The 72,089-nt window shown below is 32.0% G+C and overlaps 3 protein-coding genes and 1 long non-coding RNA gene across 6 annotated transcripts; 1 reads left to right on the forward strand and 3 right to left on the reverse strand.

Moving 5' to 3' along the window:
• Window positions 1–12,779: 12,779 nt before the first annotated feature.
• On the reverse strand, window positions 12,780–18,245 carry LOC129894953 (uncharacterized). Its single transcript, XM_055970554.1, has 7 exons — window positions 18,228–18,245; window positions 16,962–17,210; window positions 16,791–16,871; window positions 14,066–14,222; window positions 13,651–13,895; window positions 13,452–13,553; window positions 12,780–13,292 (listed from the first exon to the last, which is right to left on the reverse strand). The coding sequence occupies exons 1-7, from the start codon at window positions 18,243–18,245 to the stop codon at window positions 12,780–12,782; spliced, it is 1,365 nt and encodes a 454-aa protein (XP_055826529.1).
• Window positions 18,246–19,360: 1,115 nt separating this feature from the next.
• LOC129880567 (uncharacterized) lies at window positions 19,361–36,406 on the forward strand. Of its 3 annotated transcripts, XR_008765436.1 has the most exons (4): window positions 19,873–20,328; window positions 23,360–23,421; window positions 25,537–25,814; window positions 36,318–36,406. It is a non-coding gene; the product is annotated as an uncharacterized LOC129880567 (long non-coding RNA). The 3 variants fall into 3 exon arrangements; XR_008765435.1 differs by lacking the exon at window positions 36,318–36,406 and having other exon boundaries at window positions 19,976–20,328; window positions 25,537–28,327; XR_008765434.1 differs by lacking the exons at window positions 25,537–25,814; window positions 36,318–36,406 and having other exon boundaries at window positions 19,361–20,328; window positions 23,360–23,626.
• Window positions 34,167–41,595, reverse strand: LOC129880561 (oligopeptide transporter 2-like). The gene is made up of 7 exons (XM_055954647.1): window positions 41,513–41,595; window positions 39,408–39,807; window positions 38,602–38,699; window positions 37,523–38,089; window positions 36,286–36,541; window positions 35,347–35,529; window positions 34,167–34,806 (listed from the first exon to the last, which is right to left on the reverse strand). Exons 1-7 carry the CDS (start codon window positions 41,593–41,595, stop codon window positions 34,198–34,200), a joined length of 2,196 nt encoding a protein of 731 aa, XP_055810622.1. The 3' UTR covers window positions 34,167–34,197.
• Window positions 41,596–61,133: 19,538 nt separating this feature from the next.
• Window positions 61,134–62,935, reverse strand: LOC129889789 (transcription factor bHLH93-like). Its single transcript, XM_055965242.1, has 4 exons — window positions 62,319–62,935; window positions 61,960–62,127; window positions 61,646–61,813; window positions 61,134–61,387 (listed from the first exon to the last, which is right to left on the reverse strand). Exons 1-4 carry the CDS (start codon window positions 62,883–62,885, stop codon window positions 61,301–61,303), a joined length of 990 nt encoding a protein of 329 aa, XP_055821217.1. The 5' UTR covers window positions 62,886–62,935; the 3' UTR covers window positions 61,134–61,300.
• Window positions 62,936–72,089: the final 9,154 nt, after the last annotated feature.

Raw genomic sequence — 72,089 nt, forward strand, 5'->3', positions numbered from 1 at the left:
AAGAAGAAGATACAAGTGATTGTAGTTCATGGTATCTTGAGAATGGAGCAAGTAATCACATGTGTGGAAACAAAGACAAATTTGTGGAGATAAAGAAGATGGTGAAAGGTAATGTGTCTTTTGGAGATACCTCAAAGGTCCAAATTGAAGGGATAGGTACAATTTTGATATCTTGTAAAGATGGTGGCCATAAATTGATTAATGAGTTTTACTATGTGCCAAAATTGAAAAGTAATATTTTGAGTTTGGGTCAACTTCTTGAAAAAGGATATGATATTCATATGAAAAATATGCATCTCTGGCTTAGAGATTCAACTAACAACTTAATTGCTAAAGTGAATATGGAAAACAATAGGTTGTTTCCTTTGAATATTAAGAATATTGATGCAAAGTGTTTGAAGGCTAATGTGCAAGATGACTCATGGTGTTGGCACATGCGATTTAGGCACTTAAATTTTGAAGTACTCAGATCAATGGGCGATAAGAAAATGGTTGATGGGATTCCGTCAATCAACCATACCAATCAGTTGTGTGAAGCTTGTCTTCTTGGAAAACACGCAAGGAGGAGTTTTCCTAAAGAGTCCACGTCAAGAGCAACCAAGCCACTCCAGCTTGTACACACCGATGTGTGTGGTCCAATTGATCCACCTTCTTTTGGTAAAAGTAAATACTTCTTTCTCTTTATTGATGATTTCAGTAAAAAGACTTGGGTATATTTCTTGAAACAAAAATCAAAAACTTTTGTTGCTTTTAAAAATCTCAAAGAACTTGTAGAAAAAGAAAGTGGCTATGAAATAAAAGCATTAAGGTCCGATAGAGGAGGCGAATTCACTTCAAAAGAATTTAATGACTTTTGTCAATCTCATGGAATTCTTCATCCTCTAATGGTACCTTACTACCCCAAAAAAATGGAGTTGCAGATAGAAAGAATAGAACAATTCTTAATATGGCTAGATGTATGTTCAAAGCTAAAAGTGTTCCAAAAGAATTTTGGGCCGAGGCTGTTTCTTATGCAGTTTATTTGAGCAACAGGTCTCCGATAAGAAATGTGTGAGATCAAACACCTCAAGAGGAATAGAGCGGAAGAAAGCCATTGTCAAGCACCTATGCTCATATTCTACATCAAAGGAGAGCTAAACTTGACGATCAGAGTGTCAAGTATGTATCTATTGGATATGACGCGAGTTCAAAAGGCTACAAATTATACAACCCAAACAATAATAAGGTGGTGGTGAGTCGTGATGTTGAATTTGGTGAAGAAGCGGCATGGAATTGGAAGACTCAGGAAGAAAGAACATATGAATTTCTTCCATACTTTGGAGATGAAGAAGAACAGGAGATCATGGCACTACACAGGATGCTACCCCACCTGCTTCACCAGTAAATATTGTATCTTCGTCTACTCAAGAGAGTTCAAGTGAAAGGCCGCATAGAATGCGGAGCATCCAAGAACTCTATAATAACACAAAAAAAGTTACTAATTTTAATTTTTTGTGTTGTTTCTTTGCTGATAGTGAACCAATGAATTTTGATGAAGCTGTTACAGACAGAAGGTGGAGACAAGCCATGGAGGAGAAAATCCAGTCAATCGAGAAGAACAACACTTGGGAATTAACAACTCTTCCCAAGGATCAATGAGCAATTGGAGTCAAATGGGTATACAAGGCAAAGAAAAATGCTCATGGAGAAGTAGAAAGATACAAGACAAGACTTGTGTCTAAAGTCTATAAACAAAGGCATGGCATTGACTACAAGGAAGTCTATGCACCCATTGCCCGCATGGAGATGATTCATTTGCTGATTTCTTTGGCAGCGCAAATAAAGTAGAAAGTCCATCAACTAGATGTCAAATTGGCATTCTTGAATGGAGTTCTTGAAGAAAAGGTCTATGTTGAGAAAGCATTCGGCTTTGTGATAAAAAATCATGAGGATAAGGTGTTGAGGTTGAAGAAAGCCTTATATGGGTTGAAGCAAGCTCCAAGAGCGTGGAATAGTCGCATTGACAAGTACTTTCAAGACAATGGATTTACTCGTTGTCTCCATGAATATGCTCTTTAAATTAAAGTTCATACTAATGGAGATATTCTGCTTGTTTGTCTTTATGTTGATGATCTTATTCTGACGGGTAATAACCCAGTTTTGTTTGAAGCTTTCAAGAAATCTATGTCCCTTGAGTTCGAGATGACGGACATAGGGCTCATGTCATATTACTTGGGCCTAGAAGTGAAACAAATAGAGGAAGGCATCTTTATATCTCAAGAAAGCTATACAAAGGAGATTTTGAAGAAGTTCAACATGTTCGATTGCAACTTTGTGAACACCTCAATGGAAAGTAGAATAAAATTGTCAAAGTTTGATGATGGTGAAAAGTAGACTCCACTTTTTTCAAAAGTCTCGTGGGGAGTCTAAGGTACTTAACATGTACGAGACCAGATATACTCTTTGCAGTTGGAGTAGTAAGTCGCTTCATGGAATCTCCTACCTCCACTCACTTGAAAGCCACTAAAAGAATTCTTCGTTACCTAAAAGGTACGATCGATCTTGGGCTATTTTATTTTTCTTCTAATGATTTTAACCTTGTGGGATATTGTGATAGTGATTATGCGGGAGATGTTGATGATAGAAAAAGCACATCTGATTTTGTGTTTTTCTTGGGTGATTGTGTTATTTCTTGGAGTTCAAAGAAACAATCCATTGTTACTCTCTCGACTTGTGAAGCTGAATATGTGGTAGCAACATCATGTACATGCCATGATATTTAGTTGAGGAAATTATTAAAGGAACTCAATCTGTCACAAATTGAAGCCATAATGATTTATGTTGATAACAAATATGTGCAAACACTTACAAAGAATCTAGAGTATCATGATCGGAGCAAGCATATAGACACAATATATCATTTTATTTGAGAATGCATTGCCAAGAGAGAGGTAGAACTCAAGTATGTGAAATCTCATGATCAAGTTGTGGATATCTTTACAAAGCCTCTCAATTTTGAAGATTTTCAGAGATTGAGATCAAGCCTTGGAATAAAGAACAAAAATCAAAATTAAGGGAGAGATTTGTGGAAATCAAATGTTGGTAGGATTGGTAGCCACATTTGTTTAAATTAATAGTCAAATTTTGGTGAAAGTTGGTAGCCAAATTTTGTAGAAATTGACTTTCACATTTTTTCAAATTGTTAGTTAAATATTGGTGAAAGTTGGCAATCTAACTTTGTAGAAATTGGTTGTCACATTTATGTCAATCAAGAGGTTCAAAAAGTCTATAAATAGAGTAGCAATTGAACATTTGAAGAGAGAGCAATAGAGAGTAATCCACAAACTATTTCTTAGTTTGTGAGAAAATATTGTGGGAGTAATATTTTAGTGAGTTGTGTGAAATAAAAGAGTATTGTTCTTATAAAAGAGTAGTCATATTTTGATACTACCAAGTTGTCATCGTTATTATTGTATCATATTTACCCCTTTATAATATTTGGTGTCGTTGTTACTCTCTTGTTATTGCTATTTAGCGTGAATATTATCTTGAGTGAGATTATCATTTTGTCAACATAGAGTACATAAGGATATTTAAGAAAAATCTCTTCCAATAGGCAGTTTTTGATAATATGATTCAGCGACATCTCAAGAACTGTCACCAAACTAGTCTTCAGATATCTAGCAGTTGTACTGGAAATCTTGCTAGAATTAGCAAGCAGTCTCTCCCAATCACTCCCACCAGCAACATTTTCTAATGATGAGAGTGGACCTTTGAACTAACAGAGGAATAAGTATGAGACAGCTCTGCCTTGTTCTCTAAGTTGTCATCGGAGTAATCTTTTAAGTTATGGTGACAACTAGTAAGAATGGCAGAAGTAACTGCTGTACTAGTCAAACCAGAATCCCCAACTTCTAACTGATCTCTATAACTGGCAGAAAACTTTTCTATATACACCTTGCAAGGATCTTTTATGGATGTGAAATCAAAAAAGGATAGGGTTCAGACTCCCTCTTGGGGTTAAGAGAACTTTTAGTCAAAATTGGGTTCATGCGGAAAAAGTCGGAATGATGCTTCAGCTGCCATGATGGCAAACTTGTTGGAACATAAAGAGTTACAAGCTCTATTTGGATGTTGATCCTTTTCATAATCCTCGGGCATTAAAGGATTTTGAGGTAGAACTTAACCACTAGAATCTACAATCAACTAGACACCAAATCTACAACTACTTATTTCCGGCTCAATCTCAACTGCATGCAACCCTGTAGTCTTAGAGCTTCTCCTATCATTATTCAGAAGATTTCCTGGAAAGCAATCAGGCAGCCATGATGTATTTTGGCAACTGTTAGTAATCTAGTTATCAAGTGTCTTGCGACATACTTTTTTCCTCACTATTGGGAAAAAGTAAGCACCGACTAATTTCCGTCCCTTTCGGACCGCCTTCGAGTAAAAAATAATAATAGGGAAATTAAACAGAATAAAAATAACACTAACCATCCAGAAAAATATTCACTATATGAAAAATTATACTAAAAATACTATACTCAAGAGACCTTCAAGAGATACCATCCCTAAATCCTTCAATGTTAAAAAAATAATATTCCATATATTTTATACATTTTGGTATTTAGTGTATTTTACCCCACCTTATAGAATTTCACTAGGTTGTTGTTGTTGTTTGGTATTTGGTGTGTACCTACAAACAATGGAGCTAAGCTTCTTAAATAGCTAACAAAAGTTATTTTCACTTGCTATCCCACCGATGTGGGATAGCCAACATTTTTGACTAAAATTTTTTCTTCTTTTTTCAAATCAATCACCACCAAATCTCTATCTTTGAAAAAGAAGAAGAAAAAAAAATTCAACTCGTTGGCTTTTATAGTTGTTCAGCTACACATAACAGAGTCAATTCTCCACCTGACTCAAAACCTGATCAACCATGCGCAACTACAACCATCACATTATCTGCTACCGATAATCATAATTCTAATATCAAGAATTATCATACTCCTACTAAGATTGAATATCACAAATCTAAGAATTTTCACTTGAAATCACTTTCCAATTTCAAGAATTTCAATTTCGACTCATGTCGAAAAACTTGCTAATAACTTATGGTGCAACCCTCTTGTTGATTTCTTGAGAGTTCATTAGCCATCGACATCATTTCCACCACACTTTGGCATCACCTATCATCCAATACTCATGTACAAATGTGGACACACTAGAATTATACCATCCTCTATAATGACAACATAAGGATACCTATCCCAGCTTATTATCGGAGTCCTTGCTGAACTGCTCCTTACAATCCGACCTTGTCCGAGTTTACTAGCTATTGATCAAAGTTTCTAGTCTACAAAAATTTCAAAATTTTCACTAGTCAAATTCTCAATTTTATTTTTACAATTTGACCAGACTTAAATCTTTGACCACCTTTTTTGATATTTTCTTGCGTTAATAGAGAACACAAAAGTTCCAAAGCTGCATTTTCACCGCAATCATATATGTCATAAATCACAATCGCTATAGTTCGAGAACCACTGCTAAAGCTTCTTCTTCTCTTAACTAATGCATACCAAATTTTGACAACACTTGCGGATAATTTTCCATCAGCTTTGACTTTATTTTCTCACGCAACCAGCTCCAAAACTCATTCTCTAACCAAATTTCTCAAATCTTTTTCCCACATGCTTAACAATACTAATAAATGGACAATAGCAATGAAGTACCCACTAAATTAGTTCCGGGAAAGAGAGGTGGATCACAACAGATACACTTAAATATCAAGTCTTTTCTTAGTCAGAACCTCTTTAGATGTACTTATTTCCACTACTATCAAATATACAAGTACCCCAAAACAACTCCACCAGAATAACAAACTCCACCGACATCAAACTCCACTTGCTATTCCACAAGGATGAAACTTCTACTTGAAAACAATAATTATAATTCAATTTTTTTCCTGATGTGGAAGATCGGACAAAGCTGCAACCACAGAGCCTACTAAAATTTTAAAAGAATTATTCCACACTTAAAGCTCTGATACCACTTGTTGAGAAAAAGCACCGACTAATTCTCGTCCCTTTTGGACCGCCTTCAAGCAAAAAAGAATAACAAAGAAATTAAAGAAAACAAAAACAACACAATATTTAACGTGGAAACCTAATGCGGGAAAAATCATGGACCACCTAGAAAAATATTTACTATATGAAAAATTATTACAATCATATAATACACAACATTTCTCTCATACACCCCAATACGTAAAATACTATACCCAAGAGACATTCAAGAGATATCATTCATAAATCCCTCAATGGTAAAAAAATACTATACCATGTATTTTATATATTTTGGTATATTTTGATGTGTATCTACAAATAATGAAGCTAAGCTCCTTAAATAGCTAAAAAACTATTTTCACTTGCTATCCCACCAATATGGAAAAGCGAACATTTTTGACTAAATTTTTTCCTTCTTTTTCAAATCAATCACCAACACTCACTTCTATAGGGCAGAGAACTGTCACATGCAACTCTTTCTCTATTACTAACATCCGTTGAAAAACATGATATTTTCATTCTTTTACATGTTTCATATGAAACATATTCTGCAGGGCATGAAGTCTCATCTTGCAGAAATTTCTTCTTCTGCAAAAGACCATCATCATTAAAACTTAAAGCAGATAAATAATCTGGTTCCAACTCCACATCATTGCCAGGGGCTTCATAAAAAAAGCTTCCACTTACGAATCTCCACTGCATTTGAGGAACGTGTTGAAGGCCTAAAATAAATAAGTAATAATAGCCCTTTTTGATTGGTTAAACTCTTAGATGAAAAGATTTACCAGTCCAACAAGGTGTTGATTTATATACAGTCAGTCCCACATTGGTCCAAAGAGGTCTAAAGATTTGGGCTACTCCACCCATTGCTTTAAGGTTTTGCGTTGGATGTTTAGATTTTTTTCACATGGTATTGAGCCAACGTCCTTTAGAAAACTCATTCTAAGACTCCTAAGTCCGCGTTAAAGTCAACATGTTAATCCTAAAATCAAGTTGCACGTGCAAGAGGGTTTGAGTCATGTAAGTCCACATCATGTATGTTAGGGGCATCTGTTAAGGGCTTATAAATTGGCTTAATATTTTGAGTGGTTACTATTACATTAAATGAGTTCATTGAACTCTTTGTTGAGTTCCTAGAGTTGCATACCTGAGTCTTTTCTTTCCACTCATTTTTGAAGCTGATCTGAATATTTCGTCAGTGACTTTTGGTTTTCTTGTATAAGTCCTTCCCTGTTACTAAAAAGTATCCTACCTGAATTTTTAGCATAGAAGCTGAAATTAGCACAAATAATGATTTTTCTTGTACTGAAGATCTCCTGGAATTATCTGATTGTTCATGGGAAGATAATTCAGAGGAGCGGAATTGGGGATTGTAGGTAGTTAATAGAGTAAGATTTAGTCCCAAAAACGTCTAGGTTCATTAACTAATACGTAGAAAAAAGTCCAAAGTGCCCCTACTTAAAAACTCAAATCGGATAAAAATATTAACCCAAGTCTACGACATGGAGAGGGTTCATGATAGGCCAATTTTGAGCCAATGAGAATTTGGCCAGATTTTTGACCTGGAGAAAAATTGAACTATGCCGTACTTTTCTAGAAATGCAATTTTTAGAAAATTTTATTTTTCAAAATATTTGACCTAAAAATCCACCGAGACCATTTTTACAATATTTTACTTTATTATATAATATTCCAACCTTCAAACGCCCGGGACATTACAAACACTTCTCATCCTTGATGCGCTTCACTTGATCCAAATTGTGAGCCTTTATCTCTATCGCTTTTGCGAGCCTATATGATTTCTTATTCCCACCTTTGTCTACTATCTCGACATACAAGAGTTCAAAAGTTGTCTTCTTAGCAGCCGTGACCGCTAACTTAGCTTCTGTCTTCATCGTCTTATAGACTTCCTTAAGCGTTCGATTCTCTTCCTCATCCGCACACTCTGGTAACTTTGTATATGCAACCTTCTTTGCATCGACTTTGCCTTGAAGTTCTTCATTCCACAACCAATCTCCTTGATAAACCACTAAAGTTACCCCTCGATATTCTTAACACCTCTGTAGTTGCTTTCCTAATGCAATTAGCTGTCATATCCCACATGTTGCTTACATCCCCGCTACTACTCCAAGCCCCCATACCAATCAACTTCTCCCCCATCTCTCGAGAAATTAGGGCAGGGGTCAAGCCTCCCTACTTAATCCTCGGTCGATCATAAAAGGTCTTCTTCCGTCCATCCCTCTTAATCTCCAAGTGCATAACCAAAAACTTGTGTTGGATAGTGAGATTCTCAGTTGGAATGACCTTGCAATCCTTACAAAGGCTCTATCACCCTTCCTAAGGAGTAAGTAATCTATTTGAGTTTTAGCTACCGTGCTACGAAAGATAACCAAGTGATTCTCCCTCTTCGGAAAGCACGAGTTAGCAACTATCAACTCAAAAGCTTTAGCAAAATCCAAAAGAAGCTCCACCTCGTTTTCTCTCTCCAAGACCAAAGCCCTTCATAAACATCACCAAAACCACTATATTATTAATATCTGCGTAACTCTAACCCACCATCAAACCACCCCTAACATAATCATCAATTGTGCAACTTGCATCATTTGCATTATTTGATGTTACATGCTGTGAGTGGAATTTTTTTAATCAATCATTCTCCATTTATCAAGCAGATTAATTTGAGTCACTTTCTTGATTATTGGTGAGTGTCTATATTTGATTCTGCTGATGATTGACACTTGTCCTTCCTTTTTAGTTGGAAATGCAGGGACCCTAATTATCATAATTAATTGACTTGCCACTAAATCTGTTCATTTTAATGAGGCAGGAATCTTATTGGTCCTCTAAATCTTGTTCACGTGGGCCGGGCTCATACAACTAAACATTTGTCTAATAAGTCATTTCATCTTCAAAAAACGCATATGTTGATCAAGTGTAAGAATTTACTACTTAGATTATCATTAAGTGTTAATTGAAAGGCATTTTAATTATTAATTATTATTTTTTATTTGAAATATCTCCTTCATTCAAATAGGAAAAATGAATGACTGTAAATATTTGGTGATAGTTCAGATAAGAAACTCGCACACATAATAATTAATGTATAAAATTTAAAAAATTGAAATATTTTAAATGTAGTGCTAGAAAAGAAAAAGGCCAATTACCAAAAAAAAGGCCGAACACATAGATAGACCCTTAAACTTAGTTGATTTTTCCTTTCAGGACTATGCTGCCTTCCTATTGAACCCACGAACCATACATAATTTGTACATTTTAAACATTCATTGCTAATATTGCATAAAATATTTTATCGTGTTTGAAGAGCGCATGAAAAGTATTTAAAGGGGCTGATGTGAAATCCATTTTGGGATGTAAAGGGCTAATGTGGAATCCATTAAACGTGTTATTATATTTGAAGAACATGTGAAACAGAAGACCGTTACATCCCAAAATGGATTCCACATCAACCCCTTTAAATCCTTTTCATGCGCTCTTCAAATGTGATTAAACGTTTTATGCAATGTTAACAATAAATGTTTTAAAAATATAAATTATATATGATTCAGAGATTCAATAACAAGACAGCATAATTAAAATGCCTGAAAGAAAAAATCAACTAAGTTCAATAGCCTATATGTGTTCAGCCAAAAAAATAATTCATATACACAAGCACTCTCTTGCATTCCCCCAATACTAAGAAAGTGATTTTCAGGATTAATATATTTAACTACATGTCAGACTACAAAGTGATGAAACCGTCCGTCGAAATTGGACAAGGTGTGGATTTTTGACCCTTAATTCATTTGATAATCATAATATGTTTTTCTTTCTCATTTTTATTTATCTCCTTTTTCCATCTTTTACTTTTTTTTCTTTATTTCCACTCTTACTTGGAGAAAAAGAGAGAAAAATGAAAACTAGGTAGACAGAGACAAAGAAAAAGACATTTGTCATGAAAATTACGACTTTTAAAGGGATGGTGCACACAACTTCCTTTTCTGGTAACGTTAAAATCCAAAAACAGAAGCCATTATTTTTCTGTCCTATTGGCATATGTATCATACTTTTTAGTCTATTATTTAAATTTTAAAGTTGTACTGATAGGTGGAAGGATATTTTATGTTTACTTTTATACCCCTATGCCATAAGATAAATTACATTTATCATAGATCTTCAAGTAGTTTTTATTTTCTTAAAAAAATAATAATTATGTAGTTAGAGTTGATGATGAAGTTGCGTTTGATTTTATTTTATTAAAAAATATGTGAAATAACGTTAGTGGTTAAATATACTTAAATACGATTTCAAAAGTGAAAAGTAAAGTTATGTTGCCAAATTCAAAATACAACATTAAGTTGGATTCAAAATTTTATAAAATATGATAAATTTTACGTGAAAAGAAAAAAATTGGCCACAAAACATTTTTATAAAATATGCTAAAGTTTACGTGAAAAAAATAACGTAGATATTGTCTTGACAAAATGATATTATTACTCCCTCTGTTCCACTTTGTGTGAGACAATTTTAAATATGTGAGTCAAATTATTTAATTATTGATGTAAATTTAGTCATAAATCATATTTTTTAAAATAATATTTACATATCTAAAAACTGCATAAAGAAAATGCTATAAATCATAATTATTATTATTCAGAATTTTAAAAAAGTATATAAAAAAAATTTCTTTGACTCCCAAAATAATAATTAAGTCAACTAAAGTGATATAGAGCAAGAAAATTTTATGTGAAAATTATTTTTTCCACTACAATCAAGTCTCAACCAAACGACAGTTGAGGAGAAAAACAATACCAAAAGGGATCGTTTGATACGTGAATAAAAATAATAATTTTGAAATAAAATTTAAATTTAACATTACTTTATATTTAATTTGAGATATTAATTAATTTTATGATTAGTTTATGACTTTAAGCCACCAAAATAATGAAATTATGAGGTGTCTATCGATTGGTTCGGTTCGATTTTTATGTATATCGATTTGGTTTATTGGTTTTTGGTTTAAAAATACGCTAAACCAATAACTCAATCAATAAAATATTTTTATCGATTTTTGATTTACGATTTTGGTTCTTAACGGTTCATTTTCGGTTTAACTAATAAGAAAATCCTCATAAAACAATATTTGACTTCTGCAACCATTTGACGCAACAAGACAATATCGTTACTTTATGAAATGCTCATAAAATAGATTTTGTAGTAAGTAACATGAAAAAAACTATACAAATGCAATACAAATAAAAGAACAAAGACAATAATGTGAATTGAAGGCTACATGGTAAAAGTAGTAACAAATCATATTAATATTTAATATTTATGTTGAATTAAAGCAATAAATTAAATATGATTTAATGAGTTATCGATTTACCTAATAACTCAATATTAAAAAATTAATATCAAAATAATAACCTGATAATTTTTTTTATAAAATTATTAACCCAATAACAACAACCAATAACATTTTTTTCACTTTAATTTATTAATGTGTTCAATTTTTACACATCCTTAAAAATTATTATCCACGTATAAAAGATGATATAAAATAATAATTTCGATATCCCAATCAATGAAATATCTGTCAATCAGCGAAAGAGGGGTAAATCCGTCATCGAGAATGGAATAATTTTCCGGAGTACCACACCACGCGTCAGCGATCTATTGATGGCGTCACTTTTCCTAACAATTTTTTAACAAATTTACCAAATGAAGCATTTCATTGGTACACGTGGCATTTTGAATACACAGAAAATCCATCAGCGGTTTTCTATTTCGTCTTTTTATTGCATATATACTTTTTCAATTTCAATCAGAAGAAGAAAATTGACCCGAAACGACGATTCCGAAGCCCTCATTATTGTCTTCTTCATCACTACAAGTAAGTTTTCTCTTTCTTTTTCCGTTCAAAATCAACTGAAAATTATTCGTGTTCCTTTCCAAGCGCTAATTTGCTTTTTCGTCCTAAGTCCGTACATTAGATCTTTTTTTTCTCCTAAGTAGGTGGTCAAATTTTCTGCGAAAAAGTTTCTGTTTCTGGTTATTTTCTGAGTCGCGGATCTAGAATTTTAAGTTTACAGAACGAACGAACTCATCACCTTGTTTGAGTTTTAAGTTCATAGTTCTATATTTTCAGCAATTTCAGTGAGTTTTAACTGATTCAAGTGTGCTAAAAGTTATGGGTTTAAATGAACTCCACATCTATACTATTAGATTTGTTCCTGAATCCGTACATTAGAGCTGTATTCAAAATTTTGAATCAGAATACAACTACATCCGCTACTTTTTTTGTGACTTTAGGATCAAAAGAGAAAACTAGTAGTAATATATGTAGGTTCAAATAGGTGAGCTCAAAATTTCTGCCAAAAAATATCGGTATCTGGCATTTTCCTTGTATGTGTTGATATTTATATATAGTTGCACATACAGATGCAGATCTAGAATTTTAATTTTATAGGTTGAAGACTTAGATTCGAACCAATGAACTCATCACCTTGTTTAAGTTTTGAGTTCATAGTTCAATTTTTTTCCAGCAATTCCAGTGAATTTTCACGTATAAATCTCGATTCAGGCTAAAGTTGTCGAAGAATATATTTCTGATTGTGTGTATATGTAGAGACAGGGGCGGAATCAGAATATTTGATAAGATGGTTCAAGAAAATTAAAAAATAAACACGCGAAGAAATCAAAACAAACACAATTCTCTATTGAAAGGCAAGTATATTACTACAACTGTACACGACGATGTTTCATTCCTTGAAATGTTTTTGTAATAACATCATTAGAGATCCTATTAAACACATCTTTTTCTACATAAGGCACCAAGCAACCACTAAAATAACTCTCACTTATTCGACTCCGCAAGTCATTCTTGATAAACTTCATTGCCGAAAAAGTTCTTTCAACGGATGCAGTGGCAACTAGCAAGAGCAAGGCAAGTTTCACTAAGAGGAATACAAGAGGGTAGTTTGAATGCTTCTTTGTCTGAACTAATCTTTTTGAAAGATCACAAAGTCCTTTTAGATTGGAGAACCTTTCATCAAGATCACGAACATCAATAATGTAACTCGCAAGTTGATTCTCAAGAACCCCCATACTAAATTCATCAAATTCATCAGGATAATGTTTAGCCATTCTCATTATTTTCCTGAGATCAAAACTAGAAAATGAGTCAATTGGATTTAAACAAGCAATTCCATGAAGCAAATCAGTCGTTACTTCATCAAAACGATAAGAAAGCTATTGAATTTGCCAATCAATAACTTTGCAAAACACTTCAACGTAATAATAGTGTGAGATAGTACAACCAACAAGTTTACGCCGTGATCTCAAAGAGGTAAAGTACGGCTCATCTAACTTAGGTATCAAAATTTGGTACTTGATATAAAATTTAGATACTTTATTAATAAGTGAACCCCATTCTTCCTCTCTTAACTTTTGCAACCTTTTCTTTGCTACTTGAACAAGTAGCATGGCATTTACGATATCTTGCTCTTTTTTCTGTAAGCATTTGTTAAGTTCATCTGTGATTATCTCTCATCAAATGCAATATGAATGCAACATCAAATGTTTGACATGCTCTGAGAAATCCCATTGCCTTGGCACTTTCATCTGGACAATGTGAATCAACAATAATATCATTAAGTACATCAACAATTGAATCAAACATAAGAATAAAGTTACTAAAAGATTTGTAGTGGGATCCCCAACGAGTATCACAAGCTCTAGTAAGACCAAATTCTTGATGCAAGCCTCTACCAGTTTCAAGTTCACCCATATCTAACGCCTCTTGAACTCTTTTCTTTTGAGATTCTCGATATTCATCCATGCGTTTAAAAGAAGCTCCCAACATATTCAAAATACTTGAAACCAATAGTACAAGCTCCCCCACTTCAACACACTTTTTTTAGAAACTGCAACAAGACTTAGTTGAAGTTGATGAGCAAAGCAATGAACAGAATGAGCCGATCTACTTTCTTGCTTAATCAACATTTTAAGGCCGTTGATTCTACCTTGCATATTACTTGCCCCATCATAACATTGTCCACGTACATAAGAAAGACTCAAGGAATGTTGAGCAAGTAAATTAACAATTGCTTCTTTTAGAGATGATGCACAAGTATCTTGAACATGAATAATGTCGATAAGTCGCTCCATCACAAATCCATTCTATTAACATATCGTAAAACAACGGCCATGTAACACCCCCTAAATATTATTGATTCATGGATTCTTTCTTTCATTAAGTCCAAATAAATTATCAAAGTTTTCTATTTAATTCAATCATGAAACTTTATGGATTTTTCATATCATGATTCCAAATGCATAGATTATTAAATATTTAAAATTTAATTACCTATCTTATATTAACTTATATTTGCTTTTAAATGCATTAAATTGTTGATTTATCAAAAGTCCTTATATGAATGCATGAAAAGATTTTGATCATGTTCTAAAGTATTTTGATCATGTTCTCTCATGTCTAAAGTATTTTGATCATGTTCTCTCATGTCTAAAGTATTTTGATCATGTTCTAAAGTATTTTGATCATGTTCTAAAAGTATTTTGATCATGTTCTCTCATGCCTAAAGTATTTTGATCATGTTCTAAAGTATTTTGATCATGTTCTAAAAGTATTTTGATCATGTTCTCTTATGCCTAAAGTAATTTGGGCATAACTTTTCATAGGATAGTCCAAATTAGGTGATTCAAATTTTTGAGTAACCACAACATCATTACCTACAACTTTTATGAAGAACATATCTTAAGATTCGAAGTTTAAATAGATCAAATAAATTAATCTTTGTAATACATAGTGTTGTGACAGAATGGAGCATTTGTAGAATAAAATTCATATCTCGATGTAGAATGCTCCAAATTAGATGATTCTTGAACTAACTGAAACGAGACTTCTATATCTACAATTCTTATGAGACATCAAATCCTAATAAAGAATTTATCTTATTCAAACGCAGCTTCGAAAATGAATATTCCGTTAAAAGAGATTTTATCTCACCTACCATAGAAAGATCTAGAACCATTTGACATCATCCATAACATCAAAATTCTCCATTGAATTTTCAAGATCATCCTTTATGATTATGTTTATTTATTGTTAGGTCCCTCCTCCACACCTATAAATACCCATCTTATTTCCTCATTTTATTCACCAAGCTTTCTTAAGCAACTCTTCTCTCTATATACTTCTTTACTCCTTCTCAAATATAGTTTTAGTTTTAGTAGTATAAAAATACTACTCTGGTGATTCTTATACTCCGGGTAGTACACAAAACAAACCGGCGAGAAGAAAATGCTAGGGGTCCAAGAGTGTTCCAATTTGAAGTAAAGCTTCCGATTTAAGGTATGCAAGGCTTTCATAGCATCGGATTGAGTTCGTCCATGCGCCCAATATTTAAATTTATTATAATTGAGTTATAGTTGAGTTTTATCCAAATCGTGAATTCTAAATGAATTAATTCTTCTTCTATTGAGTTAGATATATTTATGCATTAATATTATTATTATTGTTATCTCTCATATTATTGGAATTATTGTTCATGGCTACTTTCCCATGAATCCTAATTGATTTGATGTTCATGAATATTTTTACACATGTTTTGAGTAAAGATGTTGACTTTTTAATATTTTCATTGATAAAAATAGTAATATGAATTAATACTATATATATTTTATTGAATTTTGAAAGAGAAAAAGAGTTGAGTTTAAATGAATTTGAGTAAATGATGTTTTGAGCAAAATATTTTGATGAGATGTAAATGATATTTTTGAAGTATAATAATTGATGAAGAGATAATGAATGAGTTTGATGATTTAAATTAAAGTCCAATGAGACTAGATGATGAGATTAATATGAGCACATGTTTTAGGAGTAGTATTGAACACCGAGTTGGGTAAGAGTTTAATTGAGTCAAACCCCAGAACTACGTAGCCAGCGTAGGATGGAGACTATGCCTCTTAAGTCCCAAAAAGAGGACTTTGATGAGTGGATCCAAGATGGTGATGTCCTTTACCCTGGCAAGGTATTGGATGGATGTGGCAATGATATCGCTTCGTTGTATCATCGCTAGCTCATAAGTGATGGTTGTCGGTTAGAGAAACTCCCAACTGAGTAAGCATTGCTTGTTACTATTATTTTTATTATTATATTTTAAACTTGCATTACATATTGATGTTGAGATGATGTTGAGTTCTGAGCTGAGTTTTCTTGAGAGGAGTTTCTTGATATTTGTTCTTACCTTCCTGCCATTTTACATACTCGTACATTCCACGTACTGACGTCATTCGACCTACATCGTTTTATGATGCAGATACAGGTGTTAGAGATCCTCAACAGGCGCTTCGTTGAAGATCATTATTTTTCAGCTATTTGGTGAGTCCTTCTTGTATTCGGAGGAACTCTTTATCCTTTAATTATTGTTGAGTATTATGTTTCTTTTAAGGTAGCCATAGACATGTCATTGGCACCATCTAAGAGTATTAGAGGCTTTATAGACAGAGTTTAATGATGTAATTGGAGTAGTTCTCCTTTGAAACTATTTCTTCTAAAAAAAATTCTTCTTTCATTAGATGTTGTTAATGGAGAGCCCATATAAGTATTCTTATTAAGTCTTCCGCTGATGAATGAATAAGTGATAAGACCAAGTGATTCTCTCAGAGACCAGAGATGGTTTCTGAGTGCCGGCCACGCCTAGGGTACCCTCTCGGGGCGTGACAGGCCATTTGCTCCTTGCGCGATACATCAAAAGATTCATCAACCAACAAGGCAAAGTAATCACCATTTAATTCTTCTATGATAGCCTTAATTGTTTCAATTTTGCATGTAGTCACAATTTCTTTTTGAATCATTGGAGAAGTCATCAGATCATTTTGTGGAGCATGTTTCAATACAAAATCTTTAATGTTATCACATCTTTCAGAATACCATGAAAGAATTTCAAGAAAATTACCTTTGTTAAGTGATGATTTAGATTCATTATGACCCTGAAATGCCAATCCCTGATTCAAAAGAAGCCTTACAACATCAACTGAAGTAGTTAAGCGGAGCCAATACTCATGCTTAAATTGAGAATCTTGCCTCACAAGTGCAAATTGAATAGATTGTTCTTGTCGCACTAGATCTTCACAATTCTTTCTTGCCTAATTATGAATGTTATTTCCGCCACCAACATGTTTTTTAAGATTCTTCTTTTTTTGCCAACTCCTAAATCCTATGGTCGAAAATACATCACCCCTCTTTGATGAATATTATCGTTTGCAAATAGATAGCCATTCAAACAAAAAATTGCATCTTTACTTTCACTATACTCTAACCAATTAGAATACTCACTAAACCACTGATGATTAAAACGACGCATGTCTCTAGAAACTTTTGTTTTAGAATACTCTTTAAGCAGAGGTTGACAAGGACCTCTCCTAAGGTATTCTCTTCGAATGACATCATGATGATTTGGATGAAAGTCCAAGATTTGAGTTCTTTCACCCGGATCATGCTTTAAAGAATTCAAATCAAATTCCTGAGAAGAAAGCAATGGTACTTCTGAGTGGTTGACATTTTCTTCTAGATTAGGTTGATCATGAGAGTCCAAACTTGATTTTGGAACTTGGTAAAATAATTCTTCATTGATTTTTGACACTGAATTATAATAAAAAAATTAGTTAGAATTAAAGACACAATGTCAATCTTAAAAGCCAATAAAATAAAGCCTATTTAAGAACATCTAACTGTGAGAATAAAAACTCAATCTTGTATATAGCAATACAACAAAAAATAATTAGTAACTTTAACTCCTTAAGCATATCCCATTTCAAAAACTCTACCAAATGTCTCAATAAGCAAGAAAACAACTTAACCACAATCCAACACACATAAAAGGGAATTGATTACTAAATAAAAATCTACACTTTGATTCTTTTATTAGCTAAAAATAAATATCTAGAAGACCAATTTTGCAAACAAACAACATTTAAAAATTAAAACAATCAAGGCTTGGGGTTCATGAATGGAAAATGGGTCAGCCGTCAGCTACCCATTTCACAAAATGAGTCAGCTATCCATTTCACAAAATGGGTTGATTAGCAACTAACAAGAAACAATAATGGATTTATTGTGATTTTGAGTATGGTTAAAAAAAGAGAGGGAAAAAAAAGAAATACCTTGAAATTGGAAGCCATGAGCCAAGAAGAAATGACAGAGTAGGAGGCGCAGTAGTCAGTAGAATAAATGAACAATGTTAACACTTTTGAAATTAGGGATTCTATATCCCAAATGGCCCACGTTTTTTTATTAATAATAATAATAATAAATAAAGTGACGTCGTTTTTTTTAAAGGATTGGATGAAAAAAGTAAAAAAAAATGTGTCATTGCCGAGAATCAAACCCGCGACCGCGGGCTCAATCACATACACCTTATCCACTGATCCACAATCTCCATTTGTTAAAAGAATGCAAAAATAATATTCGTACATGAATAAACAAATTCGCAGTATATATATTGCAATTTTCCGACGAAGAAGGTTCGGTTGCCACCCCTCGCACCCCTGTAGCTCCGCCCCTGTGTAGAGGGAGAGATCGGGCTCCATATGGGGAGAGGAAAGATAATGATAAGAAGGATCGACAATTCGACGAGCAGGCAAGTGACTTTTTCGAAGAGGAGGAATGGATTGTTGAAGAAGGCGAAGGAGCTAGCGATCTTATGGGATGCGGAGGTTAGTGTCATTATCTTCTCCAGTACTAGCAAGCTCCATGATTATGCAAGCACCAGGTTCTTTCACCAATCTCTTCGACCTTTTTCTTTCTATCTATATGTAGTCCGTCCCTTAAATTTGTTAGGATTTTTCATTCAAACGCTCGAATTAAGTCATGTTCTAATTGTAAGCCTCAACTCCTAATATAGCATTCCAATTAGACACGTTCTATTCAATTTTTTTAAAAATCTTTTACGTGTATTTTTATTCATCTATTAGATAGTTAAGTTAATATTATAAAATATGTCATCTTCTTTAATTATACCCATCAACCAATCAAGTAGAAAATGTACGGGGTTTACGATTTATTGAGATGCATGTGTATAACTAGATCAAGTTTTAATTTTAATTTATTTTTTTTTGGGTTTTCTATTCTATTTTTCTTTTTAAAAAAAAAACAATATTTTTGGTTTTAAATTTATGATTCGTTTTTGCATTTTTGCCAAGTCAATAATTATATTGACACATAGGATTAATCAATGGTAAGAGGAATTCAAAATGTTGAGTTTAGTTGGCAAAAAGTTAAGTAAAAGGCATCAGAATACAAATTTATACAAGTACAAGGATAAAGAACTACTGTCTTAATTAAAATTAAATAGAAACAATTTTATAATTTGAACCAAAATGGTGCGAGTAGGATACTCTTTAGAGCACGTACTGTTCTTGACAACATTGTGGAGCTAAACTAATTTAAATGGATTATTCGTTCTGTTCAAACCTGGAAGAGTATTCATTCTGCTGTTCAGTCAAATATAGAAAGGACACTATCAAAAATATCTGGTCCATTAGCTCAGTTGATTAGAGCGTCGTGCTAATAATGCAAAGGTTGCACCATTATTCTTTTTTCTTGCCTCTCCTTTTTGGCAAAGTCATTTCCCACTAATGTTCATTCAAATACTCAGCAAATAAGTACAAATACCAAATGTAACATGGCAAAACAAATACACTAGAAGACCTATTCATTAACTATTTGGTTATTTATTTTATCTACATTCTCGTAATATCAAATAAAAAATAAAAATGTTATTGTCAATCAATTTAATTACAAGTTTGAGGGAGTGAGTATCTTTATCCGAAGTACTAACTTTGCCACATGGCAAGCTAAGAAACCAATGAAAGAAACCTTATCCTATATATCTTATCTTACTCGCAGCAAAACCACCAAAAATAATTTCTGCAATCTGACCATCCAACTGTCACTCTTCTTACTTTCTAATAAACAGAAACCAAAGAGCAGCAGAAAACTGATCACAGAAAAAAAAGAAGCATGACAGCCTCTCTACAAGCAGCTGCTACTCTTATGTAACCAACTAAGGTTGGTGGTGTCTCTGCCAGAAACAACTTGCAATTGAGGTCATATCAAAGTGTGAACAAGGCGTTTGGTATTGAACCATCTGCATCCAGGGTTACTTGCTCTTTGCAAGCTGATCTTAAAGATTTTGCTCAGAAATGTACTGATGCTGCCAAGATTGCTGGATTTGCTCTTGCCACTTCTGCTCTCGTTGTCTCAGTAAGTTAATATTGTAGTTCTGTTAAATTGTGTGAGGATCTCATTTAAAAGTTTAATATGTTAGATAGAACGTACGTACTTAATTATGTCTCAAGTCTCAACACGTTCTTTTTCATGGCTCTAGCACGTGAAAATTCTAATGAATGATGCTGAGATTTGGATCCGGAACCTCATTCTACTCCGATACCTTGTCAAGCATCTATAAAATTGGAGAAATAACACTTTCTTTTGTACTATCCCCATACAACACTTGAGAGTATATTTCACTAACAAATCTTCAGGAATTAAGATCTATCATATACCTGAAATGGTGAGATAGGAATTAAGATCTATCATATTCTAAAAAAAGATTTGTAGTGGGATCCCCAACGAGTATCACAAGCTCTAGTAAGACCAAATTCTTGATGCAAGCCTCTACCAGTTTCAAGTTCACCCATATCTAACGCCTCTTGAACTCTTTTCTTTTGAGATTCTCGATATTCATCCATGCGTTTAAAAGAAGCTCCCAACATATTCAAAATACTTGAAACCAATAGTACAAGCTCCCCCACTTCAACACACTTTTTTAGAAACTGCAACAAGACTTAGTTGAAGTTGATGAGCAAAGCAATGAACAAAATGAGCCGATCTACTTTCTTGCTTAATCAACATTTTAAGGCCATTGATTCTACCTTGCATATTACTTGCCCCATCATAACATTGTCCACGTACATAAGAAAGACTCAAGGAATGTTGAGCAAGTAAATTAACAATTGCTTCTTTTAGAGATGATGCACAAGTATCTTGAACATGAATAATGTCGATAAGTCGCTCCATCACAAATCCATTCTATTAACATATCGTAAAACAACGGCCATGTAACACCCCCTAAATATTATTGATTCATGGATCCTTTCTTTCATTAAGTCCAAATGAATTATCAAAGTTTTCTATTTAATTCAATCATGAAACTTTATGGATTTTTCATATCATGATTCCAAATGCATAGATTATTAAATATTTGAAATTTAATTACCTATCTTATATTAACTTATATTGGCTTTTAAATGCATTAAATTGTTGATTTATCAAAAGTCCTTATATGAATGCATGAAAGATTTTGATCATGTTCTAAAGTATTTTGATCATGTTCTAAAAGTATTTTGATCATGTTCTCTCATGTCTAAAGTATTTTGATCATGTTCTAAAAGTATTTTGATCATGTTCTCTCATGTCTAAAGTATTTTGATCATGTTCTAAGTATTTTGATCATGTTCTAAAAGTATTTTAATCATGTTCTCTCATGCCTAAAGTATTTTGATCATGTTCTAAAATATTTTGATCATGTTCTAAAAGTATTTTGATCATGTTCTCTTATGCCTAAAGTAATTTGGGCATAACTTTTCATAGGATAGTCCAAATTAGGTGATTCAAATTTTTGAGTAACCACAACATCATTACCTACAACTTTCATGAAGAATATATCTTAAGATTCAGAGTTTAAATAGATCAAATAAATTAATCTTTGTAATACATAGTGTTGTGACGGAATGGAGTATTTGTAGAATAAAATTCATATCTCGATGTAGAATGCTCCAAATTAGATGATTCTTGAACTAACTGAAACGAAACTTCTATATCTACAATTCTTATGAGACACCAAATCCTAATAAGGAATTTATCTTATTCAAACGCAGCTTCGAAAATGAATATTCCGTTAAAAGAGATTTCATCTCACCTACCATAGAAAGATCTAGAACCATTTGACATCATCCATAACATCAAAATTCGCCATTGAATTTTTAAGATCATCCTTTATGATTATATTTATTTATTGTTAGGTCCCTACTCCACACCTATAAATACCCATCTTATTTCCTCATTTTATTCACCAAGCTTTCTTAAGCAACTCTTCTCTCTATATACTTCTTTACTCCTTCTCAAATATAGTTTTAGTTTTATTAGTATAAAAATACTACTCTGGTGATTCTTATACTCCGGGTAGTACACAAAACAAACCGGCGAGAAGAAAAAGCTAGGGGTCCAAGAGTGTTCCAATTCGAAGTAAAGCTTCCGATTTAAGGTATGTAAGGCTTTCATAGCATCGGATTGAGTTCGTCCATGCGCCCAATATTTAAATTCATTATAATTGAGTTATATTTGAATTTTATCCAAATCGTGAATTCTAAATGAATTAATTCTTCTTCTATTGAGTTAGATATATTTATGCATTAATATTATTATTATTGTTATCTCTCATATTATTGGAATTATTGTTCATGGCTACTTTCCCATGAATCCTAATTGATTTGATGTTCATGAATATTTTTACATATGTTTTGAGTAAAGATGTTGACTTTTTAATATTTTCATTGATAAAAATAGTAATATGAATTAATACTATATATGTATTTTATTGAATTTTGAAAGAGAAAAAGAGTTGAGTTTAAATGAATTTGAGTAAATGATGTTTTGAGCAAAATATTTTGATGAGATGTAAATGATATTTTTGAAGTATAATAATTGATGAAGAGGTAATGAATAAGTTTGATGATTTAAATTAAAGTCCAATGAGACTAGATGATGAGATTAATATGAGCACATGTTTTAGGAGTAGTATTGAACACCGAGTTGGGTAAGAGTTTAATTGAGTCAAACCCCAGAACTACGTAGCCAGCGTAGGATGGAGGCTATGCCTCTTAAGTCCCAAAAAGAGGACTTTGATGAGTGGATCCAAGATGGTGATGTCCTTTACCCTGGCAAGGTATTGGATGGATGTGGTAATGACATCGCTTCGTTGTATCATCGCTAGCTCATAAGTGATAGTTGTCGGTTAGAGAAACTCCCAACTGAGTAAGCATTGCTTGTTACTATTATTTTTATTATTATATTTTAAACTTGCATTACATATTGATGTTGAGATGATGTTGAGTTCTGAGCTGAGTTTTCTTGAGAGGGGTTTCTTGATATTTGTCCTTACCTTCCTGCCATTTTACATACTCGTACATTCCACGTACTGATGTCATTCGACCTACATCATTTTATGATGCAGATACAGGTGTTAGAGATCCCCAACAGGCGCTTCGTTGAAGATCATTATTTTTCAGCTATTTGGTGAGTCCTTCTTGTATTCGGAGGAACTCTTTATCCTTTAGTTATTGTTGAGTATTATGTTTCTTTTAAGGTAGTCATAGACATGTCATTGGCACCATCTAAGAGTATTAGAGGCTTCATAGACAGAGTTTAATGATGTAATTGGAGTAGTTTTCCTTTGAAACTACTTTTTCTAAAAAAATTTCTTCTTTCATTAGATGTTGTTAATGGAGAGCCCATATAAGTATTCTTATTAAGTCTTCCGCTGATGAATGAATAAGTGATGAGACCAAGTGGTTCTCTCAGAGACCAGAGATGGTTTCTGAGTGCCGGCCACGCCTAGGGTATCCTCTCGGGGCGTGACATGCCATTTGCTCCTTGCGCGATACATCAAAAGATTCATCAACCAACAAGGCAAAGTAATCACCATTTAATTCTTTTATGATAGCCTTAATTGTTTCAATTTTGCATGTAGTCACAATTTCTTTTTGAATCATTGGAGAAGTCATCAGATCATTTTGTGGAGCATGTTTCAATACAAAATCTTTAATGTTATCACATCTTTCAGAATACCATGAAAGAATTTCAAGAAAATTACCTCTGTTAAGTGATGATTTAGATTCATTATGACCCTGAAATGCCAATCCCTGATTCAAAAGAAGCCTTACAACATCAACTGAAGTAGTTAAGCGGAGCCAATACTCATGCTTAAATTGAGAATCTTGCCTCACAAGTGCAAATTGAATAGATTGTTCTTGTCGCACTAGATCTTCACAATTCTTTCTTGCCTGATTATGAATGTTATTTCCGCCACCAACATGTTTTTTAAGATTCTTCTTTTTTTGCCAACTCCTAAATCCTATGGTCGAAAATACATCACCCCTCTTTGATGAATACTATCGTTTGCAAATAGATAGCAATTCAAACAAAAAATTGCATCTTTACTTTCACTATACTCCAACCAATTAGAATACTCACTAAACCACTGAGGATTAAAACGACACATGTCTCTAGAAACTTTTGTTTTAGAATACTCTTTAAGCAGAGGTTGACAAGGACCTCTCCTAAGGTATTCTCTTCGAATGACATCATGATGATTTGGATGAAAGTCCAAGATTTGAGTTCTTTCACCCGGATCATGCTTTAAAGAATTCAAATCAAATTCCTGAGAAGAAAGCAATGGTACTTCTGAGTGGTTGACATTTTCTTCTAGATTAGGTTGATCATGAGAGTCCAAACTTGATTTTGGAACTTTGGTAAAATAATTCTTCACTGATTTTTGACACTGAATTATAATAAAAAAATTAGTTAGAATTAAAGACACAATATCAATCTTAAAAGCCAATAAAATAAAGCCTATTTAAGAACATCTAACTGTGAGAATAAAAATTCAATCTTGTATATAGCAATACAACAAAAAATAATTAGTAACTTTAACTCCTTAAGCATAGCCCATTTCAAAAACTCTACCAAATGTCTCAATAAGCAAGAAAACAACTTAACCACAATCCAACACACATAAAAGGGAATTGATTACTAAATAAAAATCTACACTTTGATTCTTTTATTAGCTAAAAATAAATATCTAGAAGACCAATTTTGCAAACAAACAACATTTAAAAATTAAAACAATCAAGGCTTGGGGTTCATGAATGGAAAATGGGTCAGCCGTCAGCTACCCATTTCACAAAATGAGTCAGCTATCCATTTCACAAAATGGGTTGATTAACAACTAACAAGAAACAATAATGGATTTATTGTGATTTTGAGTATGGTTAAAAAAAGAGAGGGAAAAAAAAGAAATACCTTGAAATTGGAAGCCATGAGCCAAGAAGAAATGACAGAGTAGGAGGCGCAGTAGTCAGTAGAATAAATGAACAATGTTAACACTTTTGAAATTAGGGATTCTATATCCCAAATGGCCCACATTTTTTTAATAATAATAATAATAATAAATAAAGTGACGTCGTTTTTTTTAAAGGATTGGATGAAAAAAGTAAAAAAAAATGTGTCATTGCCGAGAATCAAACCCGCGACCGCGGGCTCAATCACAGACACCTTATCCACTGATCCACAATCTCCATTTATTAAAAGAATGCAAAAATAATATTTGTACATGAATAAACAAATTCGCAGTATATATATTGCAATTTTTGGACGAAGAGGGTTCGGTTGCCACCCCTCGCACCCCTGTAGCTCCGCCCCTGTGTAGAGGGAGAGATCGGGCTCCATATGGGGAGAGGAAAGATAATGATAAGAAGGATCGACAATTCGACGAGCAGGCAAGTGACTTTTTCGAAGAGGAGGAATGGATTGTTGAAGAAGGCGAAGGATCTAGCGATCTTATGGGATGCGGAGGTTGGTGTCATTATCTTCTCCAGTACTAGCAAGCTACATGATTATGCAAGCACCAGGTTCTTTCACCAATCTCTTCGACCTCTTTCTTTCTATCTATATGTAGTCCGTCCCTTAAATTTGTTAGGATTTTTCATTCAAACGCTCGAATTAAGTCATGTTCTAATTGTAAGCCTCAACTCCTAATATAGCGTTCCAATTAGACACGTTCTATTCAATTTTTTTAAAAATCTTTTACGTGTATTTTTATTCATCTATTAGATAGTTAAGTTAATCACATAAAATATGTCATCTTCTTTAATTATACCATCAACCAATCAAGTAGAAAATGCACGGGGTTTACGATTTATTGAGATGCATGTGTATAACTAGAGAAGATGAAATATTTTATGTGGTTAATTTAACAACCCGATAGACGAATAAGCGAACACAAACAAAAAAAAATTAAAATTTGAATTGAAAGTGTCTAATTAATTATAACACTTTATTAAGAGTACTTGAGTTGTTCAATCGAAATAAAGTGTAATTCAAATGTCTAAATGAAATATGCTGACAAGTTCAAGAATTGTTACATAAGTTCAACTAATTGAAATTACTAGGACGAAGATATATAAGTCGAGATTTTATGATTCAAATAGGTCCATTTCAAAGAATATATATGCTTTATTTCACTGCAAAGTTTTTTGTTTGCTAGCTATGTGTCGCTTTAATGTGCTAACTATTATTTTGGATCAAGACTTTTTGATAATCTTTTGCCTAATTAATGCTTTAGTTTATCTATTCGTAAAATAGTTTTTTTTTTTCAACGAAAAATTCATTTCTTAAGTTTAAGTACAAGGACTCTCTAAATGTAGTAAGTCAAGTTGCATAGCACGTTGTGGCTTTATTCAATCCTGAAGGTACCTAACAATTTTTTCCTAAATAATATGCGGACAATATCTCTTTAAGGACGATGGTATTTCACGACAAAGTCTTTTTTCTTCAATTTGATTTTTTTCGACTTTTCTAACTTTTTTGGAGTTTTGGAAGTTTCATTCCAAATCTAGTAATCTGTGGAATTTAACCTGAGTTTGACACTGTTATATTCCAAGTTGAGTAAAACTGGATTTGTAGATAGACAAAAAGCTAAAAAAATTCCCTTACACGCATTCTCCTTTTATTTTACATATATTTCGAATATTTCTCTAAGGTTTTTCATATCACGATTTTCTGTTGTTAGTGAACACTTGCTTCGTTCTTGGACGTTAAGATGTTTATACAAAGTATTCTTCATGTAAATATTTGGATTCTGTTCAATAGAATGAACTTATATAGTGCTAAATTTAGTATGATGATCATGACTCAAGAGATAGGTCTTGATAAGAACTTAAAGTACCTATCCTAATTAAAATAGATTTTTGTTTTTACGAACTTCACTTTATGCCATTGAATGTATAATTTTCATTCTAGCATAAGAATCTCAAAACGAGCTAAAAGACTTTTAGAAAGCATAGAATTTAAAGTGCACGTGTTAACATAACCAAAACTCCAACAATCCAGGAAAGAAAACAATCCTAGCCATGTCTACTTATCACATGTCACCCTTTTGCCTTCTTTTTCCCCCAAGAAAACTACTCGGGTGAGAGGACCTGTGAGCAGGTATATTTAGGGGTCGCAATTGGGTGGGTTAGATTAAGTTTGGACGGATCATAATGGGTTAGGACAATAATTGAGTCAAGATTCTTTCAACTTAAATTTATTTGGGTAAAAACGGATTGGATCAATATGGGTTAGATAATGAGTTATATAACGGGTTAAGACTCAACCCATCAAATCACGATTTAAATTTATTTGAAATAAAATTACAAATGTTTATCCATTTCAAATCAACATCTGCATAAAATTTTCATCAATAAATACACGCATGTTTATACTCGAACATGATTCAAATAAAATAAATTATTGAAATCACTTTTAACTCCTTAAACAAAAGTATTCAAGTTGTAAATGTCACCAACAATAAAGATGGTGAAATCTAATAACACAAGTACTGCTAATAATCAATGACAATGAACATAGTCTAAAAGTACTTAGTCATGTTAAAATAATAAGCACTGCTTATAATTTTTAATTATAACAAGAAATATTAAAAAAATAAAAACTAAACTATGCATTTTCACTATCTAAACCAATACCAAAAAAAAAACCATTTTACGCTATTATTATTCTTAGTGCTGAATTTTTTATTTTTTTTTAGTATTGATTTGATTTTAATTTGAGCTTTATTTGAGCTATCTACATTTATATGGACTATAAAATTTATTTGTTATGAATATATTATGTGGATGTCCACTAAATGTAATATCACTATTATTCTTCATCATTATGCGTAGTAATACCCGCACCTCCACCACCTCCTTGTTTATCTTTTACACTCCTTGATCTTCCTCACGTCTCAAGGATTAATGTATGTTTATGACCATCTTTTTATATGGTTCTATGTAATATTATAAATAGAGGTCTTGTGGATTATGTTGAAGACACTTGAACACAGTTGGAAGAATGTAAAAGGTCTCCTCTCTTGTCTCACTCACTTCTTGTCTACTTTCTTTCTTATATTTTTACTTTTTAGCTTAGTTTTATAACATTATTGGACTATTCAAAAATAATTTAAGTCCAAAGTAGAAATAATACATTAATAGATTAAAAAATAATATGAAATTTTTATATATTGTAATAAATATATTTAAAAATAATTTACATGTAATTAGGGGTGAAAAAATCAACTCAAATCCACCCAACCACTCAACCCATTCGATCAGTGCTCTTATGAATTGGGTCACGATCCATTTATTGAGTTAACCTAACTGGTTAAATTCAAAATGACCCATCAAATAATCAGGTTAAAAAAAGTCAAAATAATGTAATTTGCCTGATCAAAATGTAGCCCTACATAAAAAAACAAACAATATTATTTACAATAAGTTTATCGATTGGTAAAATATTTTTTAACAGTTCATTACTAAGTTCTTAAAAAAATTGATTTTCAACCGTTTGTAATTCATTGCTAATTTTACTTAATGTATTTAATTTGTTTGTTAGATAAAATTCTTAAATCAATTGATGATTTTGTTATTTTTTGTAGAAGATACATGATACCTTGTTAGCATGGTCTCAATATTTGTTATTTTTTAATCTCAATTTATTACACGGATAAATTTTCAAGAGTTAATTGAATTTTAATATGATTTTTTGATACTTTAAGTTGTTAAATATTGTGATTTATAGTATTTTTAACGTAAATTTTAAATAATATGTGTTACTTTCCCTGTCCCAATTTATGTGGCATTGATAGAATTTTGAGAGCCAATCAAAATTTTTATATGTCATTTAAATTTTTAAGTTGTTAATTATTGTGATTTGTGTTACTTTTACGTTATTTTCAAATAATATATGTTACTACCTCTATCCCAATTTATGCGGCACTAATAGAATTTCGAGAGTCAACCAAATGTTTTATGTCTTTTAAATATTTTAAGTTGTTAATTATTGTGATTTATAGTACCTTTTACATAATTTTCAAATAATATATGTTGCTTCCTCTTTTCTAATTTATGTGGCACTAATAGAATTTCGAGAGTCAATCAATCTTTTTATATGTCTTTCAAATATTTTAAGTTGTTAATTGTTGTAATCTATAGTACTTTTTTACGTAATTTTCAAATATAGTATAACCTCTATAAATTAATATTTTCGGGACCATAAAATATTATTATTTTTTAGAGGTATTATTTAATCGATAAATTGATATTTATTAATCTAAAGAGAGTTTTCGAGATTCCGTGAAGGTTAATTTTTTATTACATCAAAATTATTGTATCTTACTAGTTTATGTATCAAATTTATTGAATCAATATAAATAATAAATTCATTATGTATAATAGTACAATGTATGATTCATTGTAATGATTTTTTTAATTAAATGATTCATTGTAATGTTCATTATTTATTCATTGTAATATCATTGTTTCTACTAATCAAATATTATTCATTATATTTTTACTAAAAACATTCAATATATGATGGTGAAAAAATAAACTATATAAGCAACGTAGAAAATTTCTTCAAACCGTACCTAATAATGACTTCTTATCTAAAAATGTCACAAAATTAACAATAACAGATCAAATTCCACATACACAAGATTTCCAGTTGTGGCTTGATGAAAATTTGCATTTGAAAGTTGTTGTGGCATGATGAAAATTTACATTTGAAAGTTGGTCAAGGTATAATATCAAACACACTCAAATGATCAACGGAGTATCTTTTGGCTAACTTAGATAAAGGAATGAATATCAAGTGGCATAAGCCAACAATATTTTCAGACATAGAGAATGTTGTTTATGAGTTGTTTCTCCAATATCAAGATCGTGTGAATATAACTGGAGAGTTAATTTTGGAGAAGACGAGAGATACAATGAAACTTTTACATCCTTCACAAGATTTTAAGAACAACTTTCTCAAGCTTGGCTTAAGAAATTCAAGATACGACATGGTATCAAGTCATTGTATTGTTTCGGAAAGAATTATTTGACTAATATAAAGACATGGAGAGAAAATTGAAGTTCCATAAAAAAGAAAAGACCAATTCCTTATGAAAAATATTTTTAATATGAATGAAACTGATTTATTGTACTGATTACAAGCTGATTATTCTCTTGGTACAATACTACTTGAAGGAAGAAAGCAGTACAAAGAAAGACTCACGGTTGTTATTTGTTCCAATGAGCATGAATTTGAAAAAAATTCTTTATGAATTATTACAATGACTTGATATCATGAACAACTTGAATTGTTACGATCGTGCAAACAAAAGAGCATGGATGATAAGAGAGCCTTTTGATGAATATATGCGTTTGTTTGACCACAAAATGAATAGCACATGAATTTTGCTTGTGGTAGATAATTGTCCAGCACATCAAAAATATATTGAAGGACTACAAGATGTTGAATTGCTTTTCTTGCCACCCAATATGACAAAAAAATTCAATCTTGTGATGCTGGGATAATAAAAGCTTTCAAGATGCATGATCACAGTAGATTTTACGGTAGAATATTAGAAGGCTAGGAATTGGGATAAACTAATCTATGAGAGACTAATATTTTGGATGCTATCACTTTTGTGATCGTGGCTTGAATGACAAATGTTCAATAAGAGACAATAACAAATTATTTTCAACATTGCAAAATTCGTTTGGGAGATGAAGTATCAAGAAATTTAATGAACTCACTGAAGAAGTGGTATCTGTTATAGATCCAAGGCATTGTGTGAAAATGATATTTATGAATTTGAGATCATGATTAATGATCTCAAATATCGCAATAAAATGAATGTCAATAGCCCGTTGGTTTAGCCAGATGAAAATGATACATGTTTCGAAGTCCAGAGTTTAGAAGAAATTGTGGATACTATTGGAGAAAACACTATTGATGATGAAGTTGAAAAAGATACAATAACTTTGGAAAAATCTCAATCTCTAACCTATACCAAAATATAAGCAATTAACTGACATATAAATTAACTTTATCATAGTTTAATCTAAAATTTGAAAGTTGAGATTTGTCCAACTAGAAAACTCCTTTTAACTTTCTTATGTAGGAAGGCTAAGTACATCTTAATTGTACTCAATAAGTATCATCAATTTTCTGAAACTCAAGTGGAACTAGACAAAAAATAGTTAATATATCAGACACTTAATAAACTAGTAAACATTTATATCAAATCACAATTTAAATATATTTAAAATTTTAAATAAAAGGACAAATGTTTATCCATTTCAAATCAACATCTTCTTATAAATTTCCAACAATAAAAACACATATTTTTAGTTTGGTAAATGAAAATGCAGTCTTTAACTTCATTATCAATATTATTTTTTCTTGAAGGTATCCATAATTTCTTCTATATTTTGAATTTTTGAATATGTATCATTTTCACTCGGATAATTCAACAAGCTATTGATATACATTTTATTACAGTAATCGAAATCATTAATCATGACTTCAAGTTCATGAATGTTGTTTTCACAAGTAGATTTATTTAAATTTCTTAAAATTTCATCCCCGAATGAATTTTGCATGTCGAAAATAATTTTCTATTGTCTCTTGTTGAACATTTTTCGTCCAAGTCGCGATCGCAAGATTAGCGTATCCAAAACAATAAATCTTTCCTGCATCAATTTGTCCCAGTTCATAGCCTTCTAATATCCTAATGGTAAAATCTACTGCGAGGATGCATCTTAAAATTTCTTATTATCTCATCATTACATGGTTGAACTTTTGATCTCATGTTGAATGGCAAGAAAATCAATTCATAGAGGCACATGCAAGCGTCTCCTCATCCTTCTTAATTACAATAATCTGTAAGTCCATCACAAATTTATTGAATGCATTTAGATGGTCTTGTAACAAAGTACCTGACTCCATCTTAAATGTGTGAAGACGTCATTGTAACAACATCCTTATTGTAACCGATCGGTCCTGATAAAGCCCTTCCAGCTTATTCCATAATTGTTTGGCCGTCTCCTCGATACTTGTACTCACTTCACAGAGCACTTTAGGTGCAAGGGATAGTTGAATTACACTCAATGCATCTCCTTCAATTTTTGCCTTGTCGGAAACCGATGTGTTATCGGGGTACTTTTCGTCAATAACATGGATTGAACCTTCCCTCTACCGTAACGCCATCATCTGGATTTTCCAAACATTGAAGTTGTTGTGCCCACTAACTCTATCAATTTCAAACTTAATGGACTCATTTTTACTTTTTCTTCCTCTTCTACTACAAAATATTTGGAAATACAGAAAACCAAAGTAATTCTTTTCTGATGTGGAAGTTCAGACTGTGTTGCAACTACAGAGCATACTCAGACAGAACCTTGGCTCTCTTATCAATTGTTAGCGGAAACGTGAAAATATAAAGAACAAGGAAGAACAACAATATTTAACGTGGTTCGAATCAGAATAATTCTACGTCAGCTCTTGATTCATTCATGACATCACATTTTGTCAAGATGTCAAAATTTACCAAACTTTCACCTACCAAATTGCTACATTAAGACTATCTAAAATCTTGTCAATTTTAACAAACGATGAAAACCATCGGCTAAAGAAATCTTGTTGTGGTAGGTCACTTAAAAAGAAGACAGAGAATGAACAATGAGCAGCATGAAGACTAAATCATAGGGAAACATGCACGGGGAGAATTGAATCAGTTAAGTACACGAAATATGCAACACAAAAGTGATCACCACATTCTTAGCTAGTTAAAACAATGCTTAAGTGTTACTTAAATGAAGTCATTTTTGGATTTCAAAGATAGGGGCAGCTCGGTGCACTAAGCTTCCGCTATGCGCAGGGTCTGGGGAAGGGCCCGACCATAGGGGTCTATTGTACTGTTTGTACACAGCCTTATGTTGCATTTCTGACCGATGCTGTTTTCAATACTTGAACCCGTGACCTCCTGATCACATGAAAGCAACTTTACCAGTTACTATTGAGCTTATCTGTCACTCAAGTGAAATTGCATGTCATCCTAGAGTTAAACAATATGGCAAAAACTGTTCTTACCCTTTTCTAATTCAGGAACAATAGAGAAGCCTAATTCCATTTTAGGGCAAGAATATAGGAAGACCAAAGATTTGGTGTTATCTATATAATAATGGGATGTCTATTGGTTTATAAGCCCCCAAAATCTCTAAACTTAAAGAGGGGAAAAACCTGCAATATGTCAAAGACTCCTAAGCAACAGAAAACACCAGAACCACTGTTGTACTTATAAGAGCAAAACTAATAAACCATACTAGAAAAGCAAATACAAGAAAGATGATTCTAGTGGATCGAACATAGAGGCACAATGAGTACCAGCAGAGGCGGATTCAAAATTTGATGTGTCATTAGGATTTCGAATATACTATTTAGCATTGAGTTGATCTAAGATTTGATTTAACTTTGAAGATTAATGAAACTGATTCACCATAACCAAAAGATGTCATATAATTAATTAGGACATGGAATTAAATACTCCAAGAAAAGGAAAAAAAAAATTACAAAGCAAGAAGAAAAGAACCAATACTATATACTTCTAAAACATGGAAACATTAATTAGTCATTGAATGATCAAGTCCATACATCAAACTAAACTTCAAAGAACATCGGAAAAAAAAATTACATTGTGTGGGGAATCATTACCTTATTATTGTGCGAAATATTTATACAAGTTAAGGTTACTTAAGAATCTACAATGACATAAGTTAGGGGTTAACTTTCTAAGAAGATAATTTTGTACAAACATACTTTTAAGAGCGCGATAAATATCTTTAATGATATTGGCGCGCGCACATGACCTTGATCAACTCAAAAAGCATGACCAAGTCCAAAATGAGCATAATCATTGTAGTAAAATCAACGCAACGGACATCCTTCAACCGATATGCCTTTAGCAGTAGGACAAGAGGCCAAATCACAATATTCTCCCCCAGTACCCCACCAATTAATTTTAACATTACCAAGGAAGAAATATATAAAGACTCCCATAAATGCCAAGCCAGCATCCAATGCAGCTGAGAGCACATAATTATACTTTTGCCACCACTTCTTTTGGTATTTGTAAATGAAGAAATTGAACATAATACCAAAGAAAATCCAACTATTGAAGTTCAAAGGTGTTGCTGGAGGCATATTTGCAGTTGCACCTAGAAGTACTGGAATGTTAATCAATTTAATCCAACTTTGTTTTGGGAATGCTCTGTGTAAAAACCATACTATAATTGGTGCAATTAAACCACCAAGAAAGAACCAATTTTGTGGACTGTAATTTCCAAGTTCACCAAACATTCTTTTAGGTCCTACTAAACCCCAGATCACTGATGCATCGAAAAAGACGCGATTTCCTGGACATGTCCATGGACTATTTTTTGGGAGTAGTGTATCTTGACATATATTATCAATGTTTGTAAGTAGCCACCATGCTACACTCATGTTTATTGTACCAGCAATCAGTGTTCCAAGTAGCTGTTTCAACAACAATAAAAAAAAATTATGTCCAACTTTTGAATATCATGTGGTACTACAAAAAAATGTTAGGAATATTTGTCGCTAAATAGCCAGTTGCTACCATTTTTTTTTCCGTGATAATAGGATTAGCAATGAATTTTTGTTGTTTGACAACATAAGTTGCAAATTTCAACCATGCAAACTTAATATGACCAAATTGAATGTCATATTACTATATTTAAGAATAATTTAATTTTAGATTTTTAAAATTTTTTCTCTTAACGAGAGATAATTTATAATCACATAAAATCTAAAGCTTATTTTAGACCAAAAAAAAACAACATTTGAAGTTTAATAAGATGCAACTTTAAACAAAATTGTTGCAAACAAACTAATGTATATATTACTTTACGAACAAGTTGAAATATCTAGATGCATGGTCACGATGAAAGTTGAGGTGTTCAACTGAATGCGTGTCAATAGAAGTCAAAATTAAAGTGTCTATCTATGTATTCCGAATCAGTAAACGAAGACAAAAACGAGTAATTTAATTAATACCTGAACAATGAACATTGATCTTGGAGGAATCTTCATATAATGTCCTAGCTTAAAATCCGATAGAAATGAAACGGCCTGTGACATACTTATATACCCAAATGTTTTAAAACAAACATTGGCTATTGGTTTTCCTGGAATTATTAGACCAATGATATATTCTGTGATCACATTTAGTCCTGGCGTCTGTCATTAAAAATAAAAGAGATTACACTGAATATGTTGTTGTTGCAATATAAAATGAAAATTTAATAATTACTATGTTTATTTAGTCATCAAAAAAGCTCAATGAAGCCAACAAACAATTGGATTTAACTTATGTACACTCACACCACTAGAACATTCACATTATCAATATAACATAACCTTTTTTTTGCATATGAATTGCTTGGTTTTTTTTTTTGACTAGTATCACTTATTATAGACAATTACTTTGTGATTAGTGTAGTTACTCCGTATATTTTTGGTGACATGATAATAATATAATATTTTTTCATATGTCGAGTATATAAAGTTAAACTCAAAGCATTTTCACTCTTATAGGCTCAAAAGATATCTTTAAGACAATAATGGAAAATAACAATCTAATTACCCGATTCGTTTCAATTTTTTTTCTTATTTGTTTAAAAATAAATGTCTCTTTTTCTTTCACGAGACATGTTTAAAACCACACAAGATTAAAAAACATTTTGGTATAGTATTCTACGTATCTTTAGTTTAAAATCATAAGATTCAAATTATTTCTTTACTTTTTAAACTTTGTGTCAAGTACTCAAAATCAGTGGCAGAGTCAGAATTTTCACTTAAGAGAGTTCAAAATATGAAGAAGCAAACATACGAAGAAGTCCAAGGGGATTCAACATCTACGTACTATATATACATAAACTTTGTGTCATATCAAAATCAGACAAACAAATTAAAACAAGGAGCAATATTACTTACCATATTTGTTGTGGCTGTGATGATGCTTATAGGGAGAGTAAAGATCAAGGCAATGGAAGCAGCTAAAATAAGACCCCACCATGGAAGTTGAACTTGATCAACCCACACAATGCAAAGTACAAGTGATAAAGCCAATGAAATTACAAGCATTCCATGAAACCACCAGCCAGGAATGTCTGGATATTTCTTCATGAGTTTTGTGTGAATATCTTCAGACTTTGATTTATGTGAAACTCTGAATCTTGCAACTATTTCCCTGTACAAATTAACAAGTAGTACTAATTAGTCCGTGGGACTTTCCGGTGCAAATTCAGATTAAGTTGAGCCTCAATGGGGTATTGGACATCGGATATGGAAAAACAAAAAAAAAATTAGTATATACTTTCGTCGTTCACTTTTACTTGTTCACATTGCAATCCTCCATAAGAAATAATGATCGATATGAGTATTTTACTATAATATCTATATTAATTGATGTTTTATATTAGGTCCTGAAAAATGATTTGAGAAATAAAAATATCTATATAATTTTTCTTTCTTGATATGTTAAAAGTAACAAGTAAAAGTGAAAAATTATTTTTAAAATAATGAATAAATAAAAGTGAATGAAGGAAATATCGTTTATACCATTAGTATATAAAACTTAAACTCTATTTATATTTGTTAACTTTTATACTGTTGGTATTCTGATTTATTGGTCGAATAAGTGGAGATTAAAAAAAAAAGAAGGGAAAGAAAAAAAATACTCAAGGAAGTTAATAACTAGTTGGCAAAATCTCAAAAATTTGTTTATTTTAGAAAATGTTTTTTGTTCAGAAATGTTTTTGGAAAAAGTACATTTGAAAAGTAACAATTGTGTTTAGGTGACCAATTTGAAAAATATTTTTGTCAATTAGAGCAATTGGTGTTTATCAAAAAAACAATAATTAACAACGTATAACTTATGTAGCTAAACATTAAAATCCGTCACTAAGCCTATTCATCGAAAACTTCTATTATTAACTAGAGCAATTTAGTGGCAAAATTTATGGCTAATTCTAATTTTATTTTTTTTGGCTAATGTTGGCAAAAGTGTTTCTAGGAAAAAGTTACTTTTTCATTTCTAAAATAAAATAGTTTCATTCTATTATTACTCAAAAAACACATATACTTAGTTAAACACCTCAAAACTCTTTAAAATAAACATTTTTGACTTTTCAAAAACCCGATCATTATTATTACAAAAAAGAGGACTTACTTTCCATTGAAGAGAGCAACTTGAGTGAGAGTAGCAATGACAGCAGCAAAATTCAATCCATAAGAAAGAGCAAAAAAAGTGCTTATATTTATCCTTCCTTGTTTCCCATAAGCCACTTGATCCAACTCAAACTTGTCATTAACAATTGTGTTAATATTATACCTTTGTCCTTGAGCATTATACAAATGTGAAGACAATAATGGAAATGTCTTTGCATTGTACATATCAAATCCCCAATAAGAAATTGGAATTAACAAATAAACCACAGCAACATAGCCCACTATAACATTGATGATTGCAAATAATGGACACACTAATGGGCTTCCAAGATATGATGCTACAACTGACCAATCCAATGTGAATGACAATATGCCAAGCCCTTGCATTCCTGACCCAATTTGATGGGCTATCACTGATTTTGGGTAAAATAAGCAAAGCAATGAGATATTTGATAATGTTGGGAAGAGAAATCCAGGGACAATGTACCAAATGAAGCTACAAGCTAGTACAAATAAGAAGAATTTTCCTCTTGAGCTTTTGCCATTTGCATCTTTTTCATGGAGTGCCCTGTTCAAAATTCATAAATAAAATTAATAGGTGTAACGCAATATGAATTTAAATTAATCAGGGTATCAAAATGGTACCGCACATCAGGTGAGAAACTAAAAAGAAAAAAGGTTTATTTATGCTATTTGTTACAAGTTTGACTCATCTATGTCATTTTCGTTTGAGAAAAGACTTATCTATGTCATTATTTGTTAACTGAAATGGCATATATGAACCAAACTTTTAACGGATAACATAGATGAATCTTTAATCAAACTTTGATGGAATATTTGAGCTTTTTTTCCTTTAAAAGATTGATTTGATTAATGACGTGGCCGAATAATGTGAAAAATAGTTTTGTAAAATCGGAACTCTTTTCAGTATACAAATAATAGCATGGATGAGCCTTTTCTCAAACAAATTGTTATAGATGAGTCAAATTTTTAATCGATGGTATAAATGAGCCTTTTCTCAAAGTTGATGACATATTTGAGCCTTTTCTTAATAAAAAGATTGAAAATTTGAGAAAATACCTGAAAAGAGAGATTAGAACCATATTACCAGGCCACCACATTTCTGCAGGATCTACAACATACTTCCTCATTATCCCTGCCCATCCATATCCCAAAACCTGATCAAATACACCATGTTAGCTCATGTTCATCATTTGATAGTAGGAAGTGTAATATTTTTTTAAAGTGAATATTTCTGGATAATTATTTTATCCATGTGGACATTCACATTAATTTCCCTTATAGTTATTGGAGTCGGGCCAAAAGCCTACATGAGTTTCAAGAAATTTCTTGTAGGCTTTCTGCCCTACTCTAGTTAACTGGCAGATTCAAAAATCTTTAAAGTACCCCTTCTACTGTGCCCTTCCCAACTTAAATATCAGACTTTGTTCGTGTGCTCGATCTCCCACACAACGTACTAATCATGCGGAATTCTTTTTCCTAGTCTGTTATGTAACTCAAGTCGAAAAAGAAAAGTGTAATGCATGTACAAACGCACGTGTGAAGAGTCTCAACCCTTTAAGGGATCAGTGTTCTCTTCAACATGGTTTGGACAATGATGAGTCAAATCCAATATCTCTTTCTTTAACATGGTGTCAAAACAAAATCCTTCCCAATCCTCATTTCTGATATTGGACCGTCATATTAAATTACCCACACACACCAAATGTCCAACTCTGGACATGAGAAATCCCACATCGTTCCTTTAAAGAATGATCAGTGTTTCTTTAATATAATTTGGGCAATTCTCACCTCTTGACCTACCTTTTAGGGTTCATTTCTTTAATAACATTAAGAATCATATGTCCATTTTGATGGAAAATTACCTGAGTGGTAACAACAAGAATCCAACCAGCCACAAATGATATGTTCCTCAAATAGAATGCCTTAATAATAGTAACAATTGAAACAGCATAAGCTGTCCCAGAACCACAATTTGCAAATATGGAAATCAAGACATGTTCTTTCATGTTAAATGGTCCTGGATTTAACGAAAACTCCCATGATCCAATTTTGAATTTCCTCGTAGGCAACACTTTAGCCATGATCTTCCCCAATGGCAACGCCGCTATCTGGACAGTTATCATACTTATGCTCAATGGTTGTGTTCTATAACTGAAGAAAGTATTCAGAAATGCCAGAATACCACACGACAGGATTCCGAGGAACCACATTCGGAATGTCCATACTGGTAGAGTTGGATCATCATGATTTGATACTGTCAACCTGATCAATCGAGAATAATATAATTAAGTAATTAAATTTATATATATATAATTAAAAGGAAAGAAGTCTAGCCTACCATCATGCCAAGTGACAGCTTAGGAGAAAGCCATGTGGTATTTTTAGGACAAGTTAGTTAATTATTAGTTAAGTTAGATAATAATTAACAAACTTTTAAACTTTTTTTATAAATTTAAATTTGGAAAAATTATTTTATTTTTGAAAAACGTTGTTATAGTTATTTTAAATTATTACAGTATCTATCATATTGTGACAATTTTGTAGTCATAGTAAAGATTTTTTAATGTGATTTAATTTAAAAGTATTATTACTATATTTTTTAAGAAGAAAAAAAGGAAACCTATCGTTTTTGCATTAAAACCCCTGAAACAAAGATTTTGTCTATATTTTAATATTTAATATTTATTTTTATCATTAATACAAAAAAAACTGGAAAAAAAAATGAAGAAATATTATTGCTCCAGCATTTGTAATATTTTATAATTGAATTGCTGATACATGTGGTGCACAATCATAAGTAGGAATATAATTGAAGGTTAATCATGACGCAATTTATATATTTATATTTTTTTAATAATAATTTATCATTTAATTTTTGTGCATAAATAAAAAAATTTATATATAATTAAAAGGAAGTAAGTCTAGCCTAGAATCATGTCAAGTGACAACATAGTTAAAATTAATAACACGTGAGTAATATACTTGCCATGTTTTTTTTTTGGAATACGCTAAAACTTTAGGAATTTTTGTGTAGTCATAAAATCATGTCTTTTTAAGACTGGATTAATATAATTGGTACTCTCTGCTTTCTATTTATTTGTAAACTTGTTTGAGTTTATATGGAGATTAAGGAAAAAAGAAACAAAAACTTTGAAACTTGTAAGAGTATAATTGGAACTTGTGATTTTTGTGTGGCTATAAAATGTCGGTTAAGGGTGTGTTTGGTATGATGGAAAATGTTTTTTTAAAAAAAATATAAGTCAATTTCTTATTTATTTTTTTGTGTTTGATACGCTAGCAAAAACTATTAATTATCTTTAAAATATTTGTATATAACCTAAACAAATAATATGGGAGGTGGAGGTTTGGGATAAAGATGAGGTGTCACTAGAATAGAAATAAATTTTAGCGGCATAAATATGAAAATTAACAAAGAATGATAAAATCTTTATCAACATTAGTTAATTTTCATTAGATTTAATGTCTTTATAGGCTTTAGCGACATTTACAAAAAGTGTTAAAATATAATTGTCACTAGTAATTGCCTCTAATATATATATATATATATATATATATTTAGCAACAATGAATCTATTATTGTTAATTAACTATCGTTAAAGATCACTTTTAGTGTAGTGTGTGTTGGACGGTGGAGAGTATACAATCAATATTCTGAAATGCCACTTGTGGAATTATTTTCCCTACTTCTATCAGAAAGTCAATTTTCCTCATTTTTAAAAAACTTGATTTCCAAAATGTGTTCGAAATTCTTTGACGAACTGAATATGAAAAATTTTAAAAATATTTTCCTCCATACCGAATAGACCCTAAGAGTAAAATGCAAAATTTAAAGTTAACCATCTCAAAATAGATAACATCATTCTTTCTGGAAATATTAAAAAATAAGAAATAGTATCACACGAAATGAAACGTTTAAGATAAGATAGTCATACGGTTCAAAACGCACCTGACTTGTTCTATCGGAGATTGTTCATCTTCAGGAATTTCTTCTTCAAATTCATTTTCTGTTATGTTTGTTTCGAATCCCATGGCTTCAGTGACAATCAAATGATGTTAATTAGAGGCAGAAGAAAAACGAGAAATTTTTAAATTGCTCCTAATTTTATTTTTTTCCTTTTGTTATTTACAAAGGAGATTCTAATTATTTTGTTTTCTATGTGTGACAAATTTTCTAGAATTTTTTTTTCTATCAAACACACGAATTTTTGGAAAACTTTTCTATCTTTGTGACACCCTCGTATGACCCCTAATCAACGTTGAGTGATTTTTTCGTTACAAAAAAATGATTTTGAATCTGCTGCAATGTTCTTATTTTTTTCCTTTGTGAGTTTACCCCTTGTGAGGGGCAAGGGAGGCGAAGGGGGGAAATATGAAAGAGTTTTCACTAGAATATAGTTATGATTGTCAATTATATAGGACTATGGAGTAAAAAGAAAGACAAACCATTATTTACGCGAAAATAATGCGGTCACAGAGAAAAAATAGGAAAAATTGGTTGTGAATTTGAGATTAAAAAAAATTAGTAGTGAAATGAAAGTAATATAGACAAGTGAAAACAAACGGAATTTATGTATATTATTGAAATTAGTGGCTAGATACAAGGATATACATATTTATGATTTCAAAAGGACAGATACATTATTATAAAAAGGTGAATTTATTATTTATGTTCATGTTAAACTTTTAAGGACACACCATTAATTTGTTACACTTTTGAAATAACAAGAAAAACATTTTTAAGTAACATAAAATTTAGATAATTAATCAATAGAGCTAGACATGAATTTGGAATTCAAACTGAATTCTAGGTGAGAAAAAGGGAAAACAACAAGACACATGTGAGATTTGAACCCCCAATTTCACTTGTAAACGTGCACTTAATAATTATTGCATTATCGGATTCATTGAGTTTGAGTGCACACATGTAGAAATATAGACACAACTATATATGGTCGAGGAAGGAGCATGGATTTGCACGAATACCGCACCCCTCCACACTAGATAGACTATGGCGCGGAACATAGAATATGAGATACTCACATATATTTTTCTTTTTAGTTTGTATATCTTTCAATATTTAAAAATTTGAACGTTAAACTTTTTATTGCAATGTTTATGACTTATATTAGAGTATAAGTTTTAATTTTTTTTCCTTCTAACATTCTATAAACAATGACATATAAATTGAATCGAAATGAGTAATATTTTACTACTGCATGTTGCAACGGAACCGTTGTAATGAAAATCGTGTATGATGTAATAAATGTTGACCACCAGGATTATGAGGGAAATGAAAATGGTCTTTTAAGACGTCCCCACAATTTGAATAGAAGAAAATCATCATTATTTAATAGATAGATTAGTTTGTGACTATTCCAATATAACTGATTCATAAATTTCAATTTTAATTTGGTCGAAATTTTCATGCCCTTGCAAAAGAATTACTCTTTTTGGATTCATTTTGAGGCCAAATCATTCTTGGATGTAGTGATCATGTGACGGGGCGGTGTGTACAAGGCCGATGATAGGTTTTCAGGGTTAGCTCAACCTCATGGGATCTCGGCCCTATGTCCCTGTAGCACATGTATAGCGTAGGGCATATCAGGGGCATGTCGACTGGACGTCATCCACACTTTTTTTGACTATCTATTCAAGGTTTCAAACCTCAACGTTAACAACTAAACACGAGAATTGTTATTGTTGGCAGGACCTAACCCAAACACCTTATAGCACAAGTTGATCGACGACAACCATGCACACTCGTGTTTGCGTTCCATAAGGTACCCTCTCTTTCAATAAGTAACAAGACAACATTGAATATAACAAGAATTATTGTGGCTGATGAGGAAAGGCGTAACAAAAAACTAAAGGAAAAATTACTCTCTGTTTGCAAGAGAATGTTACAAAATATGAGAAAATTTTCGATGAATAACAAAACTATAATGTAAACTATTTGACAATATAATTGATGTCCTAATACAATTAGATGTCTCGAAAAATAGATCTAGAAAGAGGTATTGAGGATGAAATCAGAAGTTAATCCACCATAAGCAGCTCCAATATTACCAATTATAGAGATCAATGCATATTCTTTGGTATTAAAAGATCCAGGATTCAAAGAAAATTCCAATCCAATTGGACGTAAATAAATCTTCCTTTTTGGTAATTTCTTGCCCATAATAAAACCTATGGGGTACACAAGCACCATAACCCATACCATTGACATAACACATTCTGATGTCTCATGAAAATAATATTTTGTGGAAATTATCAAGAAAATGAACGATAATAGTCCCAATAACAACACACGAAATGTCCAGACAGGTTCATCAATATCGTCATCGTTGACAATTTCTTGTTTTGTTTCATCTCTAGTGTTTAATGTTTCTTCTTGTTGTAATGGTCGATGTGTTGGGTAATATTCATCGATTGGTTTTTTTCTTGGCTTCAATCGAGATAAACGGGACGACATTGTTGAAAGATTTTTTTAATTTGTTTAAGATCTGGATTCATTCACTGTGTTACAAGCTACGGATTTTGGTACTCTTTCTACCCCTCCCCCCCCCCTCACCCCACCCACTTGACTATTTTCTTTCAATTAAGTGATCAACATGGGTCAAGTAATATAAATCAAAAAATATATTTTATACATGTTTTTGTGTGGAGGGGAATTGGATGGAGAGGACATGAGCAATCCAGTTAAAATATTGATAACCACATAAAATAAAAAGACATATTGTAGTCAACATGTATATTATGTACTATATATACATTTATTATACACTTCAAGAATAGAGAGGAGAAAGTGGGGGTGAAATTTTAGGATGGGAAATTTACATAAATGTACTACATTAAGAAAATATTTATCATTTATAGCAATAATATTTTTTTTACTGAATACTTATAATATAATTATAATGCAATTTTAATACATATTAGCGAGAATAATTTATAAAACTCATACAATACAAGTTTTATTCATGGATAATATATTTATCACATACTTATAATACATCAATTTCTTACCAAACAAGTATAATATATTTTAAAACACTTATAATACATTTATATTGCATGCATAATTCACTTTTAATACATGACAGATATATCATAATATTGCTACATATTGCTATAAATGATAATAAATAAAAAGTATCGCTAAAATCAATAATTATTTATTAAAAAATATTTTTTTCTAGTAATTTTTCCTTTTAGGATTTGACCATAGCTAATTTTTATTTTAAATCTAAAGTGCTTTTGGATCATATTGTCCAAAGTCGGGCCATTTAAATTATTGTCAAACACACCATGTCCTTCTCCTCCTTTTTTTTTGTGTGGGGGTTGGGGGGTGGGGGGAATTACGCGTGTTATGTCGGAAAAGACGGTTTAAAATTAATTTTAATTTTTAGAGAAAAAAATTAATTTTTTTTTAAAAAAGTCGTCACTTAATTTTTTAAAAAAAGTTAAGAAAACTTAATTTAAAAGACCCTAACAGATTTAAGTCTTAAAAATTAGAGAAAATGAGTAAGGGTTCACATTTCCACTTTGAGAATGTGTTAGCACTCAAAATGACCGCTAACGTGCAGTTATCCGATGATTTGAAAATTATTTGACTAATTTTGGGAAAATTACTTGTATAAAGATAAATATATTTATTTGAGCAATAAATCAACTTGAAATACTTGAGATAATTTATCAAGAAAATATACTCTATTAAATGACTAAGTAAATAAATTTTAAATATGTTTAAAGAGAAGTAATAGATCTAATGTATTTTAACTAAATTAAAGACAATTAATACTTTGATTAAATAAGGAAAATCACTTGAGCAATTTAGGGGAAAATAAATTTAGAGAAAGACATTTTAAACTCAATTGATTTGAAAGAACATCAACTTAAAACTTTTAAGATAATTTGGAAGAAAATTATATTTGTTGAAATATCTAAGTAAAAAAAAATACTTAAATGAAATTATTTTTAAAGAATAAATTAATAGAAAAAATGGCTTCTCTTTTAGGGGAGTTTTATTAAGTTAAACCAAACTAAATCAACTTTTACGCAAGTATAAATAAACGTAAATAAATAAATAAATTATTATAACCTGAATTAAATATAACTGAATAAAGTATGAAAATTTGGCCCAACACTTAGTTTTTGTATGCTTGGACTAAGTTATTGGGTCACCTGCGTTTTGGGCCTTAGGCTCAATTCTACCGTATATCACGGATGTATATACACTATATATCAGTGTATACAATATTATTTTCATGTATATCGAACTGTATATACACCGTATACAGTCTATTTTCAGCTCCAGCAACTTGTAAATCTGCATCCCTTTCCATTTTATTTTGAAGAGGATGACTCAAAAAAGGTATTTGGGCCTCCGTGGCTCAATGTCGAAATGCAAATAGTGGAGAAAGTCCATATTGGACGCGGACGATGGTTCATACAATAAACAAAAAGGATAACATTAGTAAATGAATAGAGAGAAAACAATTGAGATATGATTCTTATTAATTGAATAAATGATACTTAAACATCTCATTTTAAGTGCAATCACTAGGATCTAAAGAAAACCAATATGAAACTTCCATCTAAGGATGAGATATCTAATTAATTTTAATTAATTATGTGTTGTACTAAGAGACTAATTCATGCATAACATTTAATAATACAAATATGACCAATTGTATATTAACAAACAAACACATAAACTTCATAGTAAATGAATAGGGACAACACAACTAATGATCAAATTACCACTAAATTCAACTTGGTATGGTGAGTACTTGAAGCATAAGGATGAAATAGCAGAACACACATATGTATATATGCATAACACTTAAAAGGATCACATATGAACATAATAAAATAACATAGTGACTAACAATATGCATATATCTAGACAAAAAGAAAAAAAAAGGAACATAGAAATATATTCGAGTAAATAAAAGGTAGGGAATTAACATATACATTATACTAACTCAAATCTCAAAGCAAAATTTAAATCAATTAAGCTATGCAAGTTCTAATTAAGAAGTAACTTAAGCATATATGTATTATTTAAATGATGATAAAAGAAGAAATTGGAAACGTAAAAATCTATATTGTCAAAGAAAACTACTTGAAAAAAATAATGAATAAAATGAAGAGTTTTCACATATTTGATAAAAATTATCACTACACTACAAGCAAGACAAAAAATTTATGTCATTAATCTAATTAATCATAACACATGCTTACTAAAAAACAAGATTATAAATCGACAACATAGAAGACATAAAATAATTATTTATTAAATAAAATAAAGTCGATAAAAGATTTTTACTTATTTTTGGGCAGTGACCGAAACGTCGAATTTGAGGGCGATGAACTCCTTGAACCCACCAAGAAATGAGCAAAAGAAGTAAAAAAAAAGAATCGAAAATCCGAGACTAAAATTTTTTGTGATTTGTTTTGTCTAATTTTTTTGTTGTAATATTATGTTCTTGCTTCTTTTTTTTCTTTGCGTTTTTCTTTTATGTTTTTGAATGTTGATGAATGTAGATTAATTCTTTTTTTTCTTCATATATGTTGTTCTTCTCCTTTTTATAAAGAAGGTGAAGGAATTTTTTTTAAAAAGAGTGAGGTTGGTGGGAGTAATAATGAGGTTTTTGAATAATGATGGGTTTGGTAGAGTGAAAAAGGGAAAAGAAAAATGAAAAGGGTGGGTAGGAGAATGATGATGTTTGAGAATTTTTAAAAAAAAAGGGGGGGGGGATTAGGTGGGATTGGGAGGTGAAAAAATGGGGTTAGTATTCTATACGTATAATATATATGTATTGTAGTGAATTGGTGTTAAGCCAAAATTATTATAAGAATTGAGCTTTAGGTGTATAGGTGTTAATATATTGTAGTAGTGCAGGTTGTTGTTATTGAGTTTGTAGAGAGTGGATGACAACATTGGGTTGAGATGACTTTGGGCTAAAAAATAACTTGAAATTTGGTTAAGGGTGGAGTGAAAAAATGGTTGGATTTGTAAAGAAAAATGGTCACACAAATATTGATAACTTAGCTAGATAAACTTAACAAAATAGCCAAACTGATATAATTGTGAATTCAACTAAAAATTAGATAAATGAATATACAATAATTAATTAACGAACTTCTTAACTCTAAGAAAATGAATTAATTAACTTAGTTATAAACTAATTAATTCATAAATATAAGCTACTAATTTATGAAACAGTAAAATTATTTTTTTAATCATTTTTGAATATTTATAAAAATTAATAATTATATAGATAATTATATAGAGCTATATATATATATATATATATATATATATATATATTATTATTATTATTAAAAATTATAAGAATGATAAAAAAAATTTTAAAAATACACTTTAAAATATTTTGGTATTTTATAAAAACAATTACTTCAGATTGTTTAAAAATGAAGAAGCTCAATAACTAATATACGTTTGTGGAGGGTCAAAATTGAGTGACAACAATGTAGATAAAGAAATATATACTAGGTAATTAACTAAAATAGTTATAGTTTGAATTAATTATGGCTCGTGGCAAACATTTAGATGTAATTATAGTTTGAGTTTTGCATAATTCGCGCGATTATACATTTGATTTTTGTATAATTCACGCGATTTATACAAACTCTGCGCGCGAATCGAATTGTATAGCGAAATATACAAACATTACAAATTGTATAGCGAATTATACAAATATTACAAATTGTATAGCGAATTATACAAATATTGTACATGAATTGTATATTGAAATATACAAGTGTTATACAAAAAATGCTAATTGTATAGCAAATTATACAAACATATATAAATGTTGCGCGAATTTTACAAACTCTATTATAACTATAGCTACAAATTGTAATTAGCAAACTATAGTTATAGAACATAATTAAGGTATTTTTGAATAGCTATATACGAAAATTCCCCTTTTTTTTCATTGAAATCTCAAATCATGCGATAATTGAAATAAGGTATGATACAGAAGTCGAGATAAGTTTTCACCCTCATTTACAATGGGATGCAAGATTTAAATTTTATAGTTTAAATTTGAAGAATTTTTGCACTTAACCTATTACTTTTTTTGTCCTAATTTATGTGACATTTTTTAAAATTTCTCAAGACACTATTCATCTGTTTCTCTTTATGCCTAGAACTGTTGCACTAAAATAACATATTACAATTTGTAGGTTTTCTATGTTTTATTATATACTTTCCAATATGAAGATTTTTTTAATGATACGATTACATATAAAATCAACTATCAATTATAATACGGTTAAAGATCTAGCAGACAATTAATTACTTTGTAATAATAATTTTATTATCGATCTGATTTAGTTTTGATATTAACATTCCATATTTGATATATAATAATGTAAAATTGCTCTTTAATTTATCTAATATTCTATATTCAATATATATTAGTACAAACTATTAATAAATATTTTATATGATGCATTTGGTGATGACATAACAAATAATATCGCATATTCAAAAACATTATTTAAGTACTTAAAAGTTAATCATCCTAATTTGGTCTACACAATATTTTTAACAAGTTATATGCATAATATGAGAACAATCATAGAAATATAACTACACTGCTTTATTTTTTTGGTAAAACAAGGATGAATATATTAATTTAGTTAATATGCGTCAATACATGGAAGTGTCAATGCGTTCCCTACTAGTGGTGTTGGGGAGGGGTATACAAATATTAGTAGTATTGCAATTAATCGCATCAAAAGTTAGTTTTGAGAGCCTAACAAAAAGAGTTGCTTCTTTGTCTGCTGCCATTTTTTCCAAAACAAACACAGGAGGAACTTCCATATACAAAAATGAGTTATCTTGAGTCAGTTTTCCACACTCCCTTGCTAGAGCATCCACCACTTGATTTGTCTCCCTAAAGTTATGGTGAATGGGGCGTTCCCCAGTCGCCTGAGCAGATCCCTGCAATCATGTAGAATATTTTTGTAAGGGCTTGATCATCGTTAATGAAAATTATTATTTCTTTACAATCAATGTTGATCTCCAGTGATAGCAGTCTCTTGATAAAGCCAGTCGAATCCCTACAATAGTGCTATAAGTTCTGCTTTCCAATTGTTAACTATATGAAGATTCCCATATATCCTACTACCCAGTCTCCCTTACTGTCTCTAATAACTCTTATTGTCCCTCCATGACTAGGATTACCAATAGGTGAGCCATCACTATAAGTTTGCATCAAACCACATGACCTTTCATAGATCTCACCTAACCAATATCAAACAATTACCATATCCTGTTTTAGTCAGCCTTCCAAATGAATATTAGGTCAAAGTAACTGAAATTGGTAGTGTGATTCTAACACCTGAAATTATTTTGCATAAAGTTCTTTATGTTCCTCATTCAAATATAACTTAATCTATGTACATTGTCTGACTTTGAACCTTAGGGCATTATTTTCTTTACTAAAAACTTATGTCTTCTGCAGGCCCTTCAATGAAGAGGCCTCTGGAGATTGGTGAAGTGGAGGATGACCTATATCTTTTATCTCTCATTGCCTCAAATGTTCTGCTTGTCATTTTTGTATCTCTAATTCTGCTTTGTATTTTGATTTTTAAGAAGGGAAGAGCAGGAATAAACTCAGTACTACTACTAGTTTATCTTTACCTTCTAGTTTTCCTTTATGTACTAATTAAGCTGCAATTAAAATCAATAAAGTGTAATCCTTTTCTACTTTATTTTCTTCTCATAGAGATAGTGTAGATTTAATGTGACATAACAAACTTGGACATGTTCCTTTTGACATAATGAAGGGTATTTCATCAATACCTGATCATCTATCATCCAAACAATCCTTTCTATGCAATTTTGTCCTATGGCCAGAAAAACAAGGTTTTCTTTTTCAGAAAAAGCCACTTTTAGCAAATAACTTTTTGAATTACTACACATTGACTTATGGAGACCATATCATGCTGCAACACATGATCATTATAAATATTTTCTCACCATAGTAGATGATTACAACAGTTGCACTTGGACACATTTGTTGTCCTGCAAAAGCAATGCACTCCAAGTCCTCAAAGCCTTTACTACTCTTGTTGACAATCAGTTCAATGTCCACAGTAAAATCATAAAATTAGATAATGATCTATAATTCACAAGTACAATAGCCAATCAATTCTTCTTGTCAAAAGGAATTGCTCATCAAAAAAATTGCCCTTACACAGCACAACAAAATAGTGTGGTTGAAAAAAAACACAAATACTTGTTAGAAACTGCTAGAGCTCTACAATTTCAATCATAGCTCCCAATCAAATATTTGGGAGAATGTTTACTTACAACAACTTGCATAATCAATAGACTTCCTATAACCTACCTCAAAAACAAATGCCCTCTTGAAGTCCTACAAAAAAGCAAACCAGACTATTCTCATCCAAGAGTCTTTGGTTGCTTGTGTTACCTCACTACTCCTAAATACCTCAGACATAAGTTTGACCCTAGAACCACTCTCCATGTATTTGTTAGATATCCTTTTGGAACCAAAGGGTACAAAGTTCTAAGTCTGGCCACCAAGAGGATACACATTTCAACAGATGTTATTTTTCATGAAAGCATTTTTCCTTTTAAACTTGAGTCCTTCTCTAATTCTTCCAAAATCCTTGATACTACTTTTTATTCTACTCTAGATTGTGAGGAATAACATGTGGACTATGTGTTAAATAATGAAGGTGGTAATTTTCACACTACTACTCAGGTTATGGACCCTTCCACAACTTATGTTAGGACTATTTCACCTATTACTAATGACCATACCTCACTCATGAAACTCATGAACCTGTACTACCTATGCTAGAACCAATACCTACGTCTCTCCCTTTGCTTGATACTTCTTCCACACAATGTATACAAATATCCCTCAGAGAGTCCAAAGTCCCAACTCACCTTCATGATTATGTCTACCCTCTTAAACAATCAAATTCCCTTAATGCTTTATTTTTCATACATCAACATATTGCACCTGATTCTCTGAATCATTAGATTCAGACCCTGGTTGAGAATATTTGTCATGATAATGAACCTTCTTCATATGGAGAGGTAGCTTTTAATCCTGCCTGGCAAAAGGCCATGACTCAGGAGTTTGATGTCTTGCATGTTAACCATACATGGGATTTAGCTCCCTTGCCAGCAAACAGGCAAGCCATAGGTTGTAAGTGAGTGTATAAGGTAAAGCATAAGATTGATGGAAGTAGTGAAAAGTTTAAAGCTAGACTAGTAGTCAAGGGTTAACTCAGCAATTTGGGATAGACTATACTAAAACATTTTCTCCTGTCATTAAAATGACCACTGTAAAGTCCTTGATTGCTACTGTAGTGAAGAAAGATGGGGGATATACATCAGTTAGATGTCAATAATTCCTTCCTCCGTGAGGACTTATATGAGGAAGTTTACATGCAAGTTCTACCAGGCTTAGTTGTTCCTGATACAACTTTTGTGTGCAGATTAAGAAATTTTTTGTATAGTTTAAAGCAAGCAAGTAGGTAGTAGTATGCCAAACTTACACAAGCTCTTTGTTCCAGAGGGTATAATCATTCCCTAAATGACTATTTCCTTTTTCTATAAAAAGTCTGAATCTTTTGTGATCTTTATAGCAGTATATGTTGATGATGTTCTCATTATTGGGACTGATCTAGTTGAGATACAGCAACTCAAAGCTTTTCTCTCTGATACTTTCAAGATTAAAGATTTGGATAAAATGCATTACTTCTTAGGCTTGGAGATCTTATACAAAGATGATGGGGTTCTTATTTCGTAGAGGAAATTTGTACTTGATCTCCTCAAAGAGTATGAATGTATGTCTCACAGTAGTTTTGCTTCACCACTGGATCCAACTGTTAAACTTTAAGCCAAGGAAGACATTTTGTTATCAGATCCCACTTATTACAGAAAATTGATTGAAAAACTGAACTTTCTCACTAATACATGACTTGACATTTTCTACGGTATTCAACATCTTAGCCAGTTTATGCAATCACCCAAGGAGCCTCGCATGAAAGCTGGATTTCATCTATTGAGATATCTAAAGGGTGATCCCACCTTGGGCCTTTTTATGTCCCTATCAGCTGGAAATCCAAGAAATAAGAGATTGTATCCTTATTATCGGTTGAAGCTGAGTATAGGTCTATAAGAAAGGTTGTTGGTGAATTGGTTTGGCTCGACAGACTTCTTAGAGAACTCACTGTCCCTTTTCCTACTCTCATTCTTGTGTATTGTGATAGTCAATCAGCTCTTCATATTGCCAAGAATCCTGTGTCCCATGAAAGAACTAAACATATCGAGGTGGATTGTCATTTTGTAAGGGACAAATTTAATGAAGGTCTCATCTCTTTGCATCACACTCCCACTACTGATCAACTTGCTGATGTCCCCTCACCAAGGCACCTACTGGAGTCAAACATGTAGATGTTCTTGGCAAGTTGACAGTCCTTTCATCCCTTCCAACTTGAGGGGGGGGGGGGTATTGAGAACATATTCTGTACATGTATAGAGTTATTTCATGTATATACTTATTGATTCTGTTAGATATGTTAGTTAGCACAGTGCAATTAGTTAGTTAGCTCATATCAAATAGCAGTTGTCAAGTTGTTAAAAGTTAGTTAAGCTAGATTAGATATTTTTATTTACATCAACTATATAATGTACACATCCAAATGGAATAAATCATTTTTTCACTTCCACAGTTCACAATTCTCAGATTTGAGTTATCTCTCTTCTCCTTTGATGTGAGTACTAAAGAAGCCATGGATGGATCTCAAGCTCAGTTTTGACAAACCTCTTGCCAGTCTAGGGAGTGTTTGATAGTTATGTTCAGTTTCCTTAGGAAGGATAGACAATTTGTTCCTTGGTTAATTCCAAAAAGGTTAATGTCATCCAGAACTCCCAATTCCCTCCACAATTTATCGACATTTAGCCATTCGATAAAGATGTGGTTAATTGTTTTTGGTTTATGACAGAACTCATATAGATTGTTAACTTCTATTCCTATCGAATAAAGATAATTCCAGTTGGAAGCCTATTATATTGGCATAACCAGAGGAAATTTTTTATTTTGTTTGGACACTTGAGAGTCCATAAAGTTTTTAAATTGTGATGAAAAAATTACACTTCAATATTAAATTAACTGTGTCCAACTTATTCACTGTGGGAAGAAAACAGTGTTAAACTTCTTTATTATAGAGTGAGAATTACTCCAAATTTATATGGTAATCTAAAGTGAGATAATAGATGTGATGCAATGCAGGCATATTCTTTGGTACTCCACAAAACATCATACAAATATTTTATTATATATTAGTATTTATTTTTCTACAACCAACTACAAGTATATGAATAGATCAATTTTTATTAATCCTACTACAAGTTTTACGCTCAGAGTATACAATACTGTTAGCGGAAACGTGAAAATATAAAGAATAAGGAAAAATAACAATATTTAACGTGGTTTGAATCAGAATGATCCTATGTCCATCAGAGAACAACTGTCTTTATATTAACAAAGTAAGGAGAGAGATCCCAAATACAACTAAAAGAATTGCTCTATCAATTCTCTACTCTTCTAATGTATTTTACAAATGCCGTAGAATATGAGAAGACAAAAGAGAAATATTTTTTTAGGTGTGTTTCAAATGAATCAAGAGCTACCTATTTATATGAATAAATTCTTGCTCTTGATGTCATCCATGACATCATATTTTGTCAAGATGTCAAAGTTTATCAAACTTTCACCTAAATTTCACCTACCAAGTTGGTACATTAAGGCTATAGAATCTTGTCAATTTTAATAAATCTACACCTTCGCAAGATTCTTCATTTTCAATTTTTTTCAACAAATTTGGATTGTGCCTTCAACCTCAACTCTTTCAATCTCCACCATGGTTTGCGTTCCGAGCATGTGTATGAACAACTCCGGCCAAAACTTCCAAGCTTACTAGGCAATTCCATTGTAAGAAACAAGAAGAATCAAACCTTTGTCGAACACACTAGCTCTACCTAGCAGTTGTTCTCCCAGAGTTTGCATCAATTGATGCATACTCCCGCCAAGTCCTTGCAGTGTGCAAACTTGGCAAGCAAGACTATCTTGGTCAGCATATCTGCAGTGTTATCATCTATGATAACCTTTTCGACCTTGATAGCTCCATCTTTAACGACATCTCAAATAAAACAAAATTTGACATCAATATGTTTGGTGTGCTCATAAAATCTTTGATTTTTAATCAAATAAATAGCACTTTGACTATCACATCTTAGAGTTGATTCCAGTCGAACCAAACTGAATTCTGCCACCGAACCTTTCAACCAGATAACTTATTTCACTGCCTCTGTTGCTGTCATATATTCTGCCACTGTTGTATACAAAGAGACAATCGATTGTAAAGTTGATTTCCAACTAACGGCACTGCCAATGAGAGTAAAGATGTATCCAGTTGTGGACCTTATTCTATCAAGATTCCCTGCATAGTCAAAATCCACATAATCGAGAACTGAAATACCTTCACTTTTTTGAAAGGTTAGGCCAACATCAGAAGCTCCTTTGGATATCTCAATATCCACTTGACAGCTTCCCAATGCCTTTTTCCTAGATTGGCCATGTACCTATTTATCACACTTATAAATTGAACAATATCCGGACGTGTGCACACCATAGCATACATAATACTACCAACTACACTAGTATAAGGAACTTTTGACATATGCTCCACCTCATCCTCAGATTGAGGCGTTTGTAACTCTAAAAGCTTAAAACGAGAAGCTAACAATATATTTACAAGCTTGCTCATCTGCATATTGAATCTCTCAGGAACCTTTTTGATGTACATCTTCTGAGAAAGGTGTACAACACCATCTTCTCTTGAAATATCCATTCCAAGAATTTTCTTTGCAGCTCCCAAATCTTTCATGTCAAATTCCTTGCTCAATAGATTCTTCAAAATATTTATCACTGTGATGTTGTTAGCAGTAATAAGCATATCATTAACATACAATAGTAAATAAATCATAAAGTTACTAGACATTTTCTTGTGATACACACAACTATCAAATGCACTCCTCGAGAATCCATGTGTAGTCATGAATGCATCAAACCTTTTATACCACTGTCTAGGGGATTGCTTCAAACCATACAAAGACTTCTTCAATTGGCATACATGATCTTCTTTTCCCTCAGCTAGAAAACTTCAGGTTGTTCCATATAGATTGTCTCTTCTAGATCACCATATAAGAAAACAGTTTTGACATCAAATTGTTAAAGCTCCAAATCAAATTGTGCAACCAATGCTAGTAACACGTGAATTGAGCTATGTTTTAGGACTGGAGAGAAGATCTCATTATAGTCAATTTCCTCCTTCTGAATGAAACCCTTTGCAACCAATCTTGCCTTGAACCTAGCATCTTCCACTTCTGAGATACCTTCTTTCTGTATATCCATTTGCATCCAACTGCCTTCTTCCCCTTTGGCCTTTCAACTAAGACCCATGTCTCATTTTTGTGAAGATATTCCATCTCTTCCATCATGGCTAACTTTCATTATGCAGCATCTTTGCAAGAAGTTGCTTCAACATACGAAGAGGGCTTGAGTCTTTAATCTATTCTTCTGCAGCTACGAACGCTTATGCAATCAGATATGCTTGATCTATAGGATGTTTCGATATTCGTATCTACCTTTTGTCCCTTACCTTCGCAATTATGTATGGGTCATTGATAGCATGTTCTTTAAGATCTGCATCTTTTGACTTATCAACTTGAGTCTTTTTATCCTTTTCCTTGGTATGCTCGACCTGTAGTTTGACCTGTTCGTTGTTCTTATTTCTTGATAATTCCACAGAAACTTTATGAGAATTAAGTATAGAGGATTCATCAAAGATAACATATCTCTAAATAAAAATTTGAGTAAAGATAAACACCAAAGTTTGTACCCTTTTACTCCATCTGTATACGCTATGAATATAGCATTCTTAGCCCTTGGTTCAAGCTTTCCTTCATTAACATGATAATAAGCCGGACACCCAAATATTCGTAGGTATGAATAGTTAGAGGGTTCACCTCACCATATATCATTCGGAGTCTTAAAGTTAATCACTGATACTGGAGATCGATTGACAATATGAAAAGCAATGCGAACTGCTTCAATTCAAAACACTTTGAATATTTTGTCTTGTAAAAGTATATAATGAGCCTTCTCAAGAAGAGTTATGTTCATTCTCTCAGCAACTGTATTCTGCTGTGGTGTGTGACTGACCGTCTTATGTCTTGCAATCCCAAGAACCTTGCAGAAATTATTGAACTCTTCACTACAAAACTCCAAGTCATTATCTGTGCGAAGATACTTGATTTTTTCTCTCTATTTAATTCTCAACCTAAATCTTCCATTCTTTAAATACTTTAAAAGCATCACTTTTTGCTTTCAAGAAACGCAACCAAACCTTTCATGAAAGATCATCCATGAATGTGAGAAGATACCTTTTTCCTCCCTTCGATGGAAGATGAGAGGGACCCATAAATTTGAATGGGTGTAGTTTAGCACTCCTCTTGTCTTATGTTTCCAGTGCTGAAACTGATCTTCTTATGCTTTCCTAGGACGCAATGCTCACAAAATTCAAGTGTGCTGATTTTTTCACTGTCAAAAGGTTGCATTTTCTCAACATCTTCATTCCTTGTGCGCTTATATGGCCCAGTCTCATGTGCCATAATCTTGCCTTGTCATCATCAGATAACTGCTGCATTGTAGATGCATTAACAGAGCCAACAATGGTGCTTCCTACTAGTGTGTAGAGGCTATCCTCCAGCTTGGCCTTCAACATGACTAAAGAACCTTTATCCACCTTTATTGTACCTCCCTCGCTCATGTACTTGTAGCCTTGATTATCTAGAGTACCCAGGGATATCAAATTCTTCTTTAGATCAGGAACATGACGGACTTCTGTAAAAGTCCTCAATATTTCATCATGGCAGCGAATCCGAATTGAACCAATGCCAACTATTTTACAAGTTGCATTATTGCCCATTACTAGAGTTCCTCAACTTTTCTCATAGCTGCTGAACCAATCTCTTCGGAATGTGATATGCATAGTACAACTAGAGTCTAATATCCATTTGTTATCATAGACTCCACTATTGCATGATGATGTTAGTACATATTCATCATCAGAATTATGTACATGCTCAACAAGCACTCACGTTTTCTTTAGACTTTGTCATAGGACAATCTCGTTCAAAGTGTCCCTTCTTGTGACAGCCCCAACACTCCGCATTCTTCTTTTTCACACAAGAGTTTGATTTGTGCTTTGATTTTCTCCTTTTCTATTGGCTAGTACGACTCTTACAAAGAGCCTACGAGCTTCATTATCTTTATCTCCTTCAAAATGCCTCCGCACGTCACAAAAGTTAAATGCTTTCCGTACTTGCTCAAGAGTGATAGACGCCTTGCTAGACATTATTGAATTCTCAATATCACAATATTTTGAAGTCAATGAAAATAGCAAAGCACATGTAAGCGTCTCCTCATCCTTCTTAATTCCGATAATCTGTAAGTCTATCACAAGTTTATTGAATGCATCTAGATGGTCTTGCAACAAAATACTTGATTCCATGTTAAATATGTGAAGACGCAGTTGTAACAACATCCGTATTGTAATTGGTCGGTCTTGGTAAAACCCTTCTAGCCTATCCCATAATTATTTGACCATCTCCTCGGTACTTGTACTCACCTCACAGAGCATGTTAGGTGCAAGGGATAGTTGGATTACACTCAATGGATTGAACCTTCCCTCTGCAGTAACGCTATCATCTGGATTTTTCAGATATTGAAGTTGTTGTGCCCACTAAATCTATCAGTTTCAAACTTCATCAATCTCATTTTTACTTGTACTTCCTCTCCTACTACAAAGTATTTGAAAATACAAAAAATCAAAGTAATTCTTTTCTGATATGGAAGTTCAGACTGTGCTTCAACCACAGAGCATACTCAGACATAATCTTGGTTCTGATACCAATTGTTGGCGGAAACGTGAAAATATTAAGAACAAGAAAGAACAACAATATTTAACGTGGTTCAGATCAGAATGATCCTACGTCCACCAGAGAACAACTGCCTTTATATTAATAAAGAAAGGGGAGAGATCCCAAATACAACTAAGAGAATTGCTCTATCAATTCTCTACTATTCTAATGTATTTTGCAAATGCCTTAGAATATGAGAAGACAAGAGAGAAATATTTTTTGAGGTGTGTTTCAAATGAATCAAGAGTTACCTATTTATAGGAATAAATTCTTGCTCTTGATGTCATCCATGACATCATATTTTTTCAAGATGTCAAAGTTTACCAAACTTTCATCTACCAAATTTACCAAACTTTCACCTACCAAGTTGCTACATTAAGACTATCTAGAATCTTGTCAATTTTAACAAATACACATAGATCAAGTTTGATCTGATTATGCAACGGTGTCATAAACCTACTGCTGCAGAAATAGGATGAACAAGACTCAAAAGAAATAAACATGTTGTACTGTTCGAGTTTTAGAACTACACAAGTGAAGCCCACAATTGGACCAAAGCTTCAGATTTCCAAAATATGTCGACTGTTGCCGGACCAAGTGTCGATTGTTACCTAATGGTTTAGGGCACGGTTAGAAGTGATCACACCCTTATGCCTTTTTTGCAAATATAAATTGGGATGGGAAAAGAAAAATTTGGGGGAGAAGATAAGGTGGAGAATCAAACCCTCACCAATAAGTTGAAAGTTTAGATAGCCAATCAATTGAACTACTAACATTCTCTTTATCTAGATTGTTGTCGGGGCAACAATATAAAAGAAAGTTTGTAGATCGAATAAGGATTAAATTTAATTCATTTGACAATGACTTATATTTTGTTTGACCAAACGTAACTTTAAAAATTAATTCATCTTGAAAAGAGATTTTTAAAAACATGTTTTTTTTAAAAGTATTTTTCAAAAAAATATATATTTGGCAAGAAACAACTTGTGTTTAGTTAATCAATTTATAAAGTACTTTTGAACAGTAATTAGAATTTGACCAAACTTTTAAAAAGTATTTCTAGGTGTATTTTCTCAAAAGTGAATTTCAAAAAAATATATTTTTTTAAAAAACTAAGTTTCTATAAGACAACTTCTTTACTAATCAAACACCTCAAACAATTTTTCAAAATAAGCATTTTTGACCTCTTCAAAATTTGACCACACGGACTATTAGTTAAGCATCAAATCAACACCCTCAGCCTCAAGTCTCAATTATCTTTAAGCAAACTTCCAAAATGGAATTCTTAATAGACAACTAGCTTAATAAAATTTGTCTTTTAGAGTTAATTTCATTGTACCACTCATTTCTCAAGAATGAATCTGCAGCAATTTTCAATATAAATCATGAATGGGATTATTGTCGTTTCCCCCATTTTCATGATCCACATAGAGTCAAGTATTTGGAGTAATTAATTCCAGATTTCTAACATAACTATCTTTACGTTTATTTCTACTTATTCAGTTTTAGCTTTGCACATACTAATTTTAAAAAATAATAATAAATATGGATATTTTATTACAATGCTCAAATTATTAATTGATGTGTAGTCTTAAATTTTAAGAAATGATTTAGAAATTAAGTAATTAATCCTAAAGATAAAACATAAAAAAATATGTTTTTCTTTTAATATGTTAAAGGTGATAACAAAATTGAAAATGTATTTATAGTAGAGTGAAAGTAAAAGTGAAGTAAAAAAATAGAACGTGAATCTAATTCAATCTCAAAAATTAGCTCATGAGATGCAAATTGTCTAAATCTATAAAAATATACTAAATCTTCCATCCCTAACTGATGGGCGATGGGGGATACTCAATGACCTGCCACACCTATAACTGAACATATGATGAGTGAGCAATTTAATATATAAGCTCAATATCGATAAATCATGAATTAGGATGTATTTGACTCTGCTAACAAGAGTAAACTTGAAAGTGATTGTATTTGGAAGATATTAGAAACCGTGGACTACCCCTAGTTTCCCTTCCCACGTTATAGTCAGGAAACCATTGGCTCATACGATCTCTATTTCTTGTTTGCTTAATTTATTATTGGACCTTTATTCGATGATAATATTCTATACATGAAATTAACATATTAAATGAACACACATGGACTACATATTACTTAAAAGGTATAAATAAAACAACGTTAAGAAAATTACTAACAATAAGTACAATTAAATTGATAATTGAATTCAAGTAAATTAATCTCAGTAATACTAAAGATGTCATATTTTGCTAGTAAGATATTAAAGTAAGACTTGATATATTTTAAAGTAGTACTTCACACGTCATTCTAGTTTAGCCTTGAGGTAAATACTTGTGTGTTTATACTTAATTAAAAAATTAATTTTAAAAATTAATAAATCAAATTTAAAAGCCATATTAATTAACTATGATTAAGTGATAAAAAGTATATATGCAAAATATAAATTTTATATAATTAAATCAGCAACATCTTGAAAAATGATTAAGTTACAAAAAATCATTAATAGCCTCTCAATTGTAAGAGATAGTACCTCCTAATAACTTCACAACATAATATAATAAGCAATTTCAAAAATATATTATCCTGTAACAACATTCATTCAACATTTTTTTCCCTCTAAATTAAATTTGGTAAAAACTAGAGACATTTTCCTGCATATCCAGCATTTCTGAATAGTGCCTGCTTTATCTCTTCTGCATTTGTAACTCCTCTTTGCTCCATTTTCTATCATCATATCACCAACAAAAAAAACAATTTTGTTCTAATTAAATTATCATCAAATAGAGAGATTTTTATAATATTAAATATATACCAAAATCTTAGTCTGAACTAGTAATATCAAGTTAAAAGTTGAGATAATAGCCGATTTTAATGAAAAACATTTTCTGGAAAATATTTTTCCACGAACTAAACACATGAAAATTACTTGTTAACAAAAAAATGTTTTGTAAAAAAAAAAGAAAAGATGATTGAATTTTATACCTCATTGAAAGAAGCTTGCATTGCAAAATCATTGAAACAACTTATAATACATTGTTGAGGCTCTAAGCCTAAGGCCTCTAGTTTTGTCAATGTTGATAGCAAAAGACTAGACTTCCCTGCACAATTGATCTCCACTCTTGTATCAATATTATTCCTTTCCACATTAAACTGCAAAAAAGTACATCACACCAAAGTAAATTAATAATAATCAATGGATTGAAAATAAGCTTAATTTAATTATACATAAACAAATAATGTATTTTTTTTAGATATATACAAAATTCGAGCCAAACATACTAATAATGAAAGGCCACCTTAGGAGAATTTCTGATAAACATTTCGATGGGCTTTTCGTTCTTGAAAATGCTCATCAAGCTTAGTTGATTTGACCCTAATTTCATTTCTTCTTGCAAATTATTGATTTTCTCTAGAAGTTCTTTTGTGTAGTCGATAGTGTCTCGTAAGATTGACATTCTATCCATCTGCAAAAATCAATTAATTATATCAGAATAAGATCTCGAGTTTAACTCAATCATTAGATATGAGTCATAAGACAAGAATTACTCAAAACCATATATTTAGAGATAATGCTTAACTAATATTGGACATTTAACAAAAAAGAATAGAGAAAAAAAAACTAAGAGCTAGATTTAGGCTCTATTTATTAATTTACCTTACTAATTTTGGGAACAATAGATCTAAGCATAGAAAGACGACCATTGAGCCTTTTCCTTCTTCTTCTTTCAGCCATTAAGTTCTTAGAAGGCTCCCCATTCGCCTTCTTTGTTTTCGCCTTTTTATCGGGGCACAAATCAATATTGAAATTAGTAGGAGCTATAGCAGCTGACGATACAGTTGATTGTGTTCTCTCCAATTTGCAATCACCAAATTTTTCATCTTCAAATATTGATGAGAAATCTTCTAATTGGGAAGTGAAAGGGGAAATGAAAGAATGTAGTGGGGACAATTCATCTACTTGTTGTGTACTATAAAATTCACTTAGTAAAAATGAAGAGTTTTGGCTTTGGTCAATTGGCAAATTATTATGGTAGTCTTCAAAAGAAGTAGTAGTAGTTGTAGTAGAATGAAGAGGAGTTTCCTCAAAACAACCATAATTATTGATACAATTGAAATTACTACCATTCATTTCCATGGGTAAACAAGTACTTTCCCATAAATCACTTCTTAAAGCAAATAATTCATCTAATAAGAATCCATTCTCACTATAATAATCCTCCATGTTTTTTCTTGAAAAATGTTTTTTAGGAGGCTAATAAAAATCTATGGAGGAATTTTAGACAAAAGTTGTAGTAGTATGTAGGACAAGTATAGGAGCATATTTATAAGGAAACAAAACATATGTACGTACTATATTATATATTATGCTTTAATAATTATCATCTACAGAATAGACAAATTCCTAGTTGAGTTTTTTAAAAAGGCTTAATACAGAATTGTATCATTTAACTTGTACTTAATTGTCATTGTTCTTCAACATAATTTTAAATGTGCACAAGTATATACTTAATTAAACTTGTATAAAGTTGAACAAGTAGATAAGTGTGTCCTACGTGAGATAATACACATAAAATGCCATATGGGATACAAATTTTCTTATAAAACACCCGTTTCTACTTATTTAATTTTATATAAATTTAAGTGTTGATTTATGTATAATAGTGCCTTACAACTTTTGTCCTTAGCTCAGAATTTCAAATAGTTTGAAGTTTGGCCGCTAGTAATTAACTAGACGTCAATTTTTCGAATACTGATAAAATATTGATAAACTTGTTTGAATGTTATTTCAAGTGAAATAGTATTTTCGCTCATATAATTTTAACTAATTTTAAAAGTAAAATTCATGTATAAACTGTGGAAGGTAATGCCTTTTTTTCCCCAGTGAAATGAAATGAAGTACTTTTCAAAGAAATGATGTGAATGGATGTCCACAGATTCCTAGGCTTTCTATCTCAATTTATGTGGCATTTTTCAGATTTTGAGATTTAAATAAAATAAAATTTGGCCATAATTTTTTCACATGTCATTCTAATATTTTGAATTCTTAATTATTATGACTTATATTACTTTTTACATAATTTTAAATATGTAAATTTTATTTCTAAAAACCTGAAAATTCCATGTCTGAATTCCTAGTCAAACTAAATAATTCTAACTTTCGAAATTCAAACTATGTCATATATATTGTGTTGAATAAGAATTAGTTAATGACAACTCAACAGGTTGTTAGAGTTAGTTACACAAGTGGTTAGAATTAGTTATACACTGCTATGCAGTGAGATTAGTTTGTTAAGATGCTGTTAGTTGGTTAGATGTTAAGGTGCATAGAAATATATATATATATATATAGGACATGTATCAATATATGGTGAAGTTATGATGAATAGAATCAATCAGTTCCATTTCTCTCATTCTTCCTTTATTCTCTTTTCGATATCTCTCGTTTTGCAACTATGCTTACATGGTGAAGATCAAGGATCTTATCATGGTATCAGAACTTGCGTAATCGATCCGTGCTGATCTTCATCGTGATTCCTTCCAGCTGTTGTTTGATTCATGATTCAGCTGTTGTGTGATTTGTGATTCCTTCTAGCTGTTGTTTGATTCGTTGAGTTCTTCGAGAGTCATCTTTACTCAGCTAAGGTAAGTCTATCATCAACAACAATGGTGAATGAAACCAATCAGGAAACTGGAGACAAAGCCAATACAATAGTGCCAATTAATCAACATCATCATCTGTTTCTTCAGCCTAATAATACTCCAGCTAACTCCTTAATCTCAATTAAGCTAGCTGGACCTGAGAACTATACACTTTGGAGTAGTTCAATGAGAATTAGTCTGCTAGGTAAAAGCAAATTGGGATTTGCAGATGGTCGATATTCTAAAGAGAAGTTTGATGTCTCCCTGAATGATTTATAGGAGAAATGTAATGCTATAGTCCTTTCATGGATTATGAATTCTATATGCATTAAATTACTAAGTGTCAATGTGTATGCTACTAGTTCCTACAAAGTATGATCAGATTTATAGGAGAGATTTGACAAAGTAAATGGATATAGAGTATTTTTTCTTCACAAAAAAATTACTATACTCACTCAAGGAATTTCATCAATTTCTAGCTATTTTTCAAAGATGAGAGAACTTTGGGCAGAGTTTGATGCATTGATACCTTGTCCTGGTTGTAACTATGCTAAATCAAAGAAAAATATTGAATACTTTGAGTATCAAAGACTCCTTCAGTTCCTAATGGGCTTAAATGAGTCATACTCACAGTCAAGCAATCAAATCATGTTGATGACTCCCACTTCCTCAATTAACAAATCATATGCTATGATCATCTCAGAAGAAAGTAGAAGAGTTGTGGCTTCTTCTTCTTATAGTCCAAAGATCACTGAGGGAACAACTTTGTTCAGTGGAAAAGGAGATTCTCAGATGCGAACCAACTACTCAAGCAACAGACCTCCTAAGAAAAGTGTTCTCTATTGTGGTCATTGTCATTTCATAGGTCATACTAGGGCAATTTGTTACATACTGATAGGCTATCCTCTAGACTACAAGTTCAAGAAGAAACCCGGTCCACATAATGCAGGCTCTTATGCCAAGGACAAAGACACTGGCAAACCTACTTCTGAACATACAAGTAACAATAGCTTTGCAGGAAATTCAAATTCCCATGGAAATGCAGGCAACTACACCAAGGGTATCCAAACAACAATTCAGAATCAGGTAGTCACAAACTTGGAAATACTAGTAGTAGCAATTTTGGTCCTGCTTCTATCAATTTTGCAAGAGCCTCCCAAATGCATGGAGGCCAGTATCCTTCTATTGATGAATTTGGTGCTATTCCTCAATTCACTCCATAATAGTACAATCAAATCATGACTATGATCAACTCACTTAGAAAGAAATTAGATGGATAGTAAACGCAGGATGTTCTAGTCACATGGTTCAATCTATTAATCTATTATCCCACCCTGAAGTAGTGGACAACAATAGAGGGGGGAAAGTTCATCTATCTACTAGAGGCATGGCTAGTGTGACTCATACATGATCTTCTTGTCTTTTTCCTGGTCAGGAAATCACTAATGTTCTACATATACCTGAGTTCAAATACAATTTGTTGTCTGTCTATAAACTAACCAAGGAGCTTAAGTGTGCAATGCTTTTTTTATCCTGATTTCTTTATCTTTCAGGATCTCTTTAGTGGTAAGATGAATTGGATTGGTAGAGAGAAGAGTGGTTTGTATGTGTTTACTTCAGGTCATAAGAGATTACAAAGTTCTATTGCTGCTACTGTCATTGATGGTCCTTATCCTTCTTTTATCCCTCAATAAAGTTCAAGTTCAGCAACTTTAATAATTCCTGATACTAGTACAAGTATAAGTCTATGGCATACGAGATTAGGCCACACTTCTTTTGCATTTATGAGAAGTTACTGTGTCTTCCTTCTGCACAATGTGAGAAGTCTGTTAGCAGTTGTACTATCTGTTCCTTAGCTAAGCAAATTGGACTTTCTTTTTCTTTAAGTAATACTACAACTGACTCTTATTTTCAACTTGTTCATGGTGATGTTTGGGAACCATATAGAGTTCCTATCTATAATTGAAAGAGATGCTTTCTTACTGTTGTTGATGATTTTTCTAATTACCATCTAAAGCTGAAGTAGTTGTTGCTATTCAGAATTTTTTACTCATGGTAAAGACTATCTACTCCTCATCTGTGAAGTTTCTTAGAACTAATAATGGATGTGAGTTCTTTAACTCATTTGTGACTGCCTTATTGAATTCATTGTGAATTGTTTATCAGAATTCTTGTGTATACACTCCACAACAGAATGGAGTGGTTGAGAGGAAGCATAGACATATTTTAGAAGTGGCCATGGTACTCAGGTTTCAGGCTGGTGTCCCACTGAAGTTTGGGGGAGAATGTGTCACTACAGTTGTCTATATTATCAATATATTACCTTCATCAGTCCTTCAGGGTCAATCTCCTTTTGAGAAGCTCCATAAATACTCACCTTCTTTGTCCCACTTGAAGGCCTTTGGGTTTTTGGGACATGTTACTCAAGTTAGAAAGGTTGACAAATTTTCTCCACGAGCCAGCAGTATTTCTTAGTTACTCCTCCAATTAGAAAGGCTATATTATGTATGATGTGCAGTCCAAGATGTTTTTGATCAGTAGGGATGTCTCCTTCCAAGAGGATGTGTTTCCCTCCAAAACACTGCCTGTCTCTTCTTCTCCTTTATTCTCTCTAGATGATATCACTCTTACTCTCTCATATTTAGAGGTGTCTATAAGCAATAGTTCTTCTGCTGAGCCTGCAGCTCCTTCTCCAACTACTACACCTCTTTCTCCTATTGATACACCTCCTTCTCCTATTAATCATGTCATCTCTACAACTCCCAGTGAACATGTTTCTTCTCCACCATCTATTTTTCCTGATACTAAAATACCCTCTAGACCCACTAAGCCAGGATCTAGACCCACTAAGCCTCTAATCTGGCTGAGTGACTATGTCATTAAAGGTCATAGTAATGCCAATTATTTTTATCCCGTCTCTAAAGTTGTTGGTTATAATCAATTGTCTCCAATGTTAGGTGCTGCTTTGTCCTCTTATTCCTCTATTAGGGAGGCTACTTCTGTAATATCCCCTAAAACGTTGTATGTGGTATTTCAATTCTCGACGAAAATAATACTACTTCTGTATTTTGGGCATAACTTTTCTTAGATTAGTCCAAATTAGGTGATTCAAATTTTTGAATAACTCCACAAAATTACCTACAATTTTTATGAAGACCATATCTTAAGATTCAGAGAATACGTAGGTCAAATAAATTAATTTTTATAAGACATGGTGTTGTGATAAAATTGAGTATTTGTAGTAGAAATATCATATCTCACGGTAGGATGCTCTAAATCGGTTGATTCTTGAACGATATGAAAGTATACTTCTAGATCTACAATTCATATGAAAATACTAAATCCTAATTAGGAATTTATCTTATTCAAACACAGCTCTGAAAAAGGGTATTCTATTAAAAGAAGGTTCATCTCACCACTAATGAAAAGATCTAGATCCATTTGACATTATCAATGACATCAATAGTCCTCCATTTGACATCATCCATGAGATCACAATCTTCCAATGAATTTTCAAGATCATTCTTTGTAATTATTTTTATTTATTGTTAGCTCCCTCCTCTACACTTATAAATACCACCTTATTTCCTCATTTTATTGATCAAGTTTTCTCAAGAAACTCTTCTCTCTATACACATTTACTCATTTTCAAATATAAGTTTAGTTTTTAGTAGTGTAAAAATACTATTCTGGTGATTTTTATACTCTGGGTAGTACACAAAATGTTTCGGCGAGGAGAAAAGGCTAGGGGTTCAAGAGTGGCCATTGAGTTCTTCAATTCGGAATAAAGTTTCAAATTTCAAGTATGTAAGGCTATTCATAGCATTGGATTGAGTTCGTCCATGCACCCAATAATTAAATTCATCATAATTGAGTTATAGTTGAGTTTTACCCTAATTTTTGAATTCTAAATGAGCTAATTCTTCTTCTATTGAGTTAGATATATTTATGCATTGAGATTATTATTATTTTTATCTCTCATATTATTGGAATTATTGTTCATGACTACTTTTCTATTAAACCTAATTGATTTGATGTTCATAAATATTTTTACACGTGTTTTGAGTAAAGATGTTGGATTTTAATAATTATTGACAAAAGAAGTGATTTGAATCAATACTATATATGTATTTTGTTGAATTTTGAAAAAAAAAAGAATTAAGTTTAAATGAGTAAATGATGTTTTGAGCAAGATGTTTTGATGAGATGTAAATAATGTTTTGAAGTGTAATAATTGATGAAGAGGTAATAAGATGAGTTTGATATTTTTCCAATAAGACTAAATGATGATGTTAATATGAGCATATATTTTGGGAGTAATATTAAGCACCGAGTTGGGTAAGAGTTTAATTGACTCAAATCCCATAACTACGTAGCCAGCGTAGGATGGAGGCTATGGTGATGTCCTAAAAAGAGGACTTTGATGATTGAATCCAAGATGGTAATGTTCTTTACTCTCTCAAGGTATTGGATGGATGTGGCAATGACATCGCTTCGTTGTATCATCACTAGCTCATAAGTGATGGTTGTCGGTTAGAGAAACTCCCAACTGAGTAAGCATTGCTTATTATTATTATTATTTTTAAACTTGCATTATATATTGATATTGAGAAGATGTTGAGTTCTGAGCCGAGTCTTCCTAAGAGGAGTTTCTTGATATTTATCCTTACTTTCCTGCCATTTTACACACTCGTACATTCCATGTACTGACTCATTCGACCTACATCATTTTATGATGCAGATACAGGTGTCAGAGATCCCCAACAGACGCATCGTTGAAGATCATTACTTTCCAGCTATTTGGTGAGTCCTTCTTGTATTTGGAGAAACTTTTTATCCTTTTTATTATTGTTGAGTATTATGTTTCTTTTGAGGTATTCATGGACATATCATTGGCACCGTTGATAGTGTTAGAGGCTTCATAGATAGAGTTTGATGATGTAATTGGAGTAGTTCTCCTTTGAAACTACTTCTTCTAAGGATTATTTCTTTCATTTGATGTTGATGATGGCGAGCCCACATAAGTATTCTTATTTTCACTTAAGTTTTTCGCTGATGAATGAATGAGTGATGAGACTAAGTGATTCTCTCAGAGGTCAGAGATGGTTTCTGAGTGCGGCCACGCCTAGGGTACCATCTCGGAGCGTGACAAATTCCTAATCTGAAACTGTCCAGGATCCAAGGGTTGCATCCATGAAATCTGAAATACAGGCATTGCAAGACAACAACACTTGTAGTCTTGTGGAGTTGCCTCTTGGTAAAAAGCCTATTCGGTGCAAGTTGGTGTTTAAGGTGAAATACACAACTTAAGGCACTGTAGAGAGGTATAAGGCTAGGCTTATTGCTAAGGGTTATAGCCAGCAAGAAGAGTTGGAATGCACTGAGACTTTTTCCCCAGTAGTCAAAATGGTATCTGTGAGGTCTGTTATGGCTGTGGCAGCAGTCAAACATTAGCCTATTTTTGCAAGGTGACTTAATGGAAGAGGTCTATTTAGAGGTTCCTTTTAGGTTTGCCAGGGAGGAAACATGCATTCTGCAAACTCCATAAGTCCCTCTATGGTCTCAAATAGGCTCCTCGGCAATGGAATAAGAAGCTCATAGATGCTTTGGTACAACTTGGGTTCTTACAGAGTCACTTTGACTACTCTCTATTTACTAAGAAAGTTCAAGATGCATTGGTAATTGTCCTGGTGTATGTAGATGATTTGCTTGTTACAAGAAGTAATACAAACCTAATTAAATAAATCAGAAATGATCTAAAACTGAAGTTTGAAAATGAAAGACCTTGGTGAGCTAAGGTTCTTTCTGGGGATTGAATTTGCTAGATCAAAAAAGGGTATAGTTATGAGCCAAAGAAAATATGCATTAGAATTAATTAGTGAGCTAGGATTAAGTGGCACTAAACCATTCAGCACACCACTAGAGACCAACTTAAAACTTACTTCCACTGAATATGAGGCATTCCTAAATAATGACAAAAGATAGGGCCCTAAGAATGAAGACTTGCCACTTTGTGATCCTACTCAATATCAAAGGTTAGTAGGAAGGCTGCTATATCTCACTATGACCAGAATTGACATTGCCTATGTAGTGCAAGTGTTTAGCCAATTCATGCATAGTCCCAAGCAATCTCATATGGATGTTACCGTGAGGGTGGTGAAGTGTATAAAAAATGCACCAAGTCTTAGTTTGTTAATGCCTTCAGAAGGCTCAGGAAATCGTGAAGCTTATTGTGACTATAACTGGGATGATTGTCTGCAGACCAGAAGGTCGGTCACAGGATACTTAGTTAAGTTTGGCAATGTTATGGTGTCCTGAAAGTCTAAGAAGCAGGAGACAGTGTCCAGGAGCTTTGCTGAAGTAGAGTTCAGGAGTATAGCATAGTGGCTGAGGTGACCTGGTTAATTGGATTATACAAAAAGCTTAGAGTTAATGTAAAAGTTCCTATACACTTGTACTGTGATACCAAAGCTACAATTCAGATAGGAGTCAATCCTATCTTTCATGAAAGAACAAAGCATATCAATGTTTATTGTCACTTTGTGAAGGACAAGATTATACAAGGCATCATCAAGACTTATCATGTGTCTACCAAAGAGCAGCTGACAGATCTTTTAACAAAGAGTACTCTTGGCAAACACCAACATGATTATCTCATGTCCAAACTGAGCTTGAAAGATATATTTCAATCATCAGTTTAAGGGAGGATTTTGAATAAGAGTTAGTTAGTGACATCTCAGCAAGTTGTTAGAGTTAGTCACACAAGTTATTAGGATCAGTTATACACTGCTATGCAGTGAGATTAGTTTATTAATATATTGTTAGTTGGTTAGATGTTAAGGTGCATAGAATTATATATATATATATATAACATGTATCAATATATGGTGAAGTTATGATGAATAGAATCAATCAGTTCCATTTATCTCATTCTTCCTTTCTTCTCTTTTTGATCTCTCTCATTCTGCAACTGTACTTACATGGTGAAGATCAAGGATCTTATCATACTGGGACACAGAAAGTAACATTTACTCTTTTTGTTGTATCATAAAAAACTCATCTTTGATTTGTTTTTTCTTGGCACAAGGATTGTGACAAGCTAGTATGAAGATAAATAGTCCCCCTCACCAAAATAATAGACAAAGGCATGTATATTTTTTGTATATTAATGTATTATATATAAAAATTATACATTTTTATATGTAACAATATAGATTTATTTTAAGTAGCAAGTATAATTATTTTTGGCCGATTGAATATGCAATTTTCCCAAACCTTTCATATGGGGTACGCCTAAACCCTAAGGTGAAGCCAATTATATGCATGCAAGATTTTAGGTCAACACAATATATAATAAAGGGCAGTCCGGTGCACTAAAGCTCCCGCTATGCGCAGGGTCCGGAGACAACACAATATATAATAATAAATAGAATTAATACGTATAATTATTTATGCAATATATATCTTATCATATTCACTGCCAGCTTATAGTCTATGGATTCTACAATTTCATATATATCAACAAACACACATTATACTCCTTGTCTGTACGGAAACATAAGCTGTAATTCCATAATAATTAACCTCCTTAAAGAATAAAGTAATCTCTTTTTCAAATATTTTTTTCCTTTGCTACATAAGATTCGTGAGAGAAGACTTGCAAGTCTGTGTCATATGAATGTTAAATGGGCGGATTATATTAATTTGGGTGGATTAAAATGAGCTTATTTGCATTGAGATGTGTTGAGTTAGGATGAACTGAATAATGGATTATAACTCAATTCTT

This window comes from Solanum dulcamara, chromosome 1, assembly GCF_947179165.1.
Source record: "Solanum dulcamara chromosome 1, daSolDulc1.2, whole genome shotgun sequence".
Lineage (NCBI taxonomy): Eukaryota > Viridiplantae > Streptophyta > Magnoliopsida > Solanales > Solanaceae > Solanum > Solanum dulcamara.

Coding starts and splice junctions, on each gene's coding strand:
- LOC129894953 (XM_055970554.1), bottom strand. Junction 16,872..16,961: donor GTGATAACATTAAAGATTTT/GTATTGAAACAT, acceptor GAAACAATTAAG/GCTATCATAGAAGAATTAAA. Junction 13,554..13,650: donor GTCCAGATGAAAGTGCCAAG/GCAATGGGATTT, acceptor AAATGCTTACAG/AAAAAAGAGCAAGATATCGT.
- LOC129889789 (XM_055965242.1), bottom strand. CDS start 62,885: ATGGAGGATTATTATAGTGAGAATGGATTCTTATTAGATGAATTATTT. Junction 61,814..61,959: donor TTATCAGAAATTCTCCTAAG/GTGGCCTTTCAT, acceptor ACTTTTTTGCAG/TTTAATGTGGAAAGGAATAA. Junction 61,388..61,645: donor TGCAAGCTTCTTTCAATGAG/GTATAAAATTCA, acceptor ATATGATGATAG/AAAATGGAGCAAAGAGGAGT.
- LOC129880561 (XM_055954647.1), bottom strand. CDS start 41,595: ATGGGATTCGAAACAAACATAACAGAAAATGAATTTGAAGAAGAAATT. Junction 39,808..41,512: donor TCTCCGATAGAACAAGTCAG/GTGCGTTTTGAA, acceptor TCGATTGATCAG/GTTGACAGTATCAAATCATG. Junction 34,807..35,346: donor GATCAATGTTCATTGTTCAG/GTATTAATTAAA, acceptor TTGTTGAAACAG/CTACTTGGAACACTGATTGC.